Genomic DNA, 72,089 nt, shown 5'->3' with positions numbered 1-72,089 from the left:
CTCAAATTTTGCACTTATTTATGTAAATACAATTTAATTTAAGAGAAGGTACTGTTTCTTACCTTATAGGAAATTTAAGAGCTTAGACTGGGTTGCCCAGACCCCTTAGTGAGGGCAATGCCACAGCAGGTTTGCATACCAGGCAGATTAAAGACCTTGTCCTGAATGTACTCAATTTCTTCCTGTACCACCTAATATGTCTCTGTAATTTTACAAGTCAACCTTCGAGGACTTGTACCTAATCAATTATAGCAAATGGATGCTAATCATATTTCTGATTTTGGAAAATTAAACTATGTACATGTGACTACTGACACCTTCTCAGGCTTTCTTGTTGCCACTGCTTTAACAGGAGAAGCAACTAGAAAGGTATTTACTCATTGCCTATGTTGTTTTTCTCTGCTGGGTATTCCAAATCAGATCAAAATGGATAATCAAGCTATTGCAATCAAGCATTTGAGATGTTTTGTTAACAATTTAATATTACCCATATTATTGGGACTCCTCATAATCCTCGAGGACAAGGTATTGTGAAACAGACATTTTTGAACTTTTAAACAATATTTTTATAAAATAAAGACAGGGGGGATTATCACTTCCCTCCTTTTTTTCTCTGTCCTTATATTCCCCTCCAATGCTAGATCAATCCTTTCCAGGATCAGGACCCTCTCCATACTTCTTCATGGGAGTTATTTGTTATGCAATTTGTGCCTTGGGTATTCAGGGCTTCTGGGCTAATTAATATCCACTTATCAGAGATTGTATTCCATGTGTATTCTTTTGTGACTGGGTTACCTCACTTTGGATGATATTTTCCAGATCAAACCATTTGCCTAAAAAATTTGAGAATTCATTGTTTCTAATTGCTGAGTAGTATTCCATTGTGTAAATATACCACATTTTCTGTATCCATTCCTCCTTTGAGGGGCATCTGAGTTCTTTCCAGCTTCTGGCTTTTATAAATAAGGCTGGCTATTATAAATAATGAAGCACGTGTCTTTATTGCATGCCGGGGAATTCTTCGGGTATATGCCCAGGAGAAGTATAGGAGGGTCCTCCGGAAGTGTCATGTCCAGTTTTCTGAGGAACCGCCAGACTGATTTCCAAAGTGGTTGTACCATCTTACAGCCCCACCAGCAGTGGAGGAGTGTTCCTCTTTCTCCACATCCTCGCCAACACCTGCTGTCTCCTGAGTTTTTGATCTTAGCCATTTTGACTGGTGTAAGGTGAAATCTCAGGTTGTTTTGATTTGCATTTCCCTAATGACTAATGATGTTGAGCACTTCTTAAGGTGCCTCTCGGCCATCTGAATTTCTTCAGGTGAAAATTCTTTGTTTAGACCTGTACCCCATTTTTAAATAGGGTTATTTGGTTCCCTGGGGTCTAATTTCTTGAATTCTTTGTATATATTGGATATTAGCCCTCTATCAGATATAGGGTTGGTGAATATCCTTTCCCAATTTGATGGGTGCCATTTTGTCCATTTAACAGTGTTCTTTGCCTTACAGAAACTTTGTAATTTTATGAGGTCCCATTTGTCAATTCTTGATCTTAGGCCATAAGCTATTGGTGATCTGTTCAGGAACTTTTCCCCCGTGCCCATGTCCTCTAGGGTCTTCCCCAGTTTCTTTTCTATTAGTTTCAGTGTGTCTGGTTTTACATGGAGGTCCTTGATCCACTTGGAGTGAAGTTTAGTACATGGAGATAAGAATGGATCATTTCATATTCTTCTGCATGCTGACCTCCAATTGAACCAGCACCATTTGTTGAAAAGGCTGTCTTTTTTCCACTGGATGTTTTTGGCTCCTTTGTCGAAGATCAAGTGACCATAGGTGTGTGGGTTCATTTCTGGATCTTCAATTCTATTCCATTGGTCCACTTGTCTGTCACTGTGCCAATACCATACAGTTTTTAACACTATTGCTATATAGTATTGCTTAAAGTCAGAGATACTGATTCCCCCAGAATTTCTTTTGTTGTTGAGAATAGTTTTAGCTATCCTGGGTTTTTTGTTATTCCAGATGAATTTGAGAATTGCTTTTTCTAACTCTGTGAAGAACTGAGTTGGGATTTTGATGGGGATTGCGTTGAATCTGTATATTGCTTTTGGCAAGATGGTCATTTTAACTATATTAATCCTGCCAATCCACGAGCATGGCAGATTTTCCCATTTTCTGAGGTCTTCTTCGATTTCCTTCTTTAGTGACCTGAACTTCTTGTCGTATAGATCTTTCCCTTGTTTGGTTAGAGTCACACCAAGATACTTTATGTTGTTTGTGACTATTGTGAAGGGTGTCATTTCCCTAACTTCTTTCTCAGCCTGCTTATCCTTTGAGTATAGGAAGCAACTGATTTGCTTGAGTTGATTTTATAACCAGCCACTTTGCTGAAGTTGTTTATCAGCTGTAGGAGTTCTCTGGTGGAGGTTTTCGGGTCACTTAAGTACACTATCATGTCATCTGCAAATAGTGATAATTTGACTTCTTCCTTTCCAATTTGTATCCCCTTGACCTCCTTATGTTGTCTAATTGCTCTAGCTAGAACTTCAAGTACTATATTGAAAAGATATGGAGAGAGAGGACAGCCTTGTCTAGTCTCTGATTTTAGTGGGATTGCTTCAAGTTTCTGTACGTTTAGTTTGATGTTGGTTACCGGTTTGCTGTATATTGTTTTAATGATGTTTAGGTATGGGCCTTGAATTCCTGTTCTTTCCAAGACTTTTAGCATGAAAAAATGCTGAATTTTGTCAAATGCTTTTTCTGCATCTAGTGAGATGGTCATATGGTTTTTTTCTTTGAGTTTGTTTATGTAGTGGATAGCATTCATGGATTTCCTTATATTGAACTGTAGGGAGCTGCTTGCTACTGTGCCCTTAAAATGGTGCAGTTTTCTGCTTTCTGCCTTCCTGCTGGCAGTCTCCCACGTCATAAACAACTCCTTATTTGGGTGGAGCCTGTTGAGTCTTGTGCCTTCCGTGCGGATACAGCCTATCAGCAATGACCACGTGGCTAAGTCTGATTGGGTAGCTATTAGTATTTAAGGGCTTGGCTTATTCTCTCCGGGGTCAGAAGAAGCTTGTACAGTGATCCTGAGTAAACTGCTTGGAGAAGATCTTCCTGTGTTGCGTCATTCCTTGCCGGCGAGGGTGGTTGCAACATTGAACCATCCCTGCATCCCTGGGATGAAGCCTACTTGATCATGGTGGATGATCGTTTTGATGTGTTCTTGGATTTGGTTGGCAAGAATTTTAAGTATTTTTGCATCAATATTCATAAGAGAAATTTGCCTTAAGTTCTCTTTCTTTGTTGGATCTTTGTGTGGTTTTGGTATCAGCGTAATTGTGGCTTCATAGAATGAGTTGGGTAGAGTTCCTCCTGTTTCTATTTTATGGAATAGTTTGAAGAGTATTGGTGTTAGGTCTTCTATGAAGGTCTGATAGAATTCTGCACTGAAGCCATTTGGTCCCGAGCTTTTTTTGGTTGGGAGACTTTCTATGACCCTTTTTATTTCTTCAGGTGTTATGGGACTGTTTAGTTGATCTATTTGATCCTGATTTAATTTTGATGTCAGATATCTGTCTAGGAAACTATCCATTTTATCCAGATTCTCCAGTTGTGTTGAGTATAGGCTTTTGTAATAGGATCTAATGATTTTTTGAATTTCCTCAGTTTCTGTTGTTATATCTCCCTTTTCATTTCTAAGTTTGTCAATCTGGATACTGTCTCTGTGCACTTTGGTTGGTCTGGCTAGGGGTTTATCTATCTTGTTGATTTTCTCAAAGAACCAGCTCCTGGTTTTGTTGATTCTTTGTATGACTCTTTGTTTCTACTTGATTGATATCGAGTTTGATGATTTCCTGCCTTCTACTACTCCTGGGTGAAAGAGCTTCTTTTTGTTCCAGGGCTTTCAGGTGTGTCATTAAGCTGGTAATGTATGCTCTCTCCATTTTCTTTTTGGAGGCACTCAGGGCTATGAGTTTTCCTCTTAGTACTGCTTTCATTGTGTCCCATAGATTTGGGTATGTTGTGTCTTCATTTTCATTAAGTTCTAAAAAGTTTTAAATTTCTTTCTTTATTTCTTCCTTGACCAAGGTATCATTGAGTAGAATATTGTTCAGTTTTCACGTGTATGAGGGTTTTCTGTTGTTTTTGTTGCTATTGAAGACCACTTTTACTCCATAGTGATCTGATAGGAGGCATGGGATTAGTTCAATCTTCTTATATTTGTTGAGGTCTGTCTTGTGACCAATTATATGATCGATTTTGGAGAAGGTACCATGAGGTGCTGAGAAAAAGGTATATTCTTTTGCTTTAGGATAGAATGATATATATATATATATATATATATATATATATATATATATATATATATATATATATATATATATATATATATTAAATCCAGTTGGTCCAAAGCTTCAATTAGTTTCATCGTGTCCCTGTTTAGTTTCTGTTTTCCTGATCGGTCCATTGAGGAAAGTGCAGTGTTGAAGTCACCCACAATTATTGTGTTAGGTGCAATGTGTGCTTTGAGCTTTAATAAAGTTTCTTTTATGAATGAGGGCGCCCTTGCCTTTGGAGCATAGATGTTCAGGATTGAGAGTTCTTCTTGTTGTATTTTTTCTTTGACCAGCAAGAAGTGTCCCTCACAGTCTCTTTTGATGACTTTGGGTTGAAAGTCAATTTTATCTGATATTAGAATGGCTACTCCAGCTTGTTTCCTGACACCATTTGCTTGTAAAATTGTCTTCCAGACTTTTACTCTAAGGTAGTGTTTGTCTTTGACCCTGACGTGTGTTTCCTGTATGCAGCAAAATGTAGGGTCCTGTTTCAGTACCCAGTTGGTTAGTCTATATCTTTTTATTGGGGCATGGAGTCCATTGATGTTAAGAGATATTAAGGAATAGTGATTGTTACTTCCTGTCATTTTTGATGTCATTTTTAAAATTTGATTGGTTAACTTCTTTTGGGTTTGATGAGAGAAGGTTACTATCTTTCTTTTTCCAGGGTGAAGTTTCCCTCTTTGTATTGGTGTTTTCCTCCTATTATCCTTTGTAGGGCTGGGTTTGTGGATAGATATTGGGTAAACCTAGTTTGTCATGTAATATCTTAGTTTCTCCATATATGGTGATTGAGACTTTTGCTGGGTATAGTAGTTTTGGCTGGCATTTGTGTTCTCTTAGAGTCTGCATGAGATCTGCCCAGGATCTTCTAGCTTTCATAGTTTCAGGTGAAAAGTCTGTTGTGATTCTGATAGGTCTTCCTTTATATGTAACTTGACCTTTTTCTCTTACTGCCTTTAATATTCTTTCTTTGTTTAGTACATTTGGTGTTTTGATTATTATGTGACGGGAGTTATTTCTGTTCTGGTCCAGTCTGTTTGGAGTTCTGTAGGCTTCTTGTATATTTGTGGGCATCTCTCTCTTTAGGTTAGGGAAGTTTTCTTCCATAATTTTTTTATTGAAGATATTTGCTGGCCCTTTAAGTTGTAAATCTTCACTCTCATTTATGCCTATAATCCTTAGGTTTGGTGTTCTCATTGTGTCCTGGATTTCCTGGATATTTTGCGTTACAAGCTTTTTACATTTTGCATTTTCTTTGACTGTTGAGTCAATGGTTTCTATGGTATCTTCAGCATCTGAGATTCTTTCTTCTATCTCTTGTATTCTGTTGTTGATATTTGCATCTATATCCCGTGATTTCTTCCCAAGGTTTTCTATCTCCAAAGTTGTCTCCCTTTGAATTTTCTTAGTTGTTTCTACTTCTGATTTTAGATCCTGGATGGTTTTGCTTAGCTCCTTCACTTGCTTGTTTATGCTTTCCTGTAATTCTTTAAGAGATTTTTGTGTTTTCTCTTTCATGACCTCAGCCTGTTGACCAAAGTTCTCCTGTATTTCTTTAAGTGATTTTTGTATTTCCTCCTTATTGGCTTTTTTATTCTCCTGAATTTCTTTCAATGATTTTTGTGTTTCCCTTGTAAGGTCTTCTAACTTTTGATCCATTTTCTCCTGAATTTCTTTAAGTATGTCCTTCATGTGTTCCTGTACCAGCATCATGACCAGTGATTTTAAATCCAAATCTTGTTTTACTGGTGTGATGGGGTATCCAGGACATGCTGGTAAAGGAGAATTGGATTCAGATGCTGCCATATTGCCTTGATTTCTGTTAGTGACGTTCCTGCGTTTGCCTTTTGCCATCTAGTTCTCACTGGTGTTAGTTGGTCTTGTCAATCCTGGACTCACCAGTGCAAGCTGCCTCTTCCCAGGTGGCCTCTGGTGCACAGCTGACCTCCTGCACTGCCTGGAGACAGGGTGCTGTGGCCCAGGCTGTTCAGATCCCTAAGCAAACACCTGAAGGCTCCCACCCAGGGCCTGCTCGACTCACCAGAGCACACTGACTCCTCCCAGCTGGCCTCCCAGATGCCCCTCTTGCCTCTTGCAGGACGTGGAGATGTGTCGTTGCAGCCCAAGCTGTTCTGGATCCCGAAGCAGCAATCTGAGGGCTCCTGCCAGAGACCTCAGGACTGGAACCTAAGCTCCATGCCGCCAGAGCAAGCTGTGCAGTCCCCTAATCTTGTATTAATCAGCCATGTTAAAATTACTTTTGATTTCTTTCTTTATTTCTTCTTTGGCCAAGGTATCATTGAGTAGATTATTGTTCAGCTTCCATGTGTATCTGGACTTTCTGTTGTTTTTGTTGCTATTGAAGACCACTCTTACTCCATAGTGATCTGATAGGAGGCATGGGATTAGTTTGATCTTCTTATATTTGCTGAGGTCTGTCTTGTGACCAATTATATGGTCTATTTTGGAGAAGGTAACATGAGGTGCTGAGAAAAAGGTATATTCTTTTGCTTTAGGGTGAAATGTAATATATATATATATATGTTAAATCCAATTGGTCCAAAGCTTCAATTAGTTTTACTGTGTTCCTGTTTAATTTCTGTTTTCCTGATCAGTACATTGAGGAGAGTGGAGTGTTGAAATCACCCACAATTATTGTGTTAGGTGCAATGTGTGCTTTGAGCTTTAGTAAAGTTTCTTTTATTAATGAGGGTACCCTTGCATTTGGAACATAGATGTTCAGAATTGAGAGTTCTTCTTGGTGGATTTTTCCTTTGACCAGCAAGAAGTGTCACTCAGTGTCTCTTTTGATGACTTTAGGTTGAAAGTCAATTTTATCTGATATTAGAATGGCTACTCTGTCTTGTTTCCTAAGACCATTTGTTTGTAAAATTGTTTTCCAGGCTTTTACTCTGAGGTAGTGTTTGTCTGTGACACTGAGGTGTGCTTCCTGTAAGCAGCAAAATGCTGGGTCCTGTTTATGTATCCAGTCTGTTAGTCTATGTCTTTTTGTTGGGAAATTGACTCCATTGATATTAAGAGATATTAAGGAATAGTAATCATTACTCCCTGTTATTTTTGATGTTATTTTTATATTTGAGTGGTTATCTTCTTTTGGGTTTGATGAAGGAAGTACTATCTTGCTTTTTCCAGGGTGTAATTTCCCTCCTTGTATTGGTGTTTTCCACCTATTATCCTTTGTAGGGCTGGGTTTGTGGAAACATATTGTGTAAATTTGGTTTTATCCTGGAATATCTTGGTTTCTCTATCTATGGTGATTGAGAGTTTTGCTGGGTATAGTAGTTTTGGCTGGCATTTGTGTTCTCCTATGGTCTGTATGAGATCTGCCCAGGATCTTCTAGCTTCCATGGTCTCTGGTGAGAAGTCTGGTGTAATTCTCATAGATCTTCCTTATATGTTACTTTTTCCTCTTACTGCTCTTAATATTCTTTGTTTAGTACATTTGGGATTTTGATTATTATGTGATGGGAGGTATTTCTGTTCTGGTCCAGTCTGTTTGGAGTTCTGTAGGCTTCTTGTGTATTCATGGGCAACTCTTTCTTTAGGTTAGGGAAGGTTTCTTCCATAATTTTGTTGAAGTTATTTTCTGGCCCTTTAAGTTGTAAATCTTCAGTCTCATTTATACCTATAATCCTTAGGTTTGGTCTTCTCATTGTGTTTTGGATTTCCTGGATGTTTTGGGTTACAACCTTTTTGCTTTTTGCATTTTCTTTGACTGTTGAGTCAATGGTTTCTATGGTATCTTTGGCATCTGAAATTCTTTCTTCTATCTCTTGTATTGATATTATCATATACCCTGGTCCTGGAAAGGCATGATGCAGCATTGTAGGGGATTACCAAGACAGAGAAGTAGGAGGGGGTTGATTGGAGAATGGGTGGAGGTAAGAGGGCTTGTGGGACTTATGGGGAGGGGGGAACCAGGAAAGGGAAAATCATTTGGAATGTAAACAAAGAATATAGAAAATAAAAAAGATTAAAAAATTACTTTTGTTTCTTCTACAGTGTTTAATGTAAGTTGCATTGATTGTATACTTTCTAATTGTGTTAGTGTATTGAAAACTATAATGTCTGTTATGGTGGTCTATCAGCAATCTTTTGTTTTATTGACTCTGAGTATTACAGGGCCTTGGTATTCTGGAAAGAGCTTGCATATATTGGAAAAAGTGAGTCAGGCTTTAAGCAGAAGCAAGAGGGTAGTGGGGATGATTTATTGCTGGTATAGCAGCTTTAATTACATTAATACCTTGCACCACTGTTTCTGCAATTGATTTGATGAAAGAAGTTAAGACAGGTACTTTTGTTAATTATTTATCAAAAATGTTACTAATACTCTGAATATTTAAGAAGATTTAGATAGGTGTTTGGAACAACGAATTGATCCTCTTTATGATACTATTCAAATTATTACAGAGGAGGTTCAGATTTTAAGAGTAAGAAGCCACCTCTAGTGCCATGTTAAATACCAATGGATTTGTGTTACTTCTAAAATTTATAATGGTAGTTACTATAATTGGGAAAAAGTTCACAGATGCTTGAGTTATTTGGCATAATTCGAACACATCTCTGGATGTTTTAACTTTGCATATTGAGATTATGAATTTAAGGAATGCTGCTCCACGGAGCTTTCATGCTGCAGATATTGCTGATAAAATTATTCATGGCTTAAGATCAGCATTTCCATCTTGGTCAAGCTTCAAGAACGACATTAGCTTGATCATGCTATCCCTTCTTGTTCTGGGAATACGTTTATTTCTACCCATTGTGATAAAACTTGCCTTTGACAACATCTACATGTTGGTGGCAAAAATATATGACTTGAAACTAAAAATGAACCTCCAGATAGAGTTATTGATTTAACAGGTTGGCAGTGAAATGTGTAAATTTCTGCACAGAGCCTTACCAACCTAAGACAGAAATGCATTATTTTTGATAATGTATATTCCACTATGGGTAAGGAAGGCATTCTTGTCAGGACAACCTGATACAGACACAGTCTTGTTCATGAAGTATAAAAGGGAGAGATGTCGAGAGCTTTGGGGCTGCCTCTAGAAACTTGGCAGGAATTTGACATTGGCACAGGACAAAGAATTAAGCTCAGGCATGAATCTGATTTTGGTCTAGGACTCAGGAAATAGGCTAAGATTAAGAATAGTTACCTTTGAGTTAATGAAAAGCTCAGAGTGGTTTCATCTGAGGAATGTGTGTGGCATTTCTTTTGTCTTTGTCATCCCATTGATTATCCCCTAGAAATGGTGTTTATAGGATTTTGTTTATTGCCTTGCCTGTTCATTGACCCAGAACTGATCTTATTTCTTTGCTTGTACTTAAAGTGGTATAAAAGCAGACAGGAAAAAATAAACCCATTTCAACCTCAGAACTGGCTGGGGTCATGCTACAGTGTTGTCTAATTGCCTTTTTTATTGTTAATAATTGCTCACACCCTGGAGAACCTGTTGACTGACTGAACTGGCTTGGTCAAGAGAAATATGGGGGTGGGAAGAAGAGGATTAAGTAACAACATACAGTGGATTAGATCTACAGTGTATAATATGATAGCTGCTGTCCAAACATGCAATTGAACACCTGTAAGGTAACAGACATGGTGACATGCATCTGTAATTCCAGTACTAGGAGCCTGAGAGAATAGCATTGTGTGTTAAAGGATCCTTTGGAGAGTGAGTCTGGGATCCTTTGGAGAACTTGTCTAAAGCAAACAGACAAACAAGCCAATTTAAAATGTGCTATGGATAATCAAATTCAAATTTTGTGGTAGGGTTGAGGCAGCAGAGGTATGTGAATGATCTTCTATACAAATCTAAGATTTCTGAAAAACTTTATTGTATAAATTGAGATATATGTATCACTTGAAATACACACCAGATTTCAAACACAACCAGAACACAAACAACCCATGATCAGTACCAACTTCATGCCCAGAGCTCCTGGCATCAGCCTCTAATTGTTGGTATTGAAAGGAAAGATCAGAAGTTCAGTCAGCCTGGGTGGCAGAGAAACCTTCAAAATATCATTGGCACATGTTCTCACACATGTGTAATTCAAGTGCTGGGGTGTGGAGGCAGGAGAAATAGGAGTTCATGTTCAACCTGGGCTACATAATCATAAGCTTCCCCCAAACCAAACCAAACCAAACCAAACCAAACCAAACCAAACCAAACCAAACCAAACCAAACCAATCCAAACCAAACTGAAAAAAAATAAGGGTGCTGGGATTTAGCTGAGTTGATGGGATGTTGGCTTGCCTTATTTCCATGATGCCCTGAGTTTAATCCCTAGCATTGTATAATACGGCAAAGTTGGCTCATGCCTGTACTCTCAGCACCAACACAGAAGGCAGAAGAATCAGGTGTATTCAGTGCCCCCTCAGCTAAAGCAAGAGAAGAAAGAAGAAGGAAGTCCATTGAAATTTTAGGTTGCGTTTGACCTGCCTGTCTGCCAGGATAACCACATACATTGGGTGACACTTGGCCACAATGGTGCTGATCCATGTTAGGTGTATGTGACATTGATGCTTTGGGGTCTTAGAGAACTGACATTTCTTGAGTGTTGAAAATACTTTGGAAAGGTAATTGTAACTATAAATCTTATACAGTCAAGAATGATCTTAGGTTGCAGTTCCACATTCAGGATCCTGAGATTATAAGTGTTCATTACCACACTCACTTTATTCAGTGCTGAATGTAAAATATGAGTCTTCATGTATGCTAGGAATGTACTCTGTCACCTGAGCCCATCTCTAGTTGTGGCTCAGTTGTGTTCCATAATGTCTGTGTAGTTCTGTAGAGGTGAATGTTGTCAAGATGGCTGGCCCTTATTCATTTGCTCCTCCATCTTCCTCTCTTCTCTACAGAGGATTCATGTCCTTCCGGGTTCTTTAAACAACCACTTTTCTTGTCAAATGTCCAGATAAGACACAATTTATGCCATAGAGAATGAAGATTCAGGATGACCCTAGTCAGTATGATTTATACCAGTACATTGTTGTAATATATATTTAATGAATCCTGCTGTAGGGTTACTTCTCACCTTTAACCATTTATGGTCTAGATGAAAGATATACACACCTTATATTTTAAGATAGGTCGTAGGCAGCACAATAGTTGGGTAACTGCCTAGCCTCCATGTTGTTAGAATCCATTTTCCTATAGATAACTCTGAGTTACTACTTACTAATTTCTATTTTCTGTCTGGGATGCTTTTATCTCCAAATGGTCAGCCTACATGGCCACATTTTTATGGCTCAGTTATCTCATTGCAGCTCTCCATCTCCCACCTGAACTTTCCTCCTCTCCCATGGTGTCTTCTTTTCCTCTGATCCTTCTTCCTGGTCTATAGCTTGGGAAGCCTACCTCCCCAGTCTCCACCCACGACTTATGTTTTTTTCTCCCCAGCTGTTGCCTGCTGGCATCTTTATTTACCAATCAGAATTAACTGGGGGCAAGGTCCCTCATCTTAGAAGCCAGCACTTAGCATTACAATAAACAGTAAAACAAAACCTCAACAGTGTGTAGTTCACAATGGAATGATGCCCAACAAAGTTGATAAACTATGTGGTGTTCTATGAGGAAGACTTTTTGAAATTAAAAGTTTTGGGATATTAGGATACATTAAACATATTTTCTTTGAGAACAGGACAAAGTTATTTTTAGGGAAGAAAGCAGGCCAGAGTGCTAGTTGCTGAATATTCCCTCTAAAATTTATGCTGAAATGTAAATGGAATAGAGGCAGGTGGAAGAGCTGGACTTGAACCCTAAGCCTCTGCTTCCCTCTACTCCAGAATGAATAAGTCCTGGCTCACATGGAGCCAGGAAGCCTTGCACTATAACTGCATTAGGAAATGATATGTGCCAGGCAGTGGTGGAGCATGCCTGTAATCCAAGCACTCTGGGAGGCAGAGGGAGGTGGATTTCTGAGTTTGAGGCCAGCCTGGTCCACAGAGTGAGATCCAGCACAGCCAGGGCTATACAGAGAAACCCTGTCTCAAAAAAAAAACAAAACAAAAACAAAAAACAAACAAACAAACAAAAAAAAACAAATCCAACCCCCCAAAGGAAAGGATATGCAAGGCAGGAAAGTTGTTCAGCAGTTAAGAACACTTACTGTTCTTTCACAGGACCTGGATTCAGTTCTCAGCACCTACATTGCAGCTCAAAACCGTCTGTAACTCTAGTTTCCAAGCATACAGTGGCCTCTCCTGATTTCTTAGGCACAAGCATACATTTGTTGAGATGAAACACCTATACGCATAAAATGAAAACAAAATAAATAACAGTACAAAGCTCTACAGCTTCATAATGGCTTTTTTGACTGAATAGATGTTCATTGAGATGTATAAACCTTGGACCTGATCAATTTCTGATTTTTTTTTAAATAACACAGTTTACTTAATAAAGCAATGAAATAATAAATGAGATGTTTAAAATGTGATTATGTCATTCTGGTTTACCTTTATATTGTGATTTGGCTGTGGGATGTTTCTTACCAGTTTACTTGTTTGAATAGTTGGTCTTTATTGGTGGTGATATGTTAGATGGGAAAACCATCTCAGGAAATTTGGTAAAATAGAGTAGGTTGATACCTAGAGACTCAGGAGGCACATAACAAGACTTAGCTGACTCCCTGCCCCCTTCCAGACTCCTGTCCTAGAACATATGCTACTTTCCTCAAAGAAAGAATCGTGTTCTATGGTCACATAGGCCCAAAACAGAGTTGCCCATAATAATGAGGTATCTATTGGCTCAGAGGGCTTAACCAATAAGCTTCTCTTCCTAGACATTCCTCCCAGCAAACGGTATTTAATTTCAGGTCTTCCCTGAGAAGTGGGTATGATACATTATGTATCCATTTTCCACCATGAACAACTGATAAACTATTTAGAACCATGGACTGTGTCTTTCATCAAGATCCACCATGGGGAACAATCCACTACAGAGATACAACTTAATTCTTCCCTAAATGGCTTCTTTGCACTCCTAGCCATAATCACCACTAATCCCGCTTCTGCCTAGGACATGACAGCACTCCCCTTTACCCTGGACTGGGCTAGGTGCTGTCTTGAGCCCATGGGACCCCAAATCTGTTCTCTGTTCTTATGCGACTCCCAGTCACATGCAGATGTCCAAGGGTTTGAAAACCCCACTTTCCTGGCCTTGTCATAGGCCTGGGGACTCCTGAACCAGCTCCAGCTCTCCCATATTTCAGACTGTGCTTTCCTACCTGGAGCTGTGTCTTGGTCCTTCCCTACATCCTGGCACCTGCCCTGGTGGAGGCAGGGGATAAGTGCAATTAACCTGCCCACATTCTGCCTCCTCAAGACGCCATGCAGATACAGACTGACAGTGATATTTTTCAGAGTCATGAAATATTTAAGAGGGGGCTGGGAGTAGCAAATTACATAGGTTGGGCTTACAGTTATAGCCAGGCTCGATCTCTTCCTTGCACATACCTTTCTTTTTTTGCTTCTTATTTGTGATCAGTCATAATTTCCCATGTCAATGCAGGAGTCAAAACCACTCTGGATTTTAAGGCAATTACATAACAACCCTACTCCTGGTACTGATTTTATGCTTTAGTTACTTTGTTCCTCACTATGCTTAAATAATCTGCTCAGAATCTAGTGTGAAGAAGGACTTATTTATGGTCAGTCTCATGGCAAGAAATCACGGCAGGTGGGCATTATGTTTACTGTGGGAGTGTAAGGTATATAGGAACAAGAGAGAGGAGATAGGAGAGAGAAGTTCCCTCAATAAACATACTTCTTTCTGCCAAGTATTACATGTTAAAGGCCACAGAACATTCTATGAATACTATTGGTTAGAGATCAATAGTTGAAAGATGTAGTCATAGGAAATATTTCAAATTTGAATCATGGCATTGATGTCATTATCATAGGAGGGTGTCTTGTAAGGACATATTCAGGCTCCTTTTTAACTCTCTCAGTCTTAGGCATACTTGCTTGCCCATGTGACATGACATAGTGCAGCAGCAAAGGCCTCACCATGTACTTTTGATGTGTTCTTGGAAATAACTACTTCTAAAATGTCTCCTAATCATAATCACTCAGTCTCTGGTATTTTACTGTAGGCTTCAGAAAACAAACTAAGACAGGCTCTCCATCCTGAAGCTTGGAGTCTATAGAAGGGAGCAGAAACACAGGCTGAAAAGAGAGATAGCAAGAGGAAGGTCAGGGAGCTTCATGTCCCCCAAGAGAGCCAGAAGTTAATGATCACCAGTCACAGTGATTAGAGCCTTAGAAGCTCCAACTGCTCTTCAGCCAGGCTGAAGCATCTCTCTCCACCTGACTGCAGACCCTCACCATGCCTGTATCTCTTATCTCCCTTCTATCACTTCTTCACTTTCTCCTGTCTTGGTTAAGGTTTCCCTTGCTGGGAAGAATCACTATGACCAAGGTAACTCTTATAAAGAAAACATTTCACTGTGGCTGGCTCAATGTTTCAGAGCTTTGGTCCATTATTATCATGGTGAGAAACATGACAGAGTTCAGGAAGACTTGGTGTTAAAGAAGGAGCTAGAGTTCTGTATATTGATTTAAAGGCAAGAGAAGGACCTGGCTTCTATACTAGGAGGAGTTTGAGCATATATACCTCAAACTCCACCTTTATAGTGACATGCTTCTTCTAATAATGTCACACCTTATGTAATAAGGCCACATCTAATAATGACAGTCCTTGTGGGCCAAGCATTCAAACACATGACTCTATATGGAGGACATACATATTCAAACCACTACAGCTCTCATCTGTGGCTGTCACAGGCTAGAGAGTGAAACGTGGACCCTGGAGCTATCACATCTACACTGGGGTTGGGGTTTGTACAAACATACTGAGACTCACACAGTAACATGCAACTTTACCCTATCACTCCAGTCCCACATATACAGAGTACCTTGACAATGGAAGAATATACACGCACATGCACATTTAATCACATTTACAAAGGCAGGAGGTTCTTTGAGTTTGAGGCCAGACTAGTCTATAGAGCAAGGTACAGAACAGCTGTGACTACACAGAGAAACATTGTCTTGCAAAACCACCTAACAAAGAAACACACACATTCAAATGTATCTAGAGGAACACAGAAGTACACACATGCACATTCACATTAGAAATATCATCGACATATACAGTATATGCACAGTTGCATGCCTGAGGAAGTAAACAGACAAAGCTGAGATGACAAGCACACACCCACCCCTAGAAACAAAGAGGCTTCACACCTCTTGCCTTTTGTCCTGTGTATCTATTTGAAGGTGTTCTTGCCAATGACAGTGTGAGGGTAATAAAGTAGGGAGTAAGCAGGTCACCAGCAGCCCAGACAGGAAGTATGGTGCTCATACACCTGGACAATGAGAGACAGAGCATTGAAACAGCTGAAGTTGCATAAGTGAAGGGACAGACTGGTTTAGCATAAAAGGATCTTCTGGAGTGTGCAGTGAAGTGGACAGTGTTTAGTACAGGACCATGGAGCCCAGTGTCCTGCTCCTCCTTGCTCTCCTCACAGGCTTGGTGCTACTCTTGATCAGGGGCCAGCCAAAGGCCTATGGCCGTCTTCCACGAGGACCCCGTCCCCTGCCCCTCTTGGGAAACCTCTTGCAGATGGACAGAGGGACCTCCTCAAGTCTTTTATTCAGGTGAGAACTGTCTAAGGTGTTAGTGTGGACTTCCCCCTACTTTTGCTTTTGGAGGTCACTCAGAGAGAAGAGAAAGACTCCTTCAGGTTCAGGTGGGAAGGTTGGTGAGGAGAGGGTGAGACCCTGACTGGTGATGGGTGTTGACTCATGTTCAGACTGACAAATGAATCTTCCTGTGTTGGTGTGGTGCACTGTCCTTAGAGTGTGAGAGGTGTAGAGATGTTGAGGTGTTGAGGTGTTGAGGTGTAAGTATGCAGAATTTCAATTTGTGGGGCTTGTCTGTTCCAGAACAGGAAGAACAATATCAGAGGTAGCAACAACCAAGGTTTGCTTAGCCAGCAAAAGATATTAGCCTGAGGTGTTCCCAGACAAAGGAGAGGAGAGGCAAGGGAGGAGGTGAGGTGGCTAGGTAGGTATGTAGGTAGGTGTGGAGGGCTAATCATTTATAAATACCATGCACCATCCAAGCAACTGCTTCTGGCACTATCTTTACTACTCCTCACAACTGGGATCCCATGTTTAATTACCACTTGCTTCTTAATAATCAATAACCATCCATGCTCCCACATCCTATTAAGAGAGATGATAAAGTAGCAAAAATACCAATGTCCTGCTACCCTTTGGTTTTTAATTAATCACTTACTTGGGTCAATGGTATATTAATTTCTTTAAAGTAGTTTTTGAGACAAGGTCACCATACTATTTGCCAGGCTAATGATCCATTTGACTAAAAATCTCATGTGCTGGAATGACTGATGTGGGGCATGTCTGGCCACAACTGTTTAAAATATGTGCCTCGCACACGTTGGAAATATCAAGTTAACATACTATTTAAGTTGTTTTTTTTTAATATTTTCTGAAAATCTAATTCCTTCCTTTCTCATTCTCATGTCTACCTTTCCTTCTGAAGTGTCTTCCTACTTGGAAGCAATTATGGTTGCTTGAATGAGTATGGACATGGGGACTATTTATTGGAACATGAGCAACTTATGAGTGCCTGCAACACTGAACAAAATGGAACACTCCCCAAGCATTCTAACTGCCCTGAGACTCACAGTGAGAGCTGAGGATATCCTGTCATGATAGCATGATATGTTGCATCTTTTCCCTGTAAGGACATTCATAATGCCATAAGCAAAGAAGGTTAACAGGCTGGACAACGTGTAGTGAGAAGGAAACTACTACAGTCTACAGGCTTTAAACAATTATTCAAATCCATCATTTAAGTGTGTGGCACTGTCAGAGAGCTAAGCTACATTCCTTGTCCTACAGGACCTGAGAGTCTGGGTGCAGATATAGAATAATAAGTTTCTGTAAGGCAAAGGACACTGTCAAGTGGATAAAATGGCAACCAACAAGTTGGGAAAGGATCGTCACCAACCCTACATCCAACAGAAGGCTAATATCCAATATATACAAAGAACTCAAGAAGTTAGACTCCAGAGAACCAAATAACCCTATTAAAAATGGGGTACAGAGCTAAACAACAAATTTTCACTTTAAGAACTTCGAATGGCTGAGAAGCACCTTAAAAATGTTCAACATCAATAATCATTAGGGGAATGCAAATCAAAACAACCCTGAGATTTCACCTTACACCAGTTAGAATGGCTAAGATTAAAAACTCAGGAGACAGTAGGTGTTGGTAAGGATGTCGAGAAAGAGGAACGCTTCTCCATGGCTGGTGGGAATGCAAGTTGGTACAACAACTCTGGAAATAAGTCTGGCTGTTCCTCAGAAAACTTCGGGAGGACACTGCAATGCCACTCCTGGGCATATACCCAGAGGATTCCCTGGCATGCAATAAGGACACATACTCCACTATGTTCATAGAAGCCCTAATTATAATAGCCAGAAGCTGGAAAGAACCCAGATGTCCCTCAATGAAGGAATGGATATAGAAAATGTGGTATATTTGCACAATAAAATACACTCAGCAATGAAAAACAATGAATTCATAAAATTCTAAGGTAAATGGTTGGATCTGGAAAATATCACCCTAAATGAGGTAACCCAATCTCAAAAGAATACACATGGAATACAGTCACTGATAAGTGGATATTAGCCCAGAAACTCTGAATATCCAAGACACAATTCACATATCAAATGACTCCCAAGAAGAAGGAAGGTGTGGTCCCTAATCCTGAAAAGGCTTGTTTCAGCATTGTAGGGGAGTACCAGGACAGAGAAGTAGGAGGGGGTTGATAGGAGAATGGGCAGAGGGAAGAGGGCTTAGGGAACGTATGGGGAGGGGGGAACTGGGAAAGGGAAAATCATTTGGAATGTAAACAAAGAATATAGAAAATACAAAAATTAAAATAAAAAATAAAAAAATGAGTACAGTTACTTGTTTACTTGGTGATATTGGATAAAAGCAAAGCATTCGGAATTTAAAGGTCACTTGTGAATTGATTCAGACTTACATAAGAGGCAGGACTTGCCAGAGCCACAAAGACTTCCTCGAATGAAGATGAGTATTGAAAAGAAGCCATTCCTGAACTGCAATTGGTGCTAAGAGTAGAGCTAGGTACATGATGCTATGATGTAATAAGGAACGAGGCAGGTGTTGAATTTTCAGGTAATGGGGACAAGGTGACTTGACTGAAGTCAAGAATGGAAAAAAGTAAAGTGGTTGAACTAAGCAGGCAAGATCAGGTATTCTGGTGACTCTCTGTTTTCTGTTGCTATCATAAAAGTCCAGATAATAAGTTCTTTATTAATTAAAGGTTCATTCCCAACTCCTAGTTGTGAAGTTTGGCAGTCTATGATCAAGCAGTTCATTGTTTCCAGACTCTGGAGAGGAGTCCTCTCATGTGTCACATCAGAGTAGAGGAAAGAAAAATCTGCCACATGCAGAATTGGCTACCCATGTGGAATGGCCTTGTTTCAGAATAATCTGTTCTCCAAGGATCCAGTCCTTTCTGCTTGTCCAGTATTAAGGGATTCTGTGGATCTGTTCTGAAGACCTGATGCCTTTCAGTAGGCTCCAGCCCTTGAAGGCTCAACCACCTCTCAACACAACCACTTTGGAGACTGAGCCTCCTGCATGTGAACCTACAGAGGATAATTAAACTATTTTCAAGTCATAGCACATAGAACAGGCAAGAAGAAAAGGGTAGCTGGTTCAGATAGGTGGCTCTGGATGCCAACTGGTGGTCATGTCCAATGGTGAACCCCAGTAGAAACAAGCTTGGCTGTCTCAAGCATGTTGCACATGAACCCGCAGTCTGACTCAAACACAGCTGCTAAAGGCCATGAAAACTCCATGAGGTTTGCTCCAATTTTGTACCCAGGTGCTGATGAACTTGAAGGTGCTGACAGTACTCTGGAATGTTTTCTGGAGGCTTCCATGGTGGCTCAAGAAGCTGGTTCCACTCAACTAGGCAGCTGTGATGTTCTAGGATGGTTCTGTGGGCTTTAATCATAATGTGCCTGTTATAACGACTGAGGTCTTTATTATGACATTATTTTAGCCAGTAGTAGAGAAACAGAGTCAAAATGTAGCTTCAATTGCCAATGCTAAAACTAAAAAGCATGAAGATTCTGTAGTTTCAGATTACCATTTTAATTTTTTAATAAATAAATTACACATTACATGCTATTATGTTGGGGTATTATTTCAGTATTGTTTTTAAAACACATTTTAGGGCTGGAGAGATGGCTCAGTGGTTAAGAGTACCGACTGCTCTTCCGAAGGTCCTGAGTTCAAATCCCAGCAACCACATGGTGGCTCACAACCACCCATAATGAGATCTGACGCCTTCTTCTGGGGTGTCTGAAGACAGCTACAGTGGACTCACATATAATAAATAAATAAGTAAATAAATAAAAAATATTTAAAAAACACATTTTAAAGCTGAGTATCGTCATGCATCACATCCTGTTATTGGGTACAAGAATGAAACTTGGGGTTTCAGGCATGCCAGACAAGCAATCTGTCAATGAAACACATCCTCACTCACTGGAGGAGGCACCTTCAAAACATCCTTCCACAACTCCTTTTGTTTTGCTCTGTTCTTCTTTGTCTTACCATCATCATCTTGGCATCATTTCCTAGGACCTGTGTGCTGTATAAATAATGACACAGAAGCTTCTAAGGTAGTTTAAACCTTAGGCCTTTTGCTAGAACAGTCTCTCAGCCATCTCATCTAACTTAATTGCTCATAGCCTGTCACTGGCTAGCTGCTCTATACCTTTCTCTTCAGTACACCCCATGTCACTTCCTTTGTGCATCCAACTTCTGAATTTCCTGTTCTGCCTTCTTTCCCTGTTTCATTCTTTCTGACTGAAAGTTCTTCCCAATACTTCCTGCTTTAGCAGGAATAAAGATCTGTCAGCTCCTTATTATGAGTATTCAGTAGCAAGACAATCTTTGATTCAATTCTACATTGCCTTTAGATTAATGAGGAAAGATTATTTTTTTAAAAAAGAAAGCCCATTGATGGACCATAGAAATGATGGTACCAGAATTCTACCAGCATTTAGCTCTCTGCCGGTACAGAATTAACAATTGAAAATACAAAGTTACGGGGGAATCAGTATCCCTGACCTCAAGCAATACTACAGAGCAATAGTGTTAAAAACTGCATGGTATTGGTACAGTGACAGGCAGGAGGATCAATGGAACAGGATTGAAGATCCAGAAATGAACCCACACACCTATGGCCACTTGATCCTCGACAAAGAGGCTGAAAACATCCAATGGAAAAAAGATAGCCTTTTCAACAAATGGTGCTGGTTCAACTGGAGGTCAGCATGCAGAAGAATGCGAATTGATCCATCCTTGTCTCCTTGTACTAAGCTCAAATCCAAATGGATCAAGGACCTCCACATAAAGCCAGACACTCTGAAGCTAATAGAAAAGAAACTGGGGAAGACCCTTGAGGACATCGGTACAGGGAGAAAGTTTCTGAACAGAACACCAATAGCGTATGCTCTAAGAGCAAGAATTGACAAATGGGACCTCATAAAATTACAAAGTTTCTGTAAGGCAAAGGACACCATCAAGAGGACAAATCGGCAACCAACAAATTGGGAAAAGATCTTCACCAATCCTACATCAGATAGAGGGCTAATATCCAATATATATAAAGAACTCAAGAAGTTAGATTCCAGAAAACCAAACAACCCTATTAAAAAATGGGGTACAGAGTTAAACAAAGAATTCTCACCTGAAGAACTTCGGATGGCGGAGAAGCATCTTAAAAAATGCTCAACATCATTAGTCATTAAGGAAATGCAAATCAAAACAACCCTGAGATTTCACCTTACACCAGTCAGAATGGCTAAGATTAAAAATTCAGGATATAGCAGGTGTTGGAGAGGGTGTGGAGAAAGAGGAACACTCCTCCACTGCTGGTGGGGTTGCAAATTGGTACAACCACTCTGGAAATCAGTCTGGCGGTTCCTCCGAAAACTGGGCACCTCACTTCCAGAAGATCCTGCTATACCACTCCTGGGCATATACCCAGAGGATTCCCCACCATGTAATAAGGATACATGCTCTACTATGTTCATAGCAGCCCTATTTATAATTGCCAGGTGCTGGAAAGAACCCAGGTATCCCTCAACAGAAGAGTGGATGCAAAAAATGTGGTATATCTACACAATGGAGTACTATTCAGCCATTAGAAACAATGAATTCATGAAATTCTTAGGTAAATGGATGGAGCTAGAGAACATCATACTAAGTGAGGTAACCCAGACTCAAAAGATGAATCATGGTATGCACTCACTAATAAGTGGATATTAACCTAGAAACCTGGATTACCCAAAACATAATCCACACATCAAATGAGGTACAAGAAGAAAGGAAGAGTGGCCCCTTGTTCTGGAAAGACTCAATGAAGCAGTATTCAGCAAAACCAGAACGGGGAAGTGGGAAGGGGTGGGTGGGAGGACAGGGGGAGAGAAGGGGGCTTACGGGACTTTTTGGGAGTGGGGGGGCTAGGAAAGGGGAAATCATTTGAAATGTAAATAAAAAATATATCGAATAAAAAAAGATTCAAAAAAAAAAAAAAGAAAATACAAAGTTACACCTTCACACAATGTAAAAGACATTTTCCCAACAATCATTCTTGTCTTCTCCTTTCTTCTTCTGAGAGCTGCTTCACAAATGCATTATTGTATCTGTCACAAGAGTGGGCTTACTATCAAAGTGAGTTCACCTCCCTCCTCCTCAGGTTCATTTGTTCATTGTATGCAGGGATTGAGGAAGATTGGGGGTATTAAGTAACATGTGTTTCAGTGAATGTTCTAGCATGGGTTGTGGTCAAACTTTTCTTACAGATGTTAGAACAGAAGCAGAGAAGCCAGCAAGTGGCTTGCCGAGGGAGATGCATACCATTTTAAAGTAACCTTAACTATAACGTTTAAAGCATGCTTATTCATGAGTATGTATGTAGGTACCTATGTATGCATATGTGTATGAATCTATTTCTAATTGTGTACACACACCTCTTCATGAGGCAGTGGCCAAAGAAGGGAGCCATGTGTCCTCCTCTATCAATCTACGTAGTCCTGAACCTGGGTCTGAAACAGCAAGTCCTAGCAATCTTCTACCTTCACCTTCCAACATTTTAATCTCAGGTCATAGGCACATATGAACCTCATGGTTTGTTAGACTGGTGCTAGGATCTAACTTCTTGACATCATGACTGTGCAGTGTGTGCTCTTAAGTGCTGAGCCCCAACTATTACACTTAAAATGATATATATCCTTTATCATTTATCTATGTTCCAGTCATATATCTATCATCTATCTAGCAAGCATATATTTATCTCTATCAATTATCTGTCTCTATTTCTGTTCATCTATCATCTATGTATTTATTCATCCATTTTTGTCATTATCTATCTATCTATCTATCTATCTATCTATCTATCTATCTATCTATCTATCTACCTACCTACCTTTTACCTTTCTTTGTGTCAGTAATCTGTGTATTTATCATCCATCTTTTTTCTATGTACAATTATTCTGTCAAATAATTTTCTCTATTTTTCCTGAATATGGATGTATTTATTAATTGGCTATCTATCTATCTCTCATCATCTATCATTATCATTGTGTGTGTGTATCTCTGTGTGTGTGTGTATTTGTGAGTGTATAAGTGATATGCACAAATGCATATCAGTTTTCTGAAGAAGCCAAAAAGAATCCCCTGAAGCTGACAATTACAGGCAGTCATTAGCTATGTGACATGGGAACAGTCTAAGTTCAGATGCCCTGCACTACCAGCAGTGCCCCTAGTCACTGAGACACCTCCCCAATTCCAACTATAAGTTGTGAGGGAAGTCATTGTTGAAGTGGCTCATCACCCAAAAAAGCACAGCTCAGTGTGTCTTCAGAATGAGCACCAGCTTCTCATGGTGCAGATCAGTTAACAGGAAGACCCATTCTGTCTTACACCCTTGTAGTCACTCCTTTTCTACCATTTCTGACAAGTGCAGTGATGCAGCTGTGTTGGAATATCATTGAAATGCAGCAGATGTAAGCGAAACCTGCTTCTGTGTTGTCATTCATTCAGCATGTTTCATTCATATCACTGATCTGAGCTGTGGATTGTTAGCTCATTGTCACATAAGATTTGATGATATGACCCTTCTGAAACCATAAATGCATCTAAACTAAATATATGCAAAGTTTGTTTTTTCATAGAATTATTCCCTAAGCAATATCAGTGCTGACTATTTCCATAGCATCTAATTTCTATTAAGTGCATGGAAATCTAGACTGAGCTAAAGGTTACAAAAGAAAGAGGGTGGAATACTTGCAAACGTGCACCATTCTATTAAAGGTTTTTCAGTACTAGATAGAAGGTTTGGATATTCTTGGGACCAGTTCCCTGGAGATGCCAGAGATGAATGGCAGTTTTCTACCTTTCTGTACTGTAGACTTGATTGACAGTCAAGACCACTAGCAGGAGTCATTTATTTCTTCTACCAAGTATCCCAGTGGATGGTTCAGGTTCATTTTCTCTGATGTTTGTCAGGAGGCATTGATCAGGTTGAAGCTGGGTCACAGGAAGGATGGTTCTTAATGAGATGCCATGAACTGATGGCCAGCTAAAGGGCATGGTCATGGGTCTCTATGTGTATCATATTTCTATCTCTAATCTGTCTATCTATCTGTCTGTCTGTCTGTCTCTCTCTCTCTATCTATCTATCTATCTATCTATCTATCTATCTATCTATCTATCTACCTATCTGTTAATGATAGAGTCATATGTGGCACAGGCTGGCCTCCAACTGGATGTATAACCAAGGACCGTTACTGATTCTCTGGCCTCTACCTCCCTAGTGCCAGGATTATAAGCATGTGTTGCCCTTGCTCTACTATACTACAGTACTGATACACTGATTAACATAGTCTATCTATCAATGCAGATCCAGTGGTGAAATAACCCTTCAACTCAGAAGGGGAAGGGAAGCCAGGGGAGTAGGTGGCTATTTACCAATATGTGTCTAAGTGTTTTAACAATTTAACAACAATATCTATGTTGAGTAGCCACTATCCTGGTGCCTTTATGCTTGCAGCTTCATGACAAACATGGGGATGTGTTCACAGTACACTTGGGACCAAGGCCAGTGGTCATGCTGTATGGGACAGAGACCATAAAAGAAGCTCTGGTCGACCATGCTGAGGCTTTCTCTGGCCGGGGAACAATTGCTGTGATTCAACCAATTGTACAGGACTATGGTGAGATATGGTCCAGGGTGGGGAGGAGGGAGTGTCCCAGGAAGGCACATCTGAGAGATGGGACCCAAACTTTGGAGAAGGACTCGGGATTCTCTGAATTTCCAGTGTGACCCACCTACCCCATGCTTCCCAAGGTATGACCTTTGCCAGTGGGGAACGTTGGAAGACCCTTCGGCGATTCTCTCTGGCCACTATGAGAGACTTTGGGATGGGAAAGCAGAGTGTGGAGGAACGGATAAAGGAGGAAGCTGGATGTTTGATGGAGGAACTGAGGAAATACGAGGGTGAGTCTCAGAGAATGGGCATAAAGAAGACATGAATGCACAGCCAAAGACCGAGAGAGAAATGCACAAACAACCATACAAACACACACACACACACACACACACACACACAGAGCATGGAGAGGATGAGATATGGATACAGGTGGAGGGGGGATTGGGGGAGAATATACAAGGATAGGGAAAGAAATATGAGGCCTATTGTGTCCAAGATAACTCAAAACATGTCCTGACCATGGTCGTCACTTCTCTTCAGAAAAATCAGTCTTTGAATCAATTTTATCTGCCAGTTGGGTATGACTGCAGCACACTTGTCTTCTCATCTTAGAACTCAGAGGGCTGAGACAAGATGATCATGAATTCAAGGCCAGTCCTGTACACATTGTGAGGTCCTGTCTTACACTTGTGAGAGTGCTTCCTGTCCCATATATAGTGGTCATGGTGGGGTGTGGTTGTAATCCCAGCAGGCCAGAGGTGGAGGCAGGATGCTGAGATTTTCAAGGTCATCTTCTACCAAATATAGAGTTCAAGACCACCTTGGCTTAATTATTGTCATGCACTCCTCACCCTACAATGGCCTTATTCAAAGACAAATGCAGAGCCTATGAAAATGAAAACTAAGAAAGCTGGAAGAACTGCAGACTTGTTCACAGCAGGAACTGTGGTTTCTCCTTGTGATTGTGCTGATGGGAAAGAGTGAGCACAGAGGCTCATGGGAATTTCAGTTCAGTAGAAATCAGAAGCAGATTGGGCGGTGGCGGCGGCGGCGGCAGCGGCAGCAGTGGCTGCTCCAGCTGAAGGGCCATCAGCAGTGGAACCAAGGCGTCACAGGGACCAGTTAGGCCCTGCGCCCATGACCACTGACCTTAGCTGACCAGCCGGGCAGCAAGCAGCTGCAGTTGTGCGGCGCCTTTCCTGCACGGAGGCCACTTCAGAACTCGGCCTCCCACCAGTCAGGAGAGGTGCATCCATCTTGGTTCCGTACTCCAGGGATCGGACAGACTGAGGTACACAAACATAATCCGAGGCCAACACCGCGGTGGTCTGAGCCCGACGGGCATTGGCCTACACCCAGGCCCTGGGCGGGTCGGGGGGCCATCGGGGTGCCAACCCAGCCAGGAGGTTTTTTGCCCAGGCCTGCGAGCGCGCCGCCGCCATTTTGCCTGCAGGATGATAGAGAGCTCAGGCGGGCAGACCTGTAACAGGCATAGCCTAAGGCTAACAAAGCGGGGGTCCAGGCCCCAAAAGGCACAGGACTGACCCCAAGAACTGGGCGGCTTGGTGGGCCATCTGTGAGTCAACCCGCCCAGGTGATTGTTAGCAAAGCAGACTCTCCCGGCGCTTTCAGGGAGCGCGGGCGCGCACGCCTGCCATCCTAGTCACCTGGCGGACCCAATTAACAGTCATAGCCCTAGGGGAACTTTGCTCGGACCTTGGCCTCCCAGGCTTTTGCCTGGACTCAGGGACTGGGCGGCCAGGCTATCCTTGTGTGCGACAGCCCGGTTGGCGGATCGGCTGCCCAGCGGAGTGAGCGGAACACAGGGGAGGTCACAGTAGCATACACCGTCGGCACTCCCTGGGGGTGCACACAGGCTCCATCTGGTCCACAGACACAATCTGGGGCAAGGCCTCAGGCAGAAGCCCTTAGCTCTACTCTCTCCGCTTCCGGATCCAGATCAGTCTGGGCGGCAGCATTACATCTCCAAGTCCTGCAAGTGGCTAGCTGGGCTTCCGGGCGGCCAGCTGGGAGAAGTCGGTGTGCTCCAGTGAATCCAGAGGGCCCCAGAGGGAGCCTTCCGGTGCCTGCTTTGGGATCGGAACAGCCTGGGCAGCAGCACACTGTCTACAAGTAGTGCAGGAGGTAAGCTGTGCACCAGAGGCCAACTGGGAAGGGGCAGCTTGCACTGGTGAGTCCAGCACTGACAAGATAAACTAACACCAGTGAGAACTAGATGGCAAAAGGCAAACGCAGGAACGTCACTAACAGAAATCAAGGCAATATGGCAACATCTGAAACCAATTCTCCTCTACCAACATGTCCTGGATACCCCATCACACCAGTAAAACAAGATTTGGATTTAAAATCACTGGTCATGATGCTGGTACAGGAACACATGAAGGACATACATAAAGAAATTCAGGAGAAAATGGATCAAAAGTTAGAAGCCCTTGCAAGGGAAACACAAAAATCATTGAAAGAAATCCAGGAGAATACAAAAGCCAACAAGGAGGAAATGCAAAAAACACTTAAAGAAATACAGGAGAACTTTGGTCAACAGGCTGAGGTCATGAAAGACGAAACACAAAAATCTCTTAAAGAAATACAGGAGAACTTTGGTCAACAGGCTGAGGTCATGAAAGACGAAACACAAAAATCTCTTAAAGAATTACAGGAAAACACAAACATGCAAGTGAAGGAGCTAAGCAAAACCATCCAGGATCTAAAATCAGAAGTAGAAACAACTAAGAAAACTCAAAGGGAGACAACTTTGGAGATAGAAAGCCTTGGGAAGAAATCAGGGGACAGAGATGCAAATATCAACAACAGAATACAAGAGATAGAAGAAAGAATCTCAGATGCTGAAGATTCCATAGAAACCATGGAATCAACAGTTAAAGAAAATGCAAAATGCAAAAAGCTTGTAACCCAAAATATCCAGGAAATCCAGGACACAATGAGAAGACCAAACCTAAGGATTATAGGCATAGATGAGAGTGAAGATTTACAACTTAAAGGGCCAGCAAACATCTTCAATAAAATTATGGAAGAAAACTTCCCTAACCTAAAGAGAGAGATGCCCATGAATATACAAGAAGCCTACAGAACTCCAAACAGACTGGACCAGAACAGAAATACTTCCCGTCACATAATAATCAAAACACCAAATGTTCTAAACAAAGAAAGAATACTAAAGGCAGTAAGAGAAAAAGGCCAAGTAACATATAAAGGAAGACCTATCAGAATCACAGCAGACTTTTCACCTGAGACTATGAAGGCTAGAAGGTCCTGGGCAGATCTCATGCAGACTCTAAGAGAACACAAATGCCAACCAAAACTACTATATCCAGCAAAACTCTCAATCACCATAGATGGAGAAACTAAGATATTTCATGACAAAACCAAGTTTACCCAATATCTATCCACAAACCCGGCCCTAAAAAGGATAATAGGAGGACAACACCAATACAAGGATGGAAACTTCACCCTGGAAAAAGCAAGATAGTAACCTTTCATCAAACCCAAAAGAAGTTAAGCATTCAAATTTAAAAAATAGCGTCAAAAATGATAGGAAGTAACAATCACTATTCCTTAATATCTCTTAACATCAATGGACTTAATGCCCCAATAAAAAGACACAGACTAACTGAATGGATACGTAAACAGGACCCTACATTTTGCTGCTTACAGGAAACACACCTCAGGGTCAAAGACAAACACTACCTTAGAGTAAAAGGCTGGAAGACAATTTTACAAGCAAATGGTCTCAGGAAACAAGCTGGAGTAGCCATTTTAATATCAGATAAAATTGACTTTCAACCCAAAGTCATCAAAAGAGACCCTGAGGGACACTTCTTGCTGGTCAAAGGAAAAATACAAAAAGAAGAACTGTCAATCCTGAACATCTATGCCCCAAATGCAAGGGCACCCTCTTTCGTAAAAGAAACTTTATTAAAATTAAAAGCACACATTGCACCTAACACAATAATTGTGGGTGACTTCAACACTGCACTTTCCTCAATGGACTGATCAGGAAAACAGAAACTAAACAGGGACACAATGAAACTAATTGAAGCTTTGGACCAATTAGATTTAGCAGATATATATAGAACATTCTATCCTAAAACAAAAGAATATACCTTTTTCTCAGCACCTCATGGTACCTTCTCCAAAATCGACCATATAATTGGTCACAAGACAGACCTCAACAAATATAAGATCGAACTAATCCCATGCCTCCTATCTGATCACTATGGAGTAAAAGTGGTCTTCAATAGCAACAGAAACAACAGAAAGCCCACATACACGTGGAAACTGAACAATACTCTACTCAATGATACCTTGGTCAAGGAAGAAATAAAGAAAGAAATTAAAGACTTTTTAGAACACAATGAAAATGAAAACACAACATACCCAAATCTATGGGACACAATGAAAGCAGTGCTAAGAGGAAAACTCATAGCCCTGAGTGCCTCCAAAAAGAAAATGGAGAGAGCATACATTACCAGCTTAATGACACACCTGAAAGCCCTAGAACAAAAAGAAGCTATTTCGCCCAGGAGGAGTAGAAGGCAGGAAATCATCAAACTCAGGGCCGAAATCAATCAAGTAGAAACAAAGAGAACCATACAAAAAATCAACAATACCAGGAGCTGGTTCTTTGAGAAAATCAACAAGATAGATAAACCCTTAGCCAGAATGACCAAAGGGCACAGAGAAAGTATCCAAATTAACAAACTTAGAAATGAAAAGGGAGATATAACAACGGAAACTGAGGAAATCCAAAAAATCATCAGATCCTACTACAAGAGCCTATACTCAACACAACTGGAGAATCTGGAGGAAATGGACAATTTCTTTGACAGATACCAAATACCAAAATTAAATCAGGACCAACTAGACCATCTAAACAGTCCCATAATGCCTAAAGAAATAGAAGGAGTCATAGAAAGTCTTCCAACCAAAAAAAGCACAGGACCAGATGGCTTCAGTGCAGAATTCTACCAGACCTTCAAAGAAGAGTTAACACCAATACTCTTCAAACTATTCCACAAAATAGAAACAGAAGGAACACTACCCAATTCCTTCTACAAAGCCACAATTACGCTGATACCAAAGCCACAGAAAGATCCAACAAAGAAAGAGAACTTCAGACCAATTTCCCTTATGAACATCGATGCAAAAATACTCAGTAAAATTCTTGCCAACCGAATCCAAGAACACATCAAAACGATCATCCACCATGATCAAGTAGGCTTTATCCCGGGAATGCAGGGTTGGTTCAATATACGGAAATCCATCAATACAATCCACTACATAAACAAACTCAAAGAACAAAACCACATGGTCATTTCATTGGATGCTGAAAAAGCATTTGACAAAATTCAGCATCCCTTCATGCTTAAAGTCTTGGAGAGAACAGGAAATCAAGGCCCATACCTAAACATAGTAAAAGCAATATACAGCAAACCGGTAGCCAGCATCAAACTAAATGGAGAGAAACTTGAAGCAATCCCACTGAAATCAGGGACCAGACAAGGCTGCCCCCTTTCTCCTTATCTTTTCAATATTGTACTTGAGGTACTAGCTCGGGCAATTCGACAACATAAGGAGGTCAAAGGGATACAAATTGGAAAGGAAGAAGTCAAACTATCATTATTTGCAGACGACATGATCGTCTACCTGAGTGACCCAAAGAACTCCACTAGAGAGCTCCTACAGCTGATAAACAACTTCAGCAAAGTGGCAGGTTATAAAATCAACTCAAGCAAATCAGTGGCCTTCCTATACTCAAAGGATAAGCAGGCTGAGAAAGAAATTAGGGAAATGACCCCCTTCACAATAGCCACAAACAGTATAAAGTATCTTGGGGTGACTCTTACCAAACATGTGAAAGATCTGTATGACAAGAACTTCAAGACGCTGAAGAAGGAAATGGAAGAAGACCTCAATAAATGGGAAAACCTCCCATGCTCATGGATCGGTAGAATCAATATAGTTAAAATGGCCATTTTGCCTAAAGCACTATACAGATTCAATGCAATACCCATCAAAATCCCAACTCAATTCTTCACAGAGTTAGAAAGAGCAATTATCAAATTCATCTGGAACAACAAAAAACCCAGGATAGCTAAAACTATTCTCAGCAACAAAAGGAAATCTGGGGGAATCAGTATCCCTGACCTCAAGCAATACTACAGAGCAATAGTGTTAAAAACTGCATCGTATTGGTACAGTGACAGGCAGGAGGATCAATGGAACAGGATTGAAGATCCAGAAATGAACCCACACACCTATGGCCACCTGATCCTCGACAAAGAGGCTGAAAACATCCAATGGAAAAAAGATAGCCTTTTCAACAAATGGTGCTGGTTCAACTGGAGGTCAGCATGCAGAAGAATGCGAATTGATCCATCCTTGTCTCCTTGTACTAAGCTCAAATCCAAATGGATCAAGGACCTCCACATAAAGCCAGACACTCTGAAGCTAATAGAAAAGAAACTGGGGAAGACCCTTGAGGACATCGGTACAGGGAGAAAGTTTCTGAACAGAACACCAATAGCGTATGCTCTAAGAGCAAGAATTGACAAATGGGACCTCATAAAATTACAAAGTTTCTGTAAGGCAAAGGACACCATCAAGACAAATCGGCAACCAACAAATTGGGAAAAGATCTTCACCAATCCTACATCAGATAGAGGGCTAATATCCAATATATATAAAGAACTCAAGAAGTTAGACTCCAGAAAACCAAACAACCCTATTAAAAAATGGGGTACAGAGTTAAACAAAGAATTCTCACCTGAAGAACTTCGGATGGCGGAGAAGCATCTTAAAAAATGCTCAACTTCATTAGTCATTAGGGAAATGCAAATCAAAACAACCCTAAGATTTTATCTTACACCAGTCAGAATGGCTAAGATTAAAAATTCAGGAGACAGCAGGTGTTGGAGAGGGTGTGGAGAAAGAGGAACACTCCTCCACTGCTGGTGGGGTTGCAAATTGGTACAACCACTCTGGAAATCAGTCTGGCGGTTCCTCCGAAAACTGGGCACCTTACTTCCAGAAGATCCTGCTATACCACTCCTGGGCATATACCCAGAAGACTCCCCACCATGTAATAAGGATACATGTTCTACTATGTTCATAGCAGCCCTATTTGTAATTGCCAGATGCTGGAAAGAACCCAGGTATCCCTCAACAGAAGAGTGGATACAAAAAATGTGCTTTATCTACACAATGGAGTACTATTCAGCCATTAGAAACAATGAATTCATGAAATTCTTAGGCAAATGGATGGAGCTAGAGAATATCATACTAAGTGAGGTAACCCAGACTCAAAAGGTGAATCATGGTATGCACTCACTAATAAGTGGATATTAACCTAGAAAACTGGAATACCCAAAACATAATCCACACATCAAATGAGGTACAAGAAGAAAGGAGGAGTGGCCCCTGGTTCTGGAAAGACTCAGTGAAACAGTATTCAGCAAAACCAGAACGGGGAAGTGGGAAGGGGTGGGTGGGAGGACAGGGGAAGAGAAGGGGGCTTGCGGGACTTTCGGGGAGTGGGGGGGCTAGAAAAGGGGAAATCATTTGAAATGTAAATAAATTATATCGAATAATAATAATAAAAAAAAAGAAATCAGAAGTATGTCTGGGTGTTTCATGAATCTTTCAAACAAGGGCATCCTGACGACACAGACCTTGGTTTGTAGCTCCATTTCTTTCCCCCTCCTCCTGTTTTTGTTTTAGTTTAATTTTTTTTACTTATTCACTTTACATCCCTGCTCACTGCCCACTCCCCAATCATTCCCTATTCCCCTTGTCTTCTTCTCTGAGTGGGTTGGGGCCATCCTGGGCATGACCCCCACTCTGGCAGTTTAAGCTTTCAAGCCTAGGCGCTCCTTCTCCCATGAGGCCAGGTAAGGCAGTGCAGGCAACAGCTTGTGTGATAGCCACTCCTCCAGCTGTTCACGACCACATGAAGGCCAAACTTCACATCCGCTGCGTAGAACAGCTCCATTTCTGTACAGCGGGCATTTGCCTTCTCTTACTGTCCTTTCTAGGGGGAGTTGAGATGATATAAATGCAGAGATGAGAGAGGAAGAAAGGTTCAGAGACTGGAAAGAATGGCTGGGGAGAGAAATCATAGAAATGGAGGACCCAAGGGAAGACAAGCTATAAGGCTGAGAGTGAAACTGACTAGCCTCAGGGAAGGTATGGGGAATCTGACTACAGGTAAGCCAGCTCCAGGGAGAGGGCAACAAGGGTCAATACTACTGGACAAAGAACAGCCCTCCAACCACCTGGGTCCATAACTGATCCTGGCATATGAAGAGAGCAGGCAGTAGGTCCTGATGGCTTCTGAAATACAACAGAACCTAGAAGTCTGAGAAGGGATAGAGGAAGACTGGCAGATGGGAGTGGAGAGATCAGGGCTTGTGAATCCACACAGGCAATCCCTGAACCTGCCTTTGCCCTTTTTAGACTCTGGGAGTTAATTATCAGCTCAGAGTCAGAATGGTGACCAGGCAGGAGGTATAGGGTATAGAAAAACTACACACACTCTATTTCTGAGACCCAGAATCCTTGTTCCAGTCATGAAGTTTTTTTATTTTATCTTTTTTAAAATAATTAGTTATATTCTTTATTTACAATTCAAATGTTGTCCCCTTTCCTGGTTTTGCCCCTAAGAATCCCCTAACCCATTCCTCCTCCACCTGCTCACCAATCCACCCACTCCTGCATCCCTGTCCAGGAATTCCCCTATACTGGGGCATCTAGCCTTCTCATTACCAAGGGCCTCTCCTCCCTTTGATGTCTAACAAGGCCATCCTCTGCTGCATTTGTGGCTGGAGCCATGGGTCCCTCCATGTGTACTCTTTGGTTGGTGGTTTAGTCCCTGGGAACTCTGGGGGTACTGGGTGGTTCATATTGCTATTTCTCCTATGGCACTGCAAACCCCTTTAGCTCCTTGGGTCCATTCTCTAGCTCCTCCACTGGGGACCCTGTACTCAGTTCAGTGGTTGGCTGAGAGTGTCCCCCTCTGTATTTGTCATGCACTGGCAGAGCCTCCCAGGTGACAGCTATATCATCCTCCTGTCAGCAAGCATTTGTTGGCATCCACAATAGTCCATTAGTGAAGTTAGCCTCCCTATCTGTGTATATGAAGAGCATCACATTTTCTGTACAGCATCAAGGGAAATTAAATAAAATGGTATATGCATTACTGAGGGCAGAGGCTATCCCATCATATATGCAAATGAGTTTGCAGGTGTTACTATTATTTGAGTAGTGAAAAGGGCAGCCTAGCAAAGATGGAGCTGAAGTCAAATGTTCCCCAGTTCCTTGGCCCCATGTCTCCTATCCTGTATCCCCACCCTTCAGGAGCCCCCCTGGACCCCACCTTTCTCTTCCAGTGCATCACAGCCAACATCATCTGCTCCATTGTGTTTGGAGAGCGCTTTGACTACACAGATGGCCAGTTCCTGCGCCTGCTTGACCTGTTCTATCAGACCTTGTCACTTATCAGCTCTTTCTCCAGTCAGGTGAGTGTGTGTGAAGAGAGGAGCATCCAGGGCACAGCGAGCAAAGGGCTGCTTTGTGGGTGAAGGAGGGTTGGAAGAAAGGCAGAGATGATGTGGTAATACAAGGAGGCTGAGACCTGAGGAAGGGAGGGGAGATGGTGATCAGTGGGGAGAGACCTGAATGAATGTGCACAGAGCCATGCAAATACATATATAATGCTGTGGGGGATGCAGCCCTAACCCAGAGGGTGGAGGACTTGGTTTCCATGCATGAGGCCCAGCTCTCTGTATCCTAGTGAGGTGCTACAGATCACATGCAATTCCAGAACATGGAAGCAGGGAGAATAGAAATTTAGAGTTTGAGGCCAGTCTGGTGCATGTGAGATCCTGTGTCCATAAATTCAAACCCCTAATATAAAACAAACAAAGACAATTCAGCAAAGAGGATTGGGAGAGAACACAGAGGAAAGGAAAATGAAGATATAGATAATACAAGACAAAAATTAGAGACAGATTTAGAGACAGTTTGAAAGCATGCATGTGTTATAGGGTAAGCATATGAGCTCTCTCTCTCTCTCTCTCTCTCTCTCTCTCTCTGTGTGTGTGTGTGTGTGTGTGTGTGTGTGTGTTTGTGTGTGTGTGTGTGTGTGCCTGTGTCTATCTATATGTTTTGTATATTTCTTCATGAAATATATGGACCTAATGTAAAGTATAGTGGCCTCTTTAGAGTCAGCACATGACACACTCAGATACCAAGTTCTTGTCACAGAGATTTATTCCCCCGAAAGGGCATCAGAAGGCAGACAATGGCAGACAGTGGCACCAAGAAAGTGTTTCTGCAGGAGTGGGGTTTGATGGGGAAGAGGAGAAATCTGTGCTAGGTGAGTAGGTAAATCCTGATCAGACATGTTAACTAAAAATGAATTTTGATTGTTGGACCATAGTGTTTAGTCTCAGGAATGAGTCGGTGGCCAAATAAGGAGAATGGATATTGGGGACTGGCTTTAGAAATATAACCAAAAATTTAGCCAGGGGAGAAGTGTTAAAGGCCAAGCTTGCCATGTTTGCCATACTCAGGCCCGTCAGAGCCCTTCATTCTCACCTCTTTATTTTATCATTGGATTACTAGCTGTTGAGTACATGGGTGTCATTTTCTCTGGATGCTTCTGCTAACATTAGGGACCCAAAGAAGCTGAGATATTGGTTAAGGCTGGAAAAAGGAGGTTATTTTGCTTGTTTTCCAGTCTTTGATAAACCATGTGGGGCTAAGGAGGGGCAGTCTGTGAGACTGGACAGGATGTAGGTTCCAATGACTCACCTGGGACTGGCAAGTTGCTAAAGCAGTCTCTAGTTGGTTATAAGTCTGTTGCAATACACTGGGCACAGAGGTACATTGAAGGAGTTTATGAAAACTTCTTTTTTACAATCTTGGATCTGTATTTGAAACTTTCAGGTGTACGGTCCTGGTAGCTGGGGAAGGGGAGTCCCAAGGCATGAGCCACGGGGGGATATCTCCCTCTCCGGAATAGACAGATGGGGAAACCTGGCTTTTGTTTGCAGGAGTTCTTATCCAAGTCCCTTTAACCCATGACAGGCCTATTTAAATAGATTTTATGAAGTTTATAAGAAATTGTAACGTTTATTAAGGAGATAAAAGTTTTAGATATGCTAGTATTACCATTGTCAGTAATCTGGTCTGAATCTATGTTGGAGAAAGTGCAATAGATTCATATCTCTGAGTCATAGTGAAAGTTTAGGTACCCAAACAATAGCACAGAGAGAAGGAAAGATTCCTGTAGCACAATTCTTTCTAACTTAAGTTACTTTCTCAGATCCATAAATCTTCTTTTCAGGCCCTCACAACTTATTTATACTTTTATATACTCAGACCTTCAAACATTTTCTTTTAAATTCCACTTTACAGACTGTTATAGCTTATTTAAACTTCCAGACACTTAGATCTTTACAAACTTGTATTTACTTCCCTTAAAACATTTTCTTAGACTGTCATAATTTTGTACCTATATAACTGAGTGGGAAACGCAGGGGGTTAGACAGTGGAGGTGAAGTTAGTTCTCTGACTACACTGTAGGTTTGTAAAACAATGTCTTATTAGTAGGAGTAAGAGTTAGGAGGTATTGGAGAGAAGATCAAATTAAGATTTAGTATTAAAGTGGAATGTTAATAGCAAATAATGGCCTGTAGTGAAGGAGGATTAGGTATGTTGTCACGTGAGTTATGTATTAGGGCAGCCTGGAGGGAAAGATGAATCATAAGGGATGAAAGATCAGCTTGACAGCCTGCCATGTAGGCACAATTATTATCTTCATATAAGTAATATAAGAAATGAATTGGGGACAGACTTTGAAATAGTGGGAAGGATTGGAGTCCCCTTGGTAGAACTGATTGGGATTATTATAAATTAGGAGGTGTGTGTGTGTGTGTGTGTGTGTGTGTGTGTGTTGTTTGTGTGTGTGTGGGGGGGTGATATATTTTTTGGAAGAGATTTGTGAAGGGGATTTTGTTGATGATCTGAGATGGGCAAAGCTGTTTATAATGTGGTGTTTATGAATTGGTGTGAGTGAGAATCTAAGATATCTGACATAGGGAAAGGAGAGTTGAGGTTTCGAAGGTGAGAGCAAGTAATCTCTGGAACCGAGAAGACTGAAAATGAGGCAGCTATCAGAGTTGGAAGGACTGCAAAGGGGAAGTTCATTTATATACTGAAGCAAGTAGAAGGAGAAAGGGGGGGGGAGAAGGTCAAGTTCATAAGAAAGAGGTAGTCTATTGTTGTTGTTGTGGTTGTGGTTGTTGTTGTTGTTGTTTGATGTTAATGAAGTAGAAGTGGACCCAGTCTTGAGTACTAAGAGAATCAGTAATGTTGCTGGGTTGTGTTGGACTTTTGATTTTGGATGGAGGGAGCAAATTCTGTTGCTATTGATGGCTGGCAAGCCAACATCTAGAGACAGGGTATGCCCTGGGCTTTCAGTGGCTGATAAGGAGATCTCTGTGAGTGAGGGGTCATCACACAAGCTCTATAACCAAGAGGGGGATTTGAGTTTGCAAGGAAAAATCTTACAACTTTGCTTTTTGGATAGTTTGGGATGGAAATAAGTTGGAATCTGGCTGAACAGTCATCGAAAGCAAATGGAAAACTTCCAACCTGAAGTTCAGTCCTGTTGACACATCCCAGTAATGATCCTTGTCATGGACACCAGAGTGATCCCCTCTGTAGAGGCCAATAGGCAGTAGAGGCCACACCCAGACACCAAGCTGTTGGAACGAAGGAGTTTCTACCATGGAGGTTCAAGCATGTGGGGAATCTGTAAAGTCAGACATCAACCTAAGCTGCAGTTGCAGCAGCAAGAGGAAGAGGAGGAGAAGAAAGAGAAGTGAGGATTTTATGAGGAAAAGGGCCAGTCTGTGCTAGGGTGTGTTGGTAAATACTGATTGGTCATGTTAGCCAAATAATGAATTCTGATTGTAGTACTATGGTGGTTAGTCTCAGAAATGAGTCAGTGACCAAATAAGGGAATAGACCATGAAGACTAGCTTTAGAAATATTGTGTAATAGTTTACAAGCGGGAAAAAGTCAAAAGCATAACCTCTTGGCACCATGTTTGGCATGCTTGGGCCAATAAGAGCCTTTGACTTAGGATCATATGGTAGTTTCAGTGATACTGAGATCCACAGCTTAATGAATTTACACATTTGGGTCCTAGCTGAAGAGTTTTTAGAAAGGATTAGGAATTGTGTCCTTGTTGAAGGAAGTGTGTTGCTTGGGGTGTGCTTTGTGATTTCAGAAGCTCATGCAAAACTCAGTGGTCTCTGTAATTCTTCCTGATGTATATTAGGATATTAGATCTCAGCACTATGCCTACCTGCCTGCTCTGTGTTTCCTGCCATGAGGATTCTGAACTAGCACTCTGGGCCCTTCTTTCTTACAGGTATTTGAACTCTTCCCTGCTGTCCTGAAGTACTTTCCTGGCCCCCACAGACAAATCTCCAAAAACATGCAGGAAATCCTCAGTTACATTGGCCATAGTGTGGAGAAGCACAGGGCCACCTTGGACCCCAGCACTCCACGAGACTTCATTGATGCCTACCTTCTGCGCATGGAGAAGGTTGGTCTTGCATGGATGAGAGAGGGGGTGGGTGAGAGTGAAGGATTGGATGGCATCAGAGGAAAAGAGAGGGGGAGAGAAGATGGTGAGGAGAGGCAGAAATAGTGTGGGAGATACTGAACATCTGGAATAAAAGAGAAAGCAAGGAGAAAATGACATAGGGAAAGAGAGAAGGGGTGTGGCTAGGGATGAAACACAGGGCATGGGGCAAAGAAGAGCAAGACTTCAGAGGAAGGTGCCTAGGAGACAAAACTTAACAAACCACCAAAGAGCAAAGTAGAGAGAAGACAGAAGAGTCCAAGGGACATTTTCTAGGACCTAGTAATGTTCAGAGTTCTATTTAGTATGAAATTCACAAAGAGAAGGACAGTGCCCAGAGGTGTGTGTGCATCTCCATGCAAAGGTTCATTCACCCCTGACCCATCCTTCTTTCTCCCATCTGGAACCAGGAGAAGTCCAACCACAGCACAGAGTTCCATCACCAGAACCTCATGATGTCTGTGCTCTCTCTCTTCTTTGCTGGAACTGAGACTACCAGCACCACTCTCCGCTATGGCTTCCTGCTCATGCTCAAGTACCCCCACGTTGCAGGTATGACATAGGTGGGCACTTGGGGAATCTTTAACTCCATCTTGGCTGTAGGGGTTTGTTGTGTATGAGTGAGACATGAGCCACTTAAATCTGGAGCTCTGAAGAATTTGCTCTACTTGTAAACTAGGGCAGTGGTATGGTGGTAGGTGAATAAATAATCAGATGACCTGTTTTCTCCTATCAGTTATAGCTTGATCCATTCATCCATCCATCCATCCATCCATCCATCCATCCATCCATCTATCCATCCTTCCTTCCTTCCTTTCATCCTTCTGCCTTACTTCCATCATTCAATTCATTAATTCTTTCTATCCATTTACCTCTTTATCTGTTTACACATTCTCTTCATTTTTCCACCCATCTATTACCTATTTATCCCTTTTTCATCCATCCATTTTAAATTGTTTGATATAATGGGTGGTAAGTGGGAAATATCCATAGTTTCAAGTTTGCTCATTTTGTCACTTATCAATCGTTCCTTTTATTAACTGACTCATCCATTTCTTGCATGTAAAAACTTAAAAACAATTTGATGTTATTGTGAGCATGGCTGTTACAGCTCATCCAAGGACATATCTGCAGAATCTTAGCCTGGATTTAAAATTCACTTTTAATTTAATATGCATTGGTGTTTTCCTATGTATGACTGCATGAGGGTGCTGTATTCCCTGGGTCTAGAATTAAAATGTGAGCTGCCATGTGGGTGCTGGGTCCTCTGGAAGAACAGTCAGTGCTCTTAAACATTGAGCCATCTCTCCAGGCCCCTTGATTTTTAACTATAAATTCCATTCAAAGGAGTCTCTCTCTCTCTCTCTCTCTCTCTCTCTCTCTCTCTCTCTCTCTCTCTCTCTCTCTCTCTCTAGACCTGTGAATGCAGGAATACAATTGATTAATTAATTACATTCTTGCCATTTCTGCCGCCAACCTCACTCGTGATTGACAGTTGAAATGACTCCTTACTGGAGGTTTTCCTTTTCTCTCTTTTATAAGTAAGGCTGGATCTTGTTGTGAAGAGGCTGTAACATGCTCTAAGCATGGTTAGAGAGACAGGTCTTTGAGAGAAGCACAGGTGTGTACACCCAAGAGGGCACTGTGCCTTTCTCAGCAGAGTCTCCTTGCTCTGAACTGTTCCTGGGTTATTGGATCCCAGAAAACAGGGTCATTGTGCATCACCTTTGAGATGGGTGCCCTGTCTATTATCTTCCTTTTTTGAGCAGAGAACATTCAAAAGGAGATTGATCAGGTGATCGGCTCACACCGGTTCCCAACCCTTGATGACCGCATCAAAATGCCATACACTGACGCAGTCATCCATGAGATACAAAGATTTTCAGATCTAGCCCCGATTGGTCTGCCACACACAGTCACCAAAGACACACTGTTCCGAGGATACCTGTTCCCCAAGGTGAGACCAGCTGTGATTCCTCTTTGCTACTCCATGAGTGTTCTTCATTCTCCTAATCACAAATCTCATCCTGGCTGTGGTTTCACAGCATTCTGTGTTTCTTAGGAACTGCCTGTTTTGCATATGGGAGTCAAGGCTTGCTAACATGGTTGTATCTTGTAACTTCCCCTAGAATACTGAGGTGTACCCCATCCTGAGTTCAGCTCTCCATGACCCTCGGTACTTTGAACAACCAGACACCTTCAATCCTGAGCACTTCCTGGATGCCAATGGGGCACTGAAGAAAAGTGAAGCTTTTATGCCCTTCTCCACAGGTGAGACAGACCTGCGATTCCTTTCCCAGACACTAGAGGGCAGACCCACCCTCCGGGACACAAACAGCAATGTGGTTCCTCTTTACTGAAGCTCTCCCAATTGCCTTGCTGATTCACCCCATTTGTACTGGTAACAGACTCATGAGGGGAGTCTTGAACTGAAGGAGCATCCTGGTCAGGAGGAGTTTGGGAAAGTGTTTAAAAGCCTCTAAACTTGAGCAAACTCAGTTTCTTGTTTTCTTTATTTTATAATTAGGGGAAACCCTTTTGAAACGATTGAAAAAGTCTGTCTTAAATCTTAATTAAATGCACAACAAAAGAATCTTTACAGAGAACAAAATGAGCTCAGCACAATGGAGGACCTCCATCACTGTCTTTGAAATAAGGAACAGGTTAATAGAGGAGATGAGAATACCGAATAATCTATTGCCAACAAGCTCATGACATCCTTACATCCAACCAGCAGTTCCTATAAGAAGTCCTAAAAAGAGCAAAAGATGGCTTATTTGCTTTAGGGACTGTGATGACCAAAATAACCCATCAATTTTTTTTTTTTTTTTAGTTTCATCAAATTCGTCAATTGTATTCCTTAGTCTCACCTTTCTTTCTTTCATTCTTTCATTCTTTCTTTCTTTCGTTCTTTCTTTCTTTCTTTCTTTCTTTCTTTCTTTCTTTCTTCCTTCCTTCCTTCCTTCCTTCCTTCCTCCTTCCTTCCTTCCTCCCTCACTCCCTCCTCCCTCTCTTTCTCTCTTTCTTTCTTTCTTTCTTTCTTTCTTTCTTTCTTTCTTTCTTTCTTTCTTTCTTTCTTTCTTTCTTTCTTTCTTTCTTTCTTTCTACAAATAGACTCTTTTCTCACACAATATATCAATATATCCTGGTAACAGTTTCCCTCCCTTTACTCCTCCCAGTTCCTCCCCACCTCCTCCCCCAGGTGGATCCACTCATTAGAAAGGAACATACATATAAGAGATAAGAACAAGCCATAACAAAAATAAAATATAATCCTTGAAGACAAAACTCATGACATCAAATGTGGACAGTGCAAACCAACAGAAGAAAAAGGACCCCAGAGAAGGCACAAGAATCAGAGATGCACTCATTCACACGCTCAGAAATCTCATAAAAATAGTAAATTGAAATCTATAATCTATGATTTATATTATATGAATCCTTATATTATGTGAATATACAGAAAACCTATGCAGACCTGGACAGGCCCTGTGGATACCCTTTCAGTTTGTGAATTCATATGAGCTTTGATCATGTTGATTTAGAGGCCATATTCTCCTGATGTCTTCTACTTCATAGGGATATTTCCCTCTTCAGCCTCCTCTTCTACAAGTTCTCTGAACTCTGAGGGGAGGAATTTGATGGAGACATCCTATTTTGACCTGTGTGTGCCAAGCCCTCTCTGTGAGTAATGTCCTGGTGTGATTCTCTGTATTTGTTTACATCTTCTGCAGAAGGATGTCTCCCTAATGATGGTTGAATAATGTAAAACCAATGAGCATAGTAGAATTTCTTTAAGATTCATTCTAATATGACTTTTTTTTTTTTTTACCAGTAGCATTTGGTTTTGTCCTAAGTCTCTGGGCTATGTAGTCACTGGTTCTTTGTCAAATCAGACATTGGATGGCTACTCTCACAAGCTTTATGCCACAATTGCACCACAGCACATTTTACAGGCAGGACATCACACTACATCAAAGATATCATGGCTGGCTTTGTGTATAAATTTCTCATTCAGTAGCCTGCAGAGTATCTTCCGTATCAAAGATGCAAGAACATGAGGTTGAATGTTCTATGTAGAATGCCTCTTGATCTATCCATGTTTGATGAGTTGTGTGGGTGTGGTTTTCATCAAAGCACATGTTTGAGGAGTTGCTGTTTTTGGTAGAGAACAATCTATTGTGTTGTCAACAACATGGATTGTTTGGGCATTTCTATGAGACCACTTTGGCTGACAACTCAGTGGGTGTAAACCAGTCCTGTTGCTAAAAGCTTCATTTAGTGATAAGAGTTAGCTATTTGGGAATATGTCTCTTGTTTATTTGGAGACTTCATTTGGACTGTGTTCATATATTTTAGGAAGTTTCCATTGCACTATACTTTCCTATCATCTCTCAAATGCCCCTAATATATAGTTGTCTTTCCCCCCTTTTTATCCCTCAAACCCTTCTTTCTTACCCACATAATTCTCCCACTACTGTCTCTTCTGCTGCCCTAGGTTACTCATGTAATCTATTTTTTTGTTCCCTTCCAGAGAGATTTATATCTCCCTTCAAGTCCCTTTGTCTGTACATAACCTTTCTCAGTTTATGAATTGTAGCATGGTTATTTTTTATTTAATGGCTAATATCCACATATGAGAAAGTACATTTTATATTTGTCTTTCTGTGTCTCAGTTACCTCACTCGGGGTAATTATTTCATAATTGCATTCATTTGCTGCAAATTTCATGATGTTGTTTTTTAACAGCTGAGTAATTTTTCTTTGTATAAAGGTACCACATATATTTTTTATCTATTCTGTTGAGGATCATATGTTGGAACACTGTTCCAATTCTGGCTATTGAAAGAATTGAAACATTGTTTCCAATTCTGGCTATTTTGAATATAGCAGCAATAAACATGGCTGAGCAGGTGTCCTTGTGGTAACATCTTTTGGGTATAAGCCTAAGAGTGGTATAGCTGGATCTTGTGGTAAACAAATTCCAAACTTTCTCAGGAACTGGCACATGAAATCTATAGTGGCTATACAAGTTTGTACTCCCACCGACAATGCAAGAGTGTACGTGTCCTTTGCTACTTTGTGGGTTCTTCTTTCTTTGATCCTTCTCCACCCTTTTTGTAACCCTTTAATTATTCAACACTTGATAGGAGGGATAAAAGGATAGTGAGAGAGGGAAAGAGATCCTGAAATAAGGTAAGGAGATGGAAAGCAACCAACATTATCATTAGACTATTCCCTGCTGGATAGGAACATCGAGGTCACTGAGGCAAGTTTGATCTACCCTGTCGAGATGTAATTTCTTCATGTTGTTGTTTCTACTTCACAACTGGGTGCTTAACAAACTGAAACCAACAACCACCAACACCCACGCAACCAACAGCAACCCACCAACAACTCAACAGCAATCCACTAACTGTGGCCACTTATTGGGAGAGTTACCACTTATATAAGCTCTGAAAAGTCCCCAGAATTCCAAACTTAACACATTCGCACAACCTATGTACAGTTGGCAAAATCATGCCTTTACTAGAGCACAAGACAAATTACAGTCAGCATCTGTAGACAATCTAAGCAGCTCCATATCCCACACCTGGGATTAAAACAAAAACACATTTTTATAATATTTCTGTGTTTTCCAAAGAAAGCAAAAACCCAAAATTGTCATTCCAGAGGATGGTTCCCCTTGCTCCACGTCCTCACCAGCATGAACTGTCACTTGCATTATTGGTCTTAGTCATTCTGATATGGTTAAGATGGAGTCTCAAAGCAGTTTTGATTTGCATTCCCTGAGAGGTGTTGAGAATTTCTTTAAGTGTTTCTCAGGCAGGACTGGGAGAACAGAGGAACAGGTAAAACTCTGCTGTCAAACTACCTGGTTTTCTAGCAGTAGTGGGCTGTGGGTTAGCAGAGAGTTCATATTCATTTTCTTTAAAACCAGCAAGAACAACCAGCATCCTCTGTGAACACTGCCATGAGCTGAGTAGGGTCTTGATGACTGGTGAGGCATTGATTTTTTCGGTGAACAGTAACAATGGGGAGATGGCACATGTCTTGATATGCTTGACCCTGTTTGCCTTAACTAGTCTTTGGCCTGTCAAACTGTAAGAGGAATAAACATCATGAGCATTTGTCTGAGCAAAGAAATCATTCATGTTGGATAATCTCCTTAACCAGAGAAAATTCATAATGACAGCACCTGTCAGTGTTGACAGGCAGTGTCTATAATAAAAGAGGGACCTGGGCATGTGCAGAAGCTTGATTGGTACCAACTCCATTTCTGCCTTACTTGGCCATGCAGGAGGAGTTGGCAGCCCAGTAGTGGATGACTGCTATAAGTTCCTGAGACTTGTTCTTCACTGGAAGAATATAATCTCTCGTTACCATGTAGACCAGTTGACTATTTTGTTTGGTTATTTTGTTACATACAGAAGTGAAACTCAGTCAGTTTAGTGGACTCTAGGATGTAAACATGGAAAATTTATTCTCAGGTTTCTTCTCTTTTGGAGAAATGGATGTTCTAGAAACAATTTTATAGCCTTTGATCACCAATCCCTCCCCTTGCCACAACTCTGATGTTAGGGATGGAATAAAGGCTTATGTGTATGTTAAGTAAGTTCTCTTGCAAACAATCCACACCTGAAGCTCCTCCTTTCTGCATTCTAGTATGTCCTCTCCTGGTAAGCCTTTTTGCCCTCATCCCTCACTGAGTGGTTTTAGGCAAGTGCTTTCCTGCTGAGCCATGTCTCTGTTAAAAAATGTCTAGTCCTGAGTGTAAGTGACTTTAGTGACCCTGGGCTCATTCTTGCTCCTAGATCTGTCTAGTATAATTGTCTCTTTTATATTTCATCTTTGGAGCTGGAGACAAATAGGGCAGTGAGACAAAAATGAATTGTTCATACAACAGTCCCAAGGTTAGAATGGCAGGAATGTGGGGAAAAGGAACAGAGAGAAATAAATGATAGATAGATAAGAACTTTGAAACAGATCCCCCCAAAAGAGAGGCATACAGAAAGACATGGTAGCTCCAACAGGAGGAGACATTTTATCAGAACCAAGAGGTGAACATGGGACAGAAGAATGGTGATGAGCCAGACAGGAAGAGAGAGGGAGGACAGAAAAGAAAATTGGAGAACACAACTAGAAATAAAGGAAAGTGAATGAGAACAGAGAAGGAACATGCACCAAGCTGCCCTCAGACAGAGAAAAGGGGTGGTTAGAATGGTATTTAGGGTATTGAGAAAGAAACAGAGAGGAAATATGAAAAGATACATAGTGGTGATAGGTACAGACACTGGTACAGGGAGACTGACATGGGTAAAAAGAGAGGGAGAGGGGGAAGGAGGAAGGAAGGGAGGGAGGAAGAGAGTGTGTAAGGGAGAGAAAAAGGTGTGTGTGTGTGTGTGTGTGTGTGTGTGTGTGTGTGTGTTAAATTCATAAAGGATGCCAAAATCACTATATCCAGACATGGAGACATTGTGTTAAGACTGAGATAAGTCATTAAATTGTTCTGGAATAATTAGGTCACAGAACTAGTTCTAGAAGAAGTATCTCAGAGATCTACTCCATAAATTCCCAAGCTCATGTTCACTAAATTCTATAAGAGATGAGCAGAATGATAGGGTGCTTTTCTAAATACTCCCACATAGGCACAATTTTCTTACAACCTGGAAGTCCCAGAGGTTGCTGGGATATCCCTCCTGCACCGGGAGGGCCCAGGCAGTCAGTTGCAGATAAAGAATCACTGAGGCACAGGACAGGCTGTGGTGCCTGTGCATGGGTTTTCAGACTCCCATTTCTCTGAGGTGCTCCATACCTGAGGCTACAAACCAGAAAGGGCTCCTCATCCCTCTGAGAACCCAGTGGGTAACATCATGTGCACATGCCCATTCTCAGTTGTCTGAAATATTGTGCTTCTGAATTTACTTGTTCAAGGTCATTCATTTCAAGATAGGGAAGAATTGGGGGCAGAGAGAAAGAGGAGAATGAGAGACAGAGAGGACAGAGAAAGAAGAGAGACACAGAGGTCTCTCTCTGTAGCCCAGCGTATTAGGAACCCACTGTCTTCCTGCCTCAGTCTGCCAAGTTCTGAAAATACAGGAATGTACCTCCATGTCAAAGCTATATAGAATTCTGTTTAAACAATATCTTTTCCCTCAGAACAGTGTTATGAGATGGGTATCAATCTCCTCATATGAGAGATTAGGGATGCTAAAGGTCTTGCATTATAAATATGGACACAAACACACTTGAGGCCTATTCTAATTTGATTTTAGAGTTCTGGAAGAAGGGCTCTTGTAGTCTTAACAAAAGCTACAAATCTGTCAACAGTGACCACAAGACATCCAGGAACAATTTGTCCTTCATTTTATAATTTGTTACGTACACAATTGCATGTGTATGCATTAAGTGCTGTGGAATGTATGCATGTGCTTATGTTGGAGGACGGTTTTTGGAAGTTGGTTCTCTCCTTCCAGCATGTGTGTCCATGGGATTGAACTCATGTCCCCAGGACCGGTGGCAGGCTGCTGCCCATGCTAAGGCATCTCACTGGCCTATGCACAATATATTTCAGGTTTGGGAATCTCTTAACACTCTCATCTGAATTGCAGGTTGAGAGTCAAACTCATTGTTCTTCATTGCACTGGGAAGATCTGTCTAAATGGATTAGGGATGGGGCAGTGCAGACGTTGTATACTGGTCAGGAACTCACGTGGCTCACTTTCTGTGCCCACAGGAAAGCGTGTTTGTCTTGGTGAAGGCATTGCTCGCAACGAACTGTTCCTTTTCTTCACTGCCATCCTCCAGAACTTCTCATTGTCTAGCCTTGTGGCTCCTGAAGACATTGACCTCACTCCCAAGGAGAGTGGCTTTGCCAAAATACCTCCAATGTACCAGATCTGCTTCTTACATCGCGGATTGTGCTGAGGTAGCTAGGTGGCCCCACTTCTGTTGAGAACGGTGCCATCTTTATGCCTCTGAGAGACCTGCTAGAAACCAGGCCATAGTTCACTACTCACATCCTTCCTACTATTGTGGTTCTCCAAAGCCCCAAAGCATGTTCTTCTCCCCTGTGAATAGACTGGAGAAATCAATTGGTTGTCTTGATGTGTGAACAGAGATTCTTGGAGTCTACATCTCATCCTGAGTCACTTTCCTATTCCTCTGAACAGCCTAAGTCCCCACTTATCAGCTCTCTTCACTCTGATCTGTGCTAATGCTCTCTGTATAAGGTCCCAATAGTCTACAGACTTGCCTAGTATATATGGTTCAGGTAAACAGAAACACATAGTGTGTGATGTTTGGTGTCTTGTGCTTTTACTTCACATAATATTATGAAGGTTTCTGTATTCTGCAGGTCACAGTCATGCATATTCACGGGGTTTTCTCATGATATTTTTCAGAATCCTCTTCCTGAATTTTCAGTCTAAGGAGAGGCCTCCTCAGCTCATGGCCCCTGAGCCACATGTTTCTGAATATTGATCTCAGATTTTCTTATTTCTCTATTTAAATCTCCCAAGAACCATACCACTGCTTGCATTAGTAGGACTTTTCTAAAGGAACAGGACTGAAAGAATCAATCAATCAATAAATAAATCAATGAATCAATAAATCAACTAGTCTATCTGTCTGTCTATTACCTATTGATTCTCTGTTCATTGCCTATCTACTTATCATTCTATCTTCATCTATTTGTATATATATATATATATATATATATATATTGTATATGTATGTATGCATGTATGTATGTATGCATGTATGTATGTATGTATGTATGTATGTATGTACAATCTATCTATAATATATCTTTGGGATTTTTAAGAGTAGTTTAAAGGCTATAGCCAAATAGTATATCAATGACTGTCCTGTAATGGAAAGACTGAGAAAAGATTAATGAATCACTAAGTCTCAGATGTGTAGAGCATTGCTACAGTCCTGGAAGATGCCTGGAGAACTGCTGGCAATTCTGTCTTTGTTAAAATCCACAACAAGTTGGATTTAATACTAGCCATAGCAACAGATTGGATCAACTTGCCAGGGAGAGTGAGGGCAGGCAGGAAAGCAGCACAATTTCCTTCTTTCCTGTATCTGCCAACAGAAGGTGTGACCCAGGTTTAGGGAGTGTCTTCCTGGTTCAAATAACCTGATCAAGAGACTCCCTCACAAGAGCACCCAGCAGCTTGGGTTTTAATTGTTGCCAGATGCAGTCTAGGTAACACCCAAGTATGCTACGACCCCTCACCTCCCTGAAAGTTTTACATTTTGCCTTGTGATAGGTACCTAAGGATCTTTCCAGAAGGGCATTTTTCTGCAAACTCCATCACATCACATGTCCCCTTGGGAAGGGACAATCCTTTGCCTTGCTCACTGCTCCACTGTGAGAACCTGAGACTGTAAGTGTTTAAAGTAAGGTGTTTAAAGTAGGTTAAGACAAAGAAGCAAAGAAACAACTTGTGGGGCAGTTCTACTAATTAAGGTCAATGTCCACCATTGACATGATAGCCTTCTGAGTCTTGGTACATAATGGGAACTCCCTTCATTGTCGGGGTTTTTCCTTCTCTGACTTTGTCTTGGGAATTAAAAGACACACACATGTCTACCTGAGGAATGTCATATAGCCTTAGTTATGTGGAAAAGGACAGGGTGTGAATGCAGGGAGTGGGAAGAAAGGGAGTGGTCAAAGGCAAAGAGTTTTGAGTCCACTGTTGAACAGGTGTCTCCAGGCCATTTTGGGGATTCTCTTCTTGCACTTATGACATGATACTAGAGATGCTTCTAGAATTTTTATGAGAACAAACCTAAGAAGGAAGTAGGGGAGATAAGATCTAGTAGAAGTACTGTGCCCTGCATGTGAAGCAGTGGCAGTGTGGAGTCAATAAAACTCATAGAGTCAAAAGCTGGGAAGGTTCTTGGATAATCTGAGACTAGGTCATTGGGGAAGGACATGAGAGTCAAGTGAAGCTACAGACCTCAAGTCTTATTTATTCCCTCATGAGGCTGAGGAAATACTTTGGACTGTGATACAGGTGCAGGAGGTAGGACACACCACTAGAACACCCTTGTGGAATCTAGATCTTTTCATCTGTAGCTGAAGAGGACACATGGGGATACAGTCACAGTCTACATGGGCACACAGCCTATTCTAATCCTGTGTGGATATTGCAATATGGTAGGCCCTAGTGGCTCAGGCTGAAACTTTCTCTTGCCAAGGGCTCATGGCCATCATTGATCCATATCTCAAGAAGTGTTGGATGGTGTAAGGTCCTCAATGTAGGGGAAGGGAAGGTCCTGTGAGTATATATAACCTTCCTTCATCCTGTGGTATGATTTTTTGTTGTTAATGGAAAGCCTTGGAATAGCCTTAAGTGGTCCTTTCTGACCACCACGAGGGGCTTTGAATGGGAAATTGGTGCATGGATGATCAAATCAAGATGAAGGTGACTGGTTTGATGGTGGAACTCTAGAAAGCCTGGGGTGTGCCTTAGGGTTCTATGCAGGTGATCAACATGGTGAGGGCACAAAAATAGAATGTGGTTGCTAAAGACGCAGATAGGGTGATACAGAGACAGGTTCAGAGATAGGGAGGATGGTGGGGTGGGATGAAAAACTAAAGATTCAGAAACTTTCTCCCTGTACCGATGTCCTCAAGGGTCTTCCCCAGTTTCTTTTCTATTAGCTTCAGAGTGTCTGGCTTTATGTGGAGGTCCTTGATCCATTTGGATTTGAGCTTAGTACAAGGAGACAAGGATGGATCAATTTGCATTCTTCTGCATGCTGACCTCCAGTTGAACCAGCACCATTTGTTAAAAAGGCTATCTTTTTTCCATTGGATGTTTTCAGCCTCTTTGTCGAGGATCAAGTGGCCATAGGTGTGTGGGTTCATTTCTGGATCTTCAATCCTGTTCCATTGATCCTCCTGCCTGTCACTGTACCAATAACATGCAGTTTTTAACACTATTGCTCTGTAGTATTGCTTGAGGTCAGGGATACTGATCCCCCCAGATTTTCTTTTGTTGCTGAGAATAGTTTTAGCTATCCTGGGTTTTTTGTTGTTCCAGATGAATTTGATAATTGCTCTTTCTAACTCTGTGAAGAATTGAGTTGGGATTTTGATGGGTATTGCATTGAATCTGTATATTGCTTTTGGCAAAATGGCCATTTTAACTATATTGATTCTACCGATCCATGAGCATGGGAGGGGACCTCATAAGGTTACAGAGTTTCTGTAAGGCAAAGGACACCAACAAGAGGACAGATCGGCAACCAACAAATTGGGAAAAGATCTTCACCAATCCTACATCAGATAGAGGGCTAATATCCAATATATATAAGGAACTCAAGAAGTTAGACTCCAGAAAACCGAACAACCCTATTAAAAAATGGGGTACAGAGTTAAACAAAGAATTCTCACCTGAAGAACTTCGGATGGCGGAGAAGCATCTTAAAAAATGCTCAACTTCAATTGTCATTAGGGAAATGCAAATCAAAACAACCCTAAGATTTCATCTTACACCAGTCAGAATGGCTAAGATTAAAAAATCAGGAGACAGTAGGTGTTGGAGAGGGTGTGGAGAAAGAGGAACACTACTCCACTGCTGGTGGGGTTGCAAATTGGTACAACCACTCTGGAAATCAGTCTGGCGGTTCCTCCGAAAACTGGGCACCTCACTTCCAGAAGATCCTGCTATACCACTCCTGGGCATATACCCAGAGGATTCCCCACCATGTAATAAGGATACATGCTCTACTATGTTCATAGCAGCCCTATTTATAATTGCCAGATGCTGGAAAGAACCCAGGTATCCCTCAACAGAAGAGTGGATGCAAAAAATGTGGTATATCTACACAATGGAGTACTATTCAGCCATTAGAAACAATGAATTCATGAAATTCTTAGGCAAATGGATGGAGCTAGAGAGCATCATACTAAGTGAGGTAACCCAGACTCAAAAGGTGAATCATGGTATGCACTCACTAATAAGTGGTTATTAACCTAGAAACCTGGATTACCCAAAACATAATCCACACATCAAATGAGATACAAGAAGAAAGGAGGAGTGGTCCCTGGTTCTGGAAAGACTCAGTGAAACAGTATTCGGCAAAACCAGAACGGGGAACTGGGAAGGGGTGGGAGGGAGGACAGGGGAAGAGAAAGGGGCTTACGGGACTTTCGGGGAGTGGGGGGGGGCTAGAAAAGGGGAAATCATTTGAAATGTAAATAAATTATATCGAATAAAAAAAATTAAAAAAAAAAAGAAAAAGAAAATCAACATTCCTGTCAGGGTGGTTACCACCCACGTGTGGGAATTGAAAGCCTAAGTACAATTATTTATGCACATCAAAAAAAAAAAAAAAAGAAAAACTAAAGATTCAAGGGTACATTTCTTTTACTATTTCTTTTTTTTACTTTATATTGGTTCCTTATGAATTTCACGTCATGTACTTCAATCCCACTTACCTCCCTCTCACCTCATACTCACCTTCCACCTGGACTAGCTCACTTGAAACACTGCCATGATGGCCAGCTCTAGCATGCTGCCCAGGTGAAGTACAGGGCCACACATCTAAATGCTGCAGTCTGTGAGAGGCAGGAATAGTTCTCCTGGTCTTAGGAGCCCAGGACCAAGTCTGCTGCTTTCCAGGGCAGATGAGGGGCAAGAGCTGAGGATCTCTCTCCCTCAACCAGGCCACCTCACAGGAGACAATTGGTTGTGCCCTCTCTTCCATGATTGTATCCATGAGGACACCTCACCCTCAACTCCTGCAATATGCAGAAATCTCTCTTTTGAGTACTTCATCTGTCTAGAGGCAGGGTTAGCTCTCCTGCTTTCATGCCTCCAGGGCCAGATCTCCCTCATTTCTGAGATGAGGGGTGGGACCAGTTCTGTACACTGATCAGATATCAGTATATACCTCACTAGGATACTACACTAGAATGTTGTTCATGGGCTTTGGTGGTAAGAGACTCCTGTTACTGCAGGACCACAGACCCAGACATGTCCCCTGGTGTCAGCACAGGTCAGGACCTCACATGGTCAAAGTTGACATGGCTGGATACTAACATTATACTGCTCCTCACTATGCTTAAGTCTCCAGTTCTGCTTCTTTTCATCGTGCCCACATCCCAAGGTTACATTTTTTTAAATATTTTTATTTTCTATATTCTTTGTTTACATTCCAAATGATTTCCCCTTTCCAAGATCCCTCCTTCCCATATGTCCCATAAACCTTCTTCTCTCCATCCATTCTCCAATCATGTCCCTCCTTTTTCTCTGACCTTACATTCCCCTCCAATGCTAGATCAATCCTTTCCAGGATCAGGACCCTCTCCATACTTCTTCATGGGAGCCAAGGTTACATTTTAAAATAGAAATTTCACAGAAAAAATAGAAGCTGGACTCCCAGGTGCTCGAACACACCCAGGATCATAAGTGAGGCGGCCACAATATCTGCCCCAATACCCAAACAATGGGAGTAAGTGGGACCAGCAGGATACAGAGATGCAGGAACCCTGCCCAGCCAGTGGCATGGGTTCCTTACAGTCTGAGCTGGTACCCGAAGAAGACCCTGGGCCTTAGCTTGGCACCCAGCCCCACAACATACAGGATAAGCTAGATTCCCAGATACTCTAACATTCTCAGCATCACAGTCTTTCAGGAGCTGGATCACACCAAGATTTAGGGATCCCAGAGGGAGCTTGACTCCCAGGAGTTCTGATACACCCACGATCTCAGGATCACAGGATCCAAGAATCAAAGGTTCACAAAAACAGCTGGACCGTGAGAATTTTTGACACAAACAGGATCACAGAAGGGACAGGCTTCAGTGAGAGGCAGAAATGGCAGGAAGCACTAGAGATAACCAGATGGCGAGAAGCAAGCATAAAAACATAAGCAACAGAAACCAAGGTTACTTGGCATCATCAGAACCCAGTTCTTCCAACATAGCAAGTCCTGGATACACCATCACACCAGAAATGCAAGATTTTGATTTAAAATCACTTCTCATGATGATGATAGAAGACTTTAAGAAGGACAAAATAACTCCCTTAAAAAAATACAGGAGAATACAGGTAATAGCCCTTAAAGAGGAAACACAAAAATCCCTTAAATAATTACAGGTAAACACAACCAAACAGGAGAAAGAATTAAACCCACCATCCTGGATCTAAAAATGGAAATAGAAACAATGAAGAAATCACAAAGAAAATCCTGGAGATAGAATATCTAGGAAAGAGACCAGGAGTCATAGATGTAAGCATAATACAAGAGATAGAAGAGAGAATCTCAGATGCAGAAGATACCATAGAAAACATTGACACAACAGTAAAGAAAATGCAAAATGCAAAAAGCTCCTAACTCAAATCATCCAGGAAATCCAGGACACAATGAGAAGACCAAACCTAAGGATAATAGGAATAGAAGAGAGCCAAGATTCCCAAATTAAAGGGCCAGTAAATATCTTCTACAAAATTATAGGAGAAAACTTTCCAAACCCAAAGAAAGAGATGTCCATGACCATACAAGAAGCCTACAGAATTCCAAATATATTGGACCAGAAAAGAAATACCTCCTGTCACATAATAATCAGAACACCAAATGCACAAAACAAAGAAAGAATATTAAAAGCAGTGAGGGAAAAGGTCAAGTAACGTATAAATGCAGACCTATCAGAATTATACCAGACTTATCACCAGAGACTATAAAAGCCAGAAGATGCTGGGCAGATGTCATAAAGACCCTAAGAGAACAAATATGCCAGTCCAGGCTCCTATACCCAGCAAAACGTTCAATTAGCATAGATGAAGAAATCAAGATATTCCATGACAAATCCAAATTTACACAATATCTTTCCAAATATCCAGACCTACAAATGAAAATAGATGGAAAACTCAAATACAAGGAGGGAAACTACACCCTAGAAAAGCAAGAAAATAATCTTCTTTCAACAAACCCCAAAGAAGATAGCAACAAAAACATAATTCCACTTCTAAGAACAAAAATAACAGAAAGCACCAATCACTTTTCTTTAATATCTCTTAGCATCAAAGGACCCAACTCATCAATAAAAAGACATACACTAACAGACTGGATATATAAACAAGACCCAGCATTTTGCTGCATACAGGGAACCTATCTCAGTGACAAAGACAAATACTACCTCATTGTAAAAGGTTGTAAAACAATTTTCCAAGTGAATGGTTCCAAGAAACCAGCTGAAGTAGCAATTCTAAAATCAAATAAAATTGACTTTCAACCAAAAGCTATCAAAAAAGGTAAAGAAGAACACTTTATACTCACCAAAGGAAAAATTTTACTAAGATGAACTCTCAATTCTGAATATCTATGCTCTAAATGCAAGGGCACCAACATCCATAAAAGAAACTTTACTAAAGCTCAAAGCACACATTGTGCCTCACCCATTAATAGTGGAAGACTTCAACACCCCACTTTTATCAATGGACATATCATGATGTCATTCAACAGAAACTAAACAGAGACACAGTGAAATTAGCAGAAGTTATAAACCAAATGAATTTAACACATATTTATAGAACATTTCATCTAAAAACAAAAGAATATACCTTCTTCTAAGCACCTCATGATACCTTCTTCAAAATTAACCATGTAATTGGTCACAAAACAGGCCTCAACAAATTCAAGAAGATTGAAATAATCTCACAAATCCTATCAGATAACCACAGATTAAGGCTGGTCTTCAATAACAACAGAAACAACATAAAGCCTACATACACATGGAAGCTTAACACCACTACACTCAATGATACCTTGTTCAAGGAAGAAATAAAGAAATTAAAGACATTTTAGAATTTAATGAAAATGAAGCTACAACATACCCAAACTTATGGGACACAATGAAAGCAGTGCTAAGAGGAAAACTCATAACTCTGAGTGCCTCCAAACAAAACAAACAAAACAAAACAAAACAAAACAAAAAACCTTCAAAAACTAGAGAGAGCACACACTTTCAGCTTAACAGATCATCTGATGATTCTAGAATAAAAAGTAGCAAACACACCCAAGAGGAGTGGATGGCAGGAAATAATCAAATCCAGGGCTGAAATCAACCAAACAGAAAGAAAAAGAATCATACAAAGAATCAATAAAACCAGGAGTGGGTTCTTTGAGAAAATCAGTAAGATGGATAAACCCTTAGCCAAATTAACCAGAGGGCACAGAGACAGTATCCAAATTAATAAAATCAGAAAGTAAAAGGGAGGCATAAGAATGAAAACCAAAGACATTTAAAAATTATCAGATCCCACTCCAAAAGCCTGTACTAAACCAAATTGGAAAATATGGATGAAGGAGACAATTTTCTAGACAGATATCAGGTGCCAAAATTAAATCAGCATTAGATAAACCATCTAAACATTCCCATAACCCCTAAACAAATAGAAGTAGTCATTGAAAGTCTCACAGAGAAAAAAAAATGGGCTCGAGAGATGGCTCAGAGGTTAAGAGCACTGACTGCTCTTCTAGAGGTCCTGAGTTCAAATCCCAGCAACCACATGGTGATTCACAACCATCTGTAATGGTTTCTGATGCCCTCTTCTGGTGTATTTGAAGACAGCAACAGTGTACTAACATATAAAATAAATAAATCTTTAAAAAAAACCAGGAAAAAAACCCAGGACCAGATGGGTTTAGTACAGAATTCTATCAGACCATCCAGAAGAACTAATACCAATACTTTTGAAACTATTACAAAATACAAACAGAAGGAACACTACCCAATTCATTCTATGAAGCCACAATTACACTTGTACATAAACCACATAAAGACCCAACAAAGAAAGAGAACTCCAGACCAATTTCCCTTATGGATATCAATGCAAAAATACTCAATAAAATTCTTGCAAAATTGATCCAAGAACACATCAAAACAATCATTCACCATGATTAAGTAGGCTTCTTCGCAAGGATGCAGGGAAGGTTCAATATACAGAGATCAATAAACGTAATCACTATATAAACAAATTCAAAGGCAAAAACTACATGGTCATTTCACTAAATGCTAAGAAAGCATTTGACAAAATCCAACATTCCTTCATGTTAAGTCTTGAAAAGATCAGGAATTCAAGGGCCCTACCTACATATAGCAAAAGCAACATACAGCAAACCACTAGCTACCATCAAACTAAATGAAGAGACAATTGACACAATTCCATTAAAATCAGGGACTAGATGAGGATGCCCACTCTGTCCTTGTCTATTCAATGAAGTACTTGTAATTGTAGGTAGAGCAATTAGACAACAAAAGGTCAAAGGGATACAAATTGGAAAGGAAAAAGTCAAAATATCACTATTTGCAGATGATATAATAGTATATTTAACTGACCCCAAAAATTCAATCAGAGAACTAAACCTGATAAACAATTTCAGCAAAGTGCCTGGATATAAAATTAACTCAAACAAATCAGTAGCCTTCCTCTCTCCAAGGATGAACAGGCTGAGAAAGAAATTAGGGAAATGGCATCCAGCACAACAGTCACAAATAATATAAAATGTCTCATTATGACTCTAATCAAGCCAGTGAAAGATCTGTATGACAAGAACTTCAAGTGTCTAAACAAAGAAATTAAAGATGATCTCAAAAGATAGAGATATTTCTCACACTTATGGATTGGCAGGAATCATATAGTAAAAATGGCCATCTTGCCAAAACCAATCTACAATGCAATTTCCATCAAAATTCCAATTCAATTTTTCATAGAGTTAGAAAGAGCAATTCTCAAATTTATTCGGAATAGCAAAAACCTAGGATAGGAATAACTATATGCAACAATAAAAGAACTCCTTTTGGAATCACCATCACTGACCTAAAGCTGTATTACAGAGCAATAGTGATAAAAATGGCATGATATTGGTACAGACACAGGCAAGTAGATCAATGAATTGAAGACCCAGAAATGAACCCACACATCGATGGTCACTTGATATTTGACAAAAGACCTATAATCAACCAATGGTAAAAAGACAGCATTTTCAACTAATGGCCCTGGTTCAATTTCAGGTTAGCATGTAGAAGAATGAAAATGGACCCATTCTTATCTCCTTATACAAAGCTCAAGTCTACATGGATCAAGGACCTGCACATAAAACCAGATACACTGACACCAATTGAGGTGAAAGTGGGGAACAGCCTTAAACACAAGGGGGAACAGAACACTAATGGTTTGTGCTCTGAGATAAAAAAAATCAACAAATGGGACCTCATAAAATTGCAAAGCTTCTGTAAGGCAAAGGAGACTCAATATTTCAAAACAGCAATCAATAGTTTGGAAAAAGACTTTTACCAATCCTACAACTGATAGAGGGCTAATACCCAATATATACAAAGAACTCAAGAAGCTATACTCCAGAGAATCAGATAACCCTACTAAAAATGGGGTACAGAGCTAAACAAAGAATTCTCAACTGAGGAACACTGAATGTCCTTAGTCACCAGGGAAATGCAAATCAAAACAACCCTGAGATTCCACCTCACATTAGTTAGAATGGCTAAGATCAAAAACTCAAGTGACATCAGATGCTGGCAAGGATCTGGAGAAAGAGGAATACTCCTCCATTGTTGGTGAGATTGCAAGCTGGTACAACTCCTCTGTAATTCTGACTGGAGGTTCTTCATAAAATTGGACATAGTATTACCTGAGGACCCAGCTATACCACTCCTGGGCATATAACCAAAAGATTCTCCAACATATAGCATGGACATATGCTCCACTATGCTCATAGCAGCCTTTTATATAATAGCCAAAAGCTATTCCAGAGGAATGGATACAAAAAATGTGCTACAGTTGCACAATGGAGGACTACTCAGCTATTAAAAACAATGAACTCATAAAATTCTTTGGCCAATGGATGGAAATAGAAAATATCACCCCAAGTGAGGTAATCCAATTATAAAAGTATACACGTTTTATGCTAAGATGTACCATGAACCTAAGATGTAATTCATGAACCACATGAAGCTCAAGAAAAAGAAAGACTAAAGTGTGGGTGCTTCATTCCTTCTTAAAATGGGGGACAAAATACCAGAGCAAATATGGAAACAAAGTATGGAGCAGAGACTGAAGGAAAGAACATCCAAAGACTGACCTACGTGGGGATCCATCCAATATATAGTCACCAAATCAAGACACTATTGTGGATGTGAATGCTGACAAGATCCTTATATAGCTGTCTCCTGAGAGCTGCTGCTAGAGTTGTACAAATACAAATACAGCCAACCATTGGACTGAGCATGTGGTCCCCAATGTGTTCCCCAAATGGAGGAGTTAGAGAAACGAATGAAGGAGTTGAAGGGGTTTAAAACCCCATAGGAAGAGCAATAGTATCAACCAACCAGACACCCCCAGAGTTCCCAGGATCTAAACCACCAACCAAGGAGTATACATGGAGGAACCCACGGCTTCTGCTGCATATGTAGTAGAGGATGACCTTTTTGGGCATCAATGGGAGGAGAGGCCCTTGATCCTGTGGAGGCTTGATGTCCCAGTGTAGGGGAATTAGAGGGCAGGGAGGCAGGAGTGGGTGGGTGGGTGGGTGAGGAACACCCTTATAGAAGAAGGGAAGGGGGATATGATAGGAGGTTTCTGGGTGTTGGAGAACAGGAAAGGGGATAACATTTGAATTGTAAATAAATAAAATATCCAATAAAACATTTAAAAATATTGGCTCTAAGAAATAATAGTCATCAGAAACCCAAAATATCTTGGCAGAAAGGACAGATCTATTATTAACAGGGATGTATTAATTTGAATGAATCCCATTGACTCTCACATTTGAATTCTTGGTCCCCAGTTGATGGGAATGTCTGGGATGAATTAGGAAGTGTGGCTTATTGGAGGAGGTGTATCACTGGGGATGGGTGTGAGGTTTCAAAATCTCATGCCTTTCCCAGTTAGCTCTTTGTCTGTCTCCTGATGTGGATAAGAAGCATGCTCCCAGCATCATGACTGACTACCTGCTTCCATGCTCATGGTCATGATGGTCATGTACTCATGATTTGAAAATGTAAGCTCCAATAAATACTTTGTTCTGTAACCTGCGTTGGTATCTGGTTTTGTTTTGGGGTTTTTGTTGTTGCTGTTTAAGATTTATTTATTTACTTTATGTATATGAGTACACTGTGGTTGTCTTCAGACCCACCAGGAGAGGGCATCATATTCCATTACAGATGGTTGCAATACACCATGTGGTTGCTGGGACTTGAACTCAGGATCTCTGGTGCTCTTAAACAATGTTAGGTGTCTTTCTTGATGGTGCTCCATATCATTGCAGCAAGGTCTCACTGTATTCACAGCCCAAGCTAGTTATATTTCCCACCAAATCCCATGTTAGGATCTCTGCCTCCTAAATGTTGGGATTCGACAGGGAGTCAAACTTTCCTGGTTTTCTGGGTTTAGAGTTCGGTGAAGTGGGAGAAAATTTAGTTTCTCAGAGCTGTGTTGAGAATTATTTGCTGATAGCCAATGGCTGCCAAAAGACAGCTTTTTAGGCTGACTTTGTCCTATGCTGAGATCTTTATTCTTTGTCTTCCACTAATTTAAGCACCTGGCATCAGCCAATTGCAGTCCCACATTCTCACAATGAAGAGGCGGGAAAGCTAACAGGTTGTCCCTTCACAAATCTGGTGTGAGGGTTGCAGCATGATGACCTTCTGGAAAGCTCTGTAGGTACCTATCAAGAGGTCACATGTAAAAATATCAGGCATATCAGGCATCTGGGATGCTTTTGGATATTACTTAGACTACATCTGACATCAACTAATGTCCCTTCCCCCACAGCATTGAGCTGGCTGGCAGCCCCCACTCTTCCACTGGTGTTATCTCCGGCCTTTGTTCCTTGGAACAATAAGGCGCTTTCACCTTGACTACCAAGACTGCCTCAAGGCAGTCTCACCTGGAAGCCAGCAGAGACCCGCCAGACTGGAAGCAGGCGACCGGCTGAGAATTGGAGCCAAGGAGTTCTCGGCCTGATCCTTGATGTTGGGGGGCAGGGTTGTTTCCTAAAGACTATATATCTTGGCATAATAATAATAAAGTCAGTCCTGACCGGCAACTGTCGCCTCGACTCAATCTCTTTCGTCCCCTTCCCATTACCCCCAGAATTCTCTTCCAGGTATTCCGGTTCGCATGTGGCCGCGGGCAGCTACAAACTAAAACCCAAGCTTCTAGGCATTCTTGTGATAGAGTCTTCATCAGATTATTAGAAGCAGGAAAGACCCTCCCTAAACATGCATCACACATTTTCCTGGTAGAACACATGAAAGTAAGAAATTGGGGTTTTTGCCTGTCTGCCCTCCTTTTCCTGGCAAGTTCCTCCCACCGGTTGGAATGGCTTGTATTAAATCAAACAACTTCTGGACTTCAGTAGAGATAGAAAACACCAGCAGCTCTCCAGGCATCTTGTAGAACTGCAATACTGTGTGGTACAGACGAGAGTTACAGTCTTTTGAATAAACAACAACCAAATCCCATTATGGGACACACATTGTTGCACTACCTAGTCATAGCATATAAGCCAATCTAATTAATCACACAGAAAGATGTTTGTCAAAGTTTAGCTTTGACAGGAGTGTTGAACTGAGGTGAGATGAAGAGTCCTCAACAAACAAAAATCTGGTAGATCCTGGGAATTTGGCTGTCTTGTGCTTCTGGGGCCAGAGCTAATGGCTTCTGGCAAGTTAACTCTCTTTTAGTATTTTGTAGCCAGATGACTACTGATGACTTCTGACAGCTTTTTAAAAATATTATCTTCATTTACATTTCAAATGGTAAAACCTTTCCCCATTTTCCCCATCCCCCCAAAATCCCCAACCCCTTGTCCCAACCCCTGCCTCCAAGTATATACTCCTCCACCCTACCCACACCTACCTACCCCCCTCAATTTCCCTATGCTGGGGAATCTATTGAGCCTTCACAGGACCAAGGACCTCTCCTCCCACTCTTACCCTACAAGGTATTCATCTGCCACACTTTTGGCTGGAATCATGTGTACCCCTTGGTTGATGGCTTAGTCCCTGGAAGCTCTGGGGCATCTGGTTGGCTGACATCATCGTTCTTCCCTTGGGGTTGCAAACCCCTTCAGCCCTCCAGTTCTCCCTCTAACTCCTCCATCGCAGACCCCACACTCAGTCCAATGGTTGGCTGCTAGCATCTGCCTCTGTATCTGTAAGGTACTGGCAGGGCCCTTCCAGGGACAACCATAACAGGCTCCTTTCGGTATGCACCTCTTGTCGTCCATAATAGCATCAGGGTTTGGTGACTGTTTATAGGATGAATCCCCAGGTAGGACAGTCTCTGGGTGGCCTTTCCTTCAGTATCTGCTCCATACTTTGTCTCCATAATTGCTTCTGTGAGTATTTTGTACCCTTTCTCAGAGGAACCAAAGCACCCCCACTTCAGTCCTCCTTCTTCTTAAGCTTCCTGTTGTCTGTGAATTGTAAGTTGTGTATTTTTATCTTCTGGGCTAATATCCACTTATCAGTGAGTGCATACATGGTGTGTTCTTTTGTGACTGGGTCACCTCACTCAGGACGACGCTTTCTAGTTCCATCCATTTGCCTAAGAATTTCTTTCTTTGATTTTTTTTAGTTTTATTTTATTTTAAATTTAAAGTTTTTTTTTTTAAATTGGATATATTTCCCTGTGCCCATGTGTTCAAGGTTCTTCCCCACTTTCTCCTCTATGAGCTTCAGTGTATCTGGTTTTATGTGGAGGTCTTTGATCCACTTGGACTTGAGCTTTGTACAAAGAGATAAGAATGGGTCGAATTGTGTTTTTCTGCATGCTGACATCCAGTTGATCCAGTACCATTTGGTAAAAACGCTGTCTTTTTTCCAATGGATGTGTTTAGCTCCCTTGTCAAATATCAAGTGTCAGTAGGTGTGTGGGCTCATTTCCAGGTCTTCAATTCTATTTCATTGATCTTCATGCCTGTCTCCTTACCAATATTAAACAGTTTTTATCACTATTGCTCTGTAGTAGAGCTTGAAGGGATGGTGATTTCCCCCAGAAGATCTTTTTTTTTTTAATTTTATTCGATATATTTTTATTTACATTTCAAATGATTTCCCCTTTTCTGGTCCCCCACTCCCTGAAAGTCACATAAGCCCCCTTCCCTCCCTCTGTTCTCCCACCCATCCCTTCCCACTTCCCTGTTCTGGTTTTGTCTTATATAGCTACACTGAGTCTTTCCAGAACCAGGGGCCACTCCTCCGTTCTTCTTGTGCCTCATTTGATGTGTGGATTATGTTTTGGGTATTCCAGTTTTCCAGGCTAATATCCACTTATTAGTGAGTGCATACCATGATTGATCTTTTGAGACCCCCTAGAAGATCTTTTGTTGTGGAGAATAGTTTTTGCTATCCTGGGTTTTTTCCCAGATGAATTTACATATTGCTCTTTTTAGTTATATGAAAATTTGATTTGGAATATTGATGGGGTTGCATTGAATATGAAGATTGCCTTGGCAAGATGGCCATTTTTACTATATTAATCCTGCCAATCCATGAGCATGGGGGAATCTTTCCATCTTCTGAGATCTTCAATTTCTTTCTTCAGAGGTTTGAAGTTCTTGTCATACAAGTCTTTCATTTGCTTGGTTTGAGTTACACCAAGGTATGTGATATTATTTGTGACTATTGTGAAGGGTGTCATTTCCCTAATTTCTTTCTCAGCTTGTTTATCCTTTGCGTAGAGGAAGGCTACTGATTTGTTTGAGTTTATTTTATATCCAGTTACTTTGTTGAAGTTGTTTGTCAGCTGAAGGAGTTCTGTGGTAGATTTTTTAGGGTCACTTAAGTATACCATCATATCATCTGCAAATAGTGATATTTTGACTTCTTCCTTTCCAATTTGTATACCTTTGACCTCCTTTTTTTGTCTGATTGCTCTGGCTAGAACATCAAGTACTATATTGAATAGATATGGAGAGAGAGGGCAGCCTTGTCTAGTCCCTGATTTTAGTGGGATTGCTTCATGTTTCTCTCTATTAAGTTCGATGGTGGCTACTGGCTTACTGTCTATTGCTTTTACTATGTTTAGGTATGGGCCTTGAATTCCTGATCTTTCCAAGCCTTTTAACATGAAAGGATGCTGAATTTTGTTAAATGCTTTTTCAACATCTAATGTAATAACCATGTGATTTTTTTCTTTGAGTTTGTTCTTGTACTGGATTACATTGATGAATTTCCATATATTGAACCATCCCTGCATCCCTGGGAGGAAGCCTACCTGATCATGGTGAGTTATCTTTTTGATGCATTCTTGGATTTGGTTGGCCAGAATTTTGTTGAGTATTTTTGCATCAATGTTCATAATGGAGATTGGTCTGATATTATCTTTCCTGTTTGGTCTTTGTTTGGTTTAGGTATAAGTGTGATTGTGGCTTCATAGAATGAGTTGGGTAGTGTTCCTAGAGTTTCTATTTTGTGGAATAGTTTGAAGAATATTGGTATTAGCTCTTCTTTGAAGATCTGATAGAATTCCCAACTAAACCCATCTGGTCCTGAACTTTTTTTTTTGTTGGGAGACTATTAATAACTGCTTCTATTTCCTCAGTATTTATGGAACTATTTAGATGGTTTACCTAATCCTGTTTTAGTGTTGGCACCTGGTATTTATCTAGAAAATTGTCCATTTTATTCAGCTTTTCAAATTTTGTTGAGTATAAGCTCTTGTAATAGGATCTGATGATTTTTTGGATTGTTCACAATTTGAGTCTGACTCAAATTAAAAGTCTCTCTTGTTTCTCTGCATTGGTTCTGCATTTCTTAGAGTTCTTCTGTGGGTCTGGTAGTGACTCAGACACAACTTTGCCAATGTCATTAACACTCTATTAGAGTACTAGAGGTGTCTTATATTTAAGATCCTGGCTATATACCATGCCAAATGGCAGAGAAAGAACATTTCGATTGTTGGACTGAATGAAGGACCCTTGTCCATAGCACAACCTTGTAAAGTCAAAAACCTGTAAGGTATTCCAGTGACCAAGAAACATCTGGTAACTTCCCGCTGTCTCTATTTCCAGAATAAATTCCTGAGAGCCTCTCCATTGAAACCAAAGACTGCAATGCTATTAATAGAATGATCAGTGCAAATAGAACCAAGGCCTGGAAACTTAAGAGACCCATGGATGGGTACCTTTGATGGGTCACTCAGCTGTAGCTTGAAAATGTTATGGATGTTGCACTCCACAGGGAGCATGTAGCAGACAGCCAAATTTGGTAAGAAGATGAAGTTTACAAATAGTGGTTGTATTGCAGATGGCTCTGTTCTTTCATAGGACATCTGTCTTTGAGTTCATGTTGTATGCCATTTGATGTAGCTGGTCTTGGTCTTCAATAATGGCAATCTAGTCTTTAGAAGGACAAAGTGGATCTGCAGTTACAAACATGGTGTTACAGTAATGATTTCCATGCTCCAAGAAGTTTGGAGTCTCCCTCATCCTTTTAGAATATACCATCATGAGTTTCATTGAAGCCAAGTAGTGATACAAGCAGTGATCTCAATTCTGGGCATGAAAACTAGCACACTACTGGCCGTCAGTGGATAAACTGCTTGCTATATAAGGATGATGACTTGAATTTGGATCCTTAGCATTTGTGTGAGAAGCCAGGCATGGCAGCAATGCTTGGAAGCCCAGATTTGGAGGCAGAATGTTGTGGGAAATATTAAAATGAACATGCCAGCTTTCTGTGTCTGCTCTGGACCTCTCTGAGAATTCTTTAGAGTAGCCTCTGCTCCAACAGTCATGGTCCTGCTCTGGTATTGCAACTGGTGGTTACAACACTATTGTCTCAACAGGGTCCAAGAGATTCCATGCAAATTCCACACACCCCACCTGATACCAGTTCTCTGCCATGGATGACCCACATTCCAGTAACCAAGTAAATAAAAACTCTTAATGTTTGATTGGCTAGCCAATTAAATTTATGTATATTATAAACACAATTTCAAGATGCCAAGTGAAATGATAACAGTCTTTTCCCAATATTTCTAGCCTCATAAAACACCCAGAAAAATCACAAACCATTGCTCACCAACTTCTGCCATGATCTCCCTCTGTGGATACTTGAAGACCCTTCCTCTGTAACTCCTAGCTCAGAACCCTTTTTCCTTGTCCAACCACAGACCCTCTCTGCCCTGATGTAATGTTAAAGGACACAGCAGAGATATGGTCAGTCAACCTATTAGTGAGCTCAAGGTTCAGTACACAAGGCATACAAGCATACACAGAGCCCCACACACATGAACTAAAAGTAAATAAAACATTACAAATAAAAAGCTAGATGAAAACTCAAGAGAACAATTATATGTCTTATAAAAGAGCATATTTATTTTATTTTATTTTTTAACTGATAGGTCTCTGTCATTTTTTCTATATATATTTTTTATTTTTTATTCTTTGTTTACATTCCAAATGCTTTCCCCTTTCCCAGTCCCCCCCTCCCCATATGTCCCATAAGTCCTCTTCTCTCCATCCATTCTCCAATCATTTCCCCTCCCTTTTCTCTATATTAGTACTCCCCTACAATGCTGGATTAAGCTTTTCCAGAATCAGGATTCTCTTCTTCCTTCTTCATGGGAATCATTTGATATGCTAATTGTGTTTTCAGTATTCAGAGCTTCTGGGCTAATTAATATCCACTTATCAATGACTGCATTCCATGTGTATTCATTTGTGATTGGGTTACCTTGCTTAGGATGATATTTTCCAGTTCCAAACATTTTCCTAAAAAATTCATGAATTCGTTGTTTTTAATTGCTGAGTAGTATTCCATTGTGAGGAATGGATACAACATTTTTTGTACCCATTCCTCCACTGAGGGACATCTGGGTTCTTTTCAGCTTCTGGCTATTATATATAAGGCTGCTATGAACATAGTGGAGAATGTGTTCTTATTGCATGCTGGGGACTCCTTTGGGTATATGCCCAGGAGAGGTATAACAGGATCCTCCAGAAGTGTCATGTCCAGTTTTTTTTAGGAACCGCCAGACTGATTTCCAGAGTGGTTGTATCATACAATCCCGCCAGCAATGAAAGAGTGTTCCTCTTTCTCCACATCCTCCCAACACCTGCTGTCTCCTGAGTTTTCAACCTTAGCCATTCTGACTGGTGTGAGGTAAAATCTCAGGGTTGTTTTGATTTCCATTTCCCTAAAGGCTAATGATGCTGAACATTTCTTAAGGTGATTCTCGGCCATCCAAATTTCTTCAGATGAAAATTCTTTGTTTAGGTCTGTATCCCATTTTTAATAGGGTTATTTGGTTCCCTGGGGTCTAACTTCTTGAGTTCTTTGTATATATTGGATATTATCCCTCTATCTGATGTAGGGTTGGTGAAGATCTTTTACCAATTTGTTGGTTGCCATTTTGTCTTTTTGACACTGTCCTTTGCCTTACAGAAACTTTATAATTTTATGAGATCCCATTTGTCAATTCTTGATCTTAGAGCATAAGCTATTGGTGTTCTGTTCAGGAACTTTTCCCCTGTGCCCATGTCCTCAAGGGCTTTCCCCAGTTTCTTTTCTATTAGTTTCTGTGTGTCTGGTTTTATGTGGAGGTCCTTGATCCACTTGGAGTTGAGCTTAGTACAAGGAGATAAGAATGGATCAATTCGCATTCTTCTAGATGCTGACATCCAGTTGAAACAGCACCATTTGTTGAAAAGGCTATCTCTTTTCCACTGAATGTTTTTAGCCCCTTTGTCAAAGATCAAGTGACAATAAAAGAGTATATTTTAAAGTAGGACATGATGGCCTCTGCCTCTAATCCCAGCACATAGGACAAAACAACACAAGAAAACAAAATGAAAGTGGGCTGCAGAGATAACCTAGAAGTTAAGGGTGATTACTGCTCTTCCAGAGGATCCAGGTTCAATTCCCAGCACCTACATGGTGACTCACAACTGTGCTAACTCCAGTGCAAGAGGATCTGATGCACTCTTCTGGACTCTGTGAGCATAAACATATACCACAAGAAAATACCCAGAAACGTTAAAAAACACACATAAATTAAAAATATGAAACTGGCTCAGAGGCGATGATGGCTCATCGGTATTTACTCTTAACTGTACATTTTGTGCAGTTTTACTATATGTAATTGAAATGTTCTATTGTAGATAGCTATTTCTTTGCAGTGAGGAACAAATATGACAAAAATGACTCTGCAAATGACTATTATCCATCTTGTGCTTGGTCAAACAACTTTCCAATCCCACTAAAATCAGGGACTAGATAAAGTTGCCCTCTCTCTCCATATTTATTCAATATAGCACTTGAAGTTCTAGCTAGAGCAATTAGCCAACAAAAGGACGTCAAAGGGATACAAATTGGCAAGGAAGAAATCAAATTATCATTATTTGCAAATGGTATGACAGTATAATTAAGCAGCACAAAAAACTCCACGAGAGAAATACTACAGCTGATAAACAACTTCAGCAAAGTGGCTGGATATAAAATTAATTCAAGCAAACCAGTAACCTTCCTATACTCAAAGAACAAACAGGCTGAGAAAGAAATTGGGGAAATGACACCCTTCAAAATAGCCACAAACAATATAAAGAATCTTGGTGTGACTCTAACCAAACGAGTGAAAGATTTGTATGACAGGAACTTCAATTCTTTGAAGAAAGAATTCAAAGAAGACCTCAGAAGATGGAAAAATCTGCCATGCTCTTGGATTGGCAGTATTAATATATAAAAATGGCCATTTTCCAAAAGCAATATACAATTCAATGCAATCCTCATGAAAATCCCAACTGAATTCTTCATAGAGGTAGAAAGAGCAATTCTTAAATACATCTGGAATAACCAAAAACCCAGGATAACTAAAACTATTCTCAACAGTAAAAGAATAGTTCTGGAGGAATCAGTATCTCAGACCTCAAGCAGTACTACAGAGCAATAGTGTTAAAAACTGGTATTTGTACCATGATACCATGATATGTACCAAATGGTATTTGTACAGTGATGAACAAGTATATCAATGGAATAGAAATGAAGACCCAGAAATGAACCCACACAATTACAGTCATTTGATCTTGGACAAAGGAACTACACCATCCAGTGGAAAAAAGATAACCTTTTCAACAAATGGTGCTGATTCAACTGGAGATCAGCATGCAGAAGAATGCAAATTGATCCATTCTTATCTCTTTGTACTAAGCTCAAGTCCAAGTGGACCTCCATAAAAAACCAGACACACAGAAATTAATAGAAAAGAAACAGGGGAAGATCCTTGAGCACATGGGCACAGGGGAAATTTTCCTGAACAGAACACCAATAGCTTATGCTTTAAGATCAAGAATTGACAAATGGGACCTCATAAAATTACAAAGTTCCTGTAAGGCAAAGGATATTGTAAAAAGGACAAAATGGCAACCAACAAATTAGGAAATGATCTTTACTAAGCCTACATCCGACGGAGAGCCAATATCTAAGATCTACATAGAACTCAAGAAGGTAGACACCAGAGAGCCTAATAACCCTATTAAAAATCGGGTACAGAGTTAAACAAAGAATTTTCACATGAGGAATATGAAATGGTGGAGAAGCACCCAAAGAAATGTTCAACATCCTTAGTCATCATAGAAATGCATATCAAAACAACCCTGAGATATCACCTCACACTAGTCAGAATAGCTAAGATCAAAATCTCAGGAGAAAACAGGTCCTGGCGAGCATGTGGAGAAAGAGGAATACTCCTTCACTGCTGGTGGGGTTGCAAGCTAGTACAACCACTCTGGAGATCAGTCTCACGGTTCCTCAGAAAACTGGGCATGATACTACCAGAGGACCCCGTTATACCACTCCTGGGCATATACCCAGAGGATTCCCCAGCATGTAATAACGATACATGCTCCACTATGTTCATAGCAGTCCTATTTATAATAGACAGAAGCTGGAAAGAATGCAGATGTCCCTCAATAGAGGAATGGATACAGAAAGTGTGGTATATATACACAACGGAGTACAATTTAGACATTGAAAACAATTGATTCATTAAATTCTTATAAAAATGGTTGGATCTGGAAAATATCATCCTGAGTGAGGTAACCAAATCACAAAAGAACACTCACTGATATGTGGATATTAGCCTAGAATCTTGGAATACCCAAGACACAGTTCACATATCAAATGATGGCCAAGAAGAAGGAAAGGCTCAGTGCAGCAGTGTAGGGGAATACCAGGGCATGGAAGCAGGAAGGGGTGGATTGAAGAACATGGGGAGGGAAGAGGGCTTATGGGACTTTTGGGGAGGGGGGATACAGGAAAGGGGAAATCATTTGAAATATCAATAAAGAATATATTGATTAAAAAATAAGAAAAAAATAAAAATATGAAACAGAGTCATATGATGTTTCCGAGTTGATGATGTCTCAGCGGTATTCACTCTCAGCTGTACATTTTATGCAGTTTTACTATATGAAATTGAAATGTTCTATTGTAGATAGCTATTCTTTTGCAATGAGGAATAAATATGACAAAAATGACTCTGCAAATGATTATTATTCATCTTGTGCTTGATCAAACAACTTTGCCAAAATATGATTCCTCTTCCCTGAATAAGACACAAATATGCTTTCAGATACAGGGTAGTGAGTACAATCTTCATCTTGCATATACAAATCAATACTCTCCGCAACCCTCCATTAGGACACGCCATTGCCACTGTATGGGTTCCTTGGGAATAAAGGAAGTTCTGCAGCAGATTTTGGTTACACAAACATGTCTTAAATGCTATGTTTATTACAGCTGGCACAGTAGGAAATTGGAGGAGCCTATAAAACCATTATGTAGCAGCTTTCCTTGAAATTTGTCCTGAAATAAATCTCTCTGCTTTAAAAATTCTTTTCCCACTCGGCATCAAAGTCATAACTGGGTTCAGGATTCTCATGCCCTAGCTTTCAAGCAGCAATAGCCTGCAACTGATACATGCCTGCACCAGACACACTTTGCTTACAATGAATTTGCATACTCAGCTCCCTGTCAATGAGAGTTTTTCTCACCATCTGACATTTGGAGCAACAATACTGTAGGATCTTTGAAATCAAAATGTCAAACTGACAAAATGACAGAGATAGGTGATGGTTGAAACAAGGGATAAACTGCATAGCAGAGACTGGTGTCCTTAGCATATCACAATCTCTTCAGACCTTCAGGGACCAGCAAGGCTGACCAAGGCGATTGTCAACCCTTCTCTGCTTTATTAAAATTTTCTGTGTATAACCTTTGACTTTACAATTTCAACTTCCCACCATGCACCATGGCACATCAGCATCCTGACCCCATCAGTGTACAAAAGGTGACTAAACCCTATTTTGAAAATCCCAACCCCATTCCTGGATTTTCCATCTTTCCTTCACTTCGACTCACAATTTCCCCCTATTAAACTTTTCCCATAAGGTGAGCAACCAAAAAATCCCAAGATGAAAGCCATTCAATAAATCTGAAATAGCCAGAGGTACATACCTTTAATCCCAATACTTGGGAGACAGAGGCAGGTAGGTATTTATTAGTCAAGACCAGTCTGGTCTACAGAGAAAATTATAGGACAGCCATGGTTATACGGAGAAGGCCTGACTTCAGACACCTCCCACCACCACCAAAAATAAACTTTATCCACCCCTGGAGTGGGAACCTTTGTCCTGTAACAATCTTCACCCAAATTACTTACTTTTTCTCATTTCTGAAGTCTTTCTTTGATGGAGATAGGAAATACTGGGAAGAGGTTCTATGTGGTATCTAACTTTGTGGTCTTCCCAGCCTATACCACACATATACCATCTATGAGAAGTCCTTGTGAGTACAGGTCTGAAATGAAACGGTGAAGATAACTGTCTACAAAGGATACACATAGTCTGTTTTGCTCTGAAATGTGTATTTTTGAGGATTTTTTTTGAGACAGGGTTTCTTTATGTGGTGTTGGATGTCCTTGAACTCACTTATGTAGACCAGGCTAGCCAGTAACTCAGAGATCTGCTAGATTCTGTCTTGTGAGTACTGGGATTAAAGTTGTTCAGCACCACTGCCTTGCTTATTTTTATTTCATATGCAATAATGAATAATGTTTTGTCTGTGTGAGGGTGTTGGACCTCTGAGAATTGGAGTTATAGACAGTTATGCACAGCCATGTGAGTGCTGGAAATTGAAAAAAGTGTCCTCTGGAAGAACAGCAAAGGTCTTAACCACTCTCCAGCCTTGATATGTTTAAATTTTTTAAAGAATTATTTTTTATGAGGTCCCATTTGTCAATTCTTGCTCTTAGAGCATACGCTATTGGTGTTCTGTTCAGAAACTTTCTCCCTGTACCGATGTCCTCAAGGGTCTTCCCCAGTTTCTTTTCTATTAGCTTCAGAGTGTCTGGCTTTATGTGGAGGTCCTTGATCCATTTGGATTTGAGCTTAGTACAAGGAGACAAGGATGGATCAATTCACATTCTTCTGCATGCTGACCTCCAGTTGAACCAGCACCATTTGTTGAAAGGCTATCTTTCTTCCATTGGATGTTTTCAGCCTCTTTGTTGAGGATCAAGTGGCCATAGGTGTGTGGGTTCATTTCTGGATCTTCAATCCTGTTCCATTGATCCACCTGCCTGTCACTGTACCAATACCATGCAGTTTTTAACA

General features: G+C 40.8%; 1 pseudogene; it reads left to right on the top strand.

Annotated features, from left to right (window-relative positions):
• The first annotated feature begins 15,861 nt into the window (after positions 1–15,861).
• On the top strand, positions 15,862–47,352 carry LOC127664647 (cytochrome P450 2B1-like; annotated as a pseudogene).
• Positions 47,353–72,089: the final 24,737 nt, after the last annotated feature.

Source organism: Apodemus sylvaticus, chromosome 1 (assembly GCF_947179515.1).
Source record: "Apodemus sylvaticus chromosome 1, mApoSyl1.1, whole genome shotgun sequence".
In the NCBI taxonomy this organism is placed as follows: domain Eukaryota; kingdom Metazoa; phylum Chordata; class Mammalia; order Rodentia; family Muridae; genus Apodemus; species Apodemus sylvaticus.
This window is presented reverse-complemented; position numbering and strand designations above follow the sequence as displayed.